General features: G+C 42.4%; 1 protein-coding gene and 3 long non-coding RNA genes across 9 annotated transcripts; 1 reads left to right on the top strand and 3 right to left on the bottom strand.

The window, feature by feature from the left end:
- Window positions 1-4922: 4922 nt before the first annotated feature.
- On the bottom strand, window positions 4923-10199 carry LOC130923952 (uncharacterized). Its single transcript, XR_009064811.1, has 6 exons — window positions 9636-10199; window positions 6950-7265; window positions 6061-6135; window positions 5820-5954; window positions 5354-5725; window positions 4923-5259 (listed from the first exon to the last, which is right to left on the bottom strand). It is a non-coding gene; the product is annotated as an uncharacterized LOC130923952 (long non-coding RNA).
- A 10269-nt stretch (window positions 10200-20468) lies between these two features.
- Window positions 20469-30997, top strand: LOC130927058 (collectin-12-like). Its single transcript, XM_057852567.1, has 8 exons — window positions 20469-20633; window positions 23334-24127; window positions 24188-24291; window positions 28223-28347; window positions 29943-30007; window positions 30117-30202; window positions 30271-30448; window positions 30548-30997. The coding sequence occupies exons 1-8, from the start codon at window positions 20570-20572 to the stop codon at window positions 30695-30697; spliced, it is 1566 nt and encodes a 521-aa protein (XP_057708550.1). The 5' UTR covers window positions 20469-20569; the 3' UTR covers window positions 30698-30997.
- A 6947-nt stretch (window positions 30998-37944) lies between these two features.
- LOC130926975 (uncharacterized) lies at window positions 37945-47964 on the bottom strand. 6 transcript variants are annotated; one of them, XR_009066326.1, is made up of 7 exons: window positions 47720-47964; window positions 46146-46237; window positions 45865-46017; window positions 45629-45655; window positions 42291-42363; window positions 42050-42207; window positions 37945-41939 (listed from the first exon to the last, which is right to left on the bottom strand). It is a non-coding gene; the product is annotated as an uncharacterized LOC130926975 (long non-coding RNA). The 6 variants fall into 6 exon arrangements; XR_009066323.1 differs by having other exon boundaries at window positions 42050-42229; window positions 47720-47950; XR_009066321.1 differs by having other exon boundaries at window positions 42050-42363; window positions 46146-46262; window positions 47720-47950.
- A 10947-nt stretch (window positions 47965-58911) lies between these two features.
- Window positions 58912-64188, bottom strand: LOC130923802 (uncharacterized). Its single transcript, XR_009064784.1, has 6 exons — window positions 63625-64188; window positions 60939-61254; window positions 60050-60124; window positions 59809-59943; window positions 59343-59714; window positions 58912-59248 (listed from the first exon to the last, which is right to left on the bottom strand). It is a non-coding gene; the product is annotated as an uncharacterized LOC130923802 (long non-coding RNA).
- Window positions 64189-72089: the final 7901 nt, after the last annotated feature.

The following is a 72089-nucleotide window of genomic DNA, read 5'->3' as shown; positions in this document are numbered from 1 at the left end:
TCTGGCTTGACATTACGTGCCCCTGAGATATAGGAGAGAGAGAAATTAAAACGTTCCAAAAACATAGATCCTCCGGGCAGCCTTGAGGTACTCCAGGTTTTTGTGATCAGTCAAAACGATGAAAGGCTGGCGAGCTCCCTCCAGCAGGTGCCGCCACTCCTCCAGGGCAAGTTTAACAGCCAGCAACTCGCGGTCCCCAATGCTATAGTTTTGCTCGGCGGGGGTTAGTCTGCGGGAGAAAAATGCACTGGGGTGCACCTTGCCATCGCCAGTCTGTCGTTGGGACAAGACTGCTCCCACGCCCATTTCAGAGGCATCCACCTCCACAATGAACTGTAAGGCAAGGTCAGGATGTGCCAGCACGGGGGCTGAAGTAAAGCATTGCTTAAGGTACCTGAAGGCAGCGTCAGCAGAGTCAGACCAGCGAAACGGTGAAACGGTCGATGTGAGGGCCGTTAGCGGTGCTGCGACCCTGCTGTAATTCCTGATGAACCCCCGATAAAAGTTTGCGAACCCGAGGAAACGTTGGAGTTGTTTCCGATCGGTGGGCCGTGGCCACTCTACCACTGCGGTTAGCTTACCAGGGTCCATGCGGAGTTCACCCTTGGCAATGACGTAGCCCAGGAATTTGGTCTCTGGGACGTGGAACTCGCACTTTTCTGCCTTCACAAACAGACGGTTTTCCAGGAGTCTTTGGAGCACCTGGCGTACGTGCTGCTCGTGCTCTGTGAGGTTAGGAGAGAAAATCAGGATGTCATCAAGATAAACAAAAACAAACCTGTTGATCATGTCTCTCAGCACGTCATTGACCAGGTTCTGGAAAACCGCCGGGGCATTAGTGAGTCCAAAAGGCATGACGAGATACTCAAAATGGCCCAGGGGAGTGTTAAACGCGGTCTTCCACTCATCTCCCTCTCTGATACGGACCAGATGATAAGCGCTGCGTAGGTCGAGCTTGGTGAATATACGCGCGCCATGGAGGGGTGTGAACGCCGAGTCCATCAGGGGGAGTGGGTACGTGTTCTTAATGGTGATTTTGTTGAGGCCACGGAAATCAATGATGGGCCTCAATGTGCCATCCTTTTTCCCCACAAAGAAGAGGCCGGCGCCGACCGGGGATGAGGACGGACGAATTATACCTGTGGCCAAGGACTCTGATATAGGACTGCAGCACCTCCCTCTCAGCTTCCGAGATCTTATAAATGCGCTCCTTTGGCAGGGCGGCGCCAGGAAGTAGGTCTATGGCACAGTCATAAGGGCGGTGGGGGGGCAGGGCCACTGCTCGGTCTTTACTGAAGACTAGGCTCAGGTCATGGTAGCACTCAGGGACTGATGAGAGGTCTAGCTGGTCTGGGTTCTGGACAGGATAGGCCGGAGCTAGGGCAGATTTTAAACAATTTTTATGGCAAAAGGCACTCCATGCAGTGAGCTTGGGATGGGTCCAATCCTCCGCTGGGCTGTGAGTCTTGAGCCAGGGTAGGCCAAGAACCAGCGGCGTGTGAGGGCAATCGATTACTAATAGACTGAGTACCTCTTGGTGGTTACCCGATAGAAGAAGGTGGACAGGGTCGGTTTGCTCCCCCACACTAAACAGCACCTGTCCATTGAGTGCGATGGTCTTTAACGGGACAGGTAACGAGCGCGTTCCGACGCCCAGCTGTTTCACCAACCTGCGATCAATAAAACTTTGATCAGCACCACAATCAACAAAAGCCTTCACTCTGCAGGACTGGTCTTTCCAAGTAAGTGTGGCGGGGAGCTGGAGCCGAGCTGAGGAATTGTTAAACGCATGACTCACCAGTATTTCCTCACCTACTGGTGAGCCTGCCCGTTTCCCGGACGCACCGGACAATGGCGGAGGAAATGCCCTGCTTGGCCACAGTAGATGCATAGCTGGGCAGCGAGCCTACGTGTGCGTTCCTCCTCAGTGAGCCTGGCTCTCCCTAGCTGCATGGGCTCGGGGCTCTCAGCAGAGGGCAGTGTAGAGGCGACGATGTGTGGGGAATACCCGGAAGTAGGGGCCATACTCTGGGCAGCGGGACAGTGAAACTTGAAAGGCGGCGGCTCGCTGCGTTGACGTCGTCTTTCGCGAAGTCGATTGTCGATTCGAATCGAACGATCGATGAGCTGATCGAGATTCCCTGGCTCGTCCCTGGAAGCCAACTCGTCCTTGAGCGATTCGCTGAGTGCGCCGGTGAAGACCTCTTGAAGCGCGGCGTCGTTGAATTGGCTCTCAGCTGCAAGCGTGCGGAACTCCACGGAGAACTCTGCGACGCTGCGCCCCCCCTGACGGATGGACATTAGGCGTTTGGCGGCTTCCTTACCACGGACCGGGTGGTCGAAAACTTTGCGCATCTCGGCTGTGAAGCAGTCATATGAGGCGCACGCCGCCGAGCCCTTGTCCCACTCAGCTGTGGCCCAGGCTAAAGCTGGACCGCGAAGGCACCCGATCAGGTAAGCGATCTTGGCCCGCTCGCTGCCGTATGTTTGTGGCTGTTGATCGAACACGAGACCGCACTGCACTAAAAAGGCACGACAAGAGCCCAAGTCGCCATCGTAGGGGGCAGGGGGTGGCACGTGCGGCTCGCGAGGCGTTGGGGAGATGAAGTCTCGGCGGGGTGGTGACGTCGGATGCAGGGGAAGCGGCGTGAACTGCGCCTGGAGAGACTGTAGTGCCTCAGAAATTTCTCCTACCTTTTGGTAAAGATATTCGAGGGCTTGAGCGTGTCGATCAACGGCGGGGGGTGACGGGGAAGCATAACTCGGATCCATGTCCGCGGGGTCCGTGATGGCCAGACCAAGCTGTTAGGGTGCGCTGGGAAGTGGACCCCAAAGCAGACAAGGGTGGCTGTGGTGATTTTCAAAAGTTTATTTGAGCACAAGTCGCAGCACCGCACGTGCACTTGGCGTGTAGCTGGCAGGTGTTGACAGGAGCTCAATCAGGCGTCGGTACAATTCAGGGAGCAGGCACGGGGAATCCTGGGACGGAACAAGAGGTCTGATTAGCCGGGTAAGAATTAATGTGGTAAATACCTGAATGCTGGACTTCACTGACGGGATTACTGAAAGTTTGGTCTGGCGACGAGCGGCAACGACGAGCTGGCTTATAAAGGCGGCTGATTTCGATGGCTTGCAGCTGTCGGCGTCTACGCCCGTCTGGTCTCCCAGCCTGCAATCAAGGAGCCCTAACACAATACACTTTACAACCACCTTACAGTCTTTTGGGGCCTCCTCCCACGTGAAGTGCAATCGAACTCTGGCGACACCTGCATGCAACGTTGACGCCCTGGGTCAAACATTAGGGTCAAGGGTCAAAGGTCAGGAGCGATGCGGCCTCTGTCTTCAAATTGCAAAAAGTTGACTGATTTGTAGCATTCTGCCCTACTGTTAAAGACGCTCTCTCTGATTGGTCATCAGTCCAGAGTGTGGGGTGGTACCCCAACCCTGCTCTGATTGGCCAGTTCTTCCGGTCTGCAATCTGTGACCGAACCCACTCGGATTGAACATCCCCTCCAGGGTGGCAGCTATGAGTTTTTTGTAAAACAGTTTATGAATGAGTTGAAAGTGTATTTAAACAATGAGCACTAATTCCAGTTACTTACTGCACTTTAGGCCCACATAGTCTAGTCAAATCATTTTCTCCATCTTGTTTTGCGCGTTAAAGACTAACAGATGAATGTGAGATTATCCCACTTACTTACTTCAGTAAATATTGCCATTTGTTCTTATTAAGCACATACATCTAAACGTTGGTCATTTTTTACCTAAATCAAGAAAAATCTGCTTTCAAATAATGTTTTGAACCATATTTATTCTGGAATTAAGAATATTTATAACATTTCAAAGCTTTTTAAATTTATTTTAAGGAGGTGTGTTTTTGGCCAATGTAAAAGAATCCTAAATGCCTTTGTTAGGTGAATTTTCCCCCGCAGAATATATAAAATACGTATACACAGATGAGCTCATTCATTCATATTTTAGGTCCATTTGTGTGTTGTCTTTTCTGTGGTAGTTGCAGGCGGTTGAATACGGCTGTTTGAATGTTAGAATAGAATAGGCTCTGTCATTCAAATAGTACAATGACATTAAAAATAGCAACACCCTATTAGTGCATCACACAATAAATTAATGTCAATAGTACATAAATAAATAATATACACTAGTACTACCTAAAAATAAATTTAAGTGTACGAAGGAGGTAGTGTTGATGTTAAAATAAATAAAATGATAGCCGACTCCTGAACTAGGCCAATAGCAAACTGCAATATGCAAGTGTTAATCAGATATACAAGTGTTAAGAAACTAGTATTCCATTAGAAGTAAGTTACTAGGTTTTAAATTTTCATTCACGATGTCATTCTGCCCAACAGGTAACAAGTTAACTCTGGGTGGCCTTGGCATCTTTCCATTCTGCAGGGTGGTTGAGCATCTGTTCAGAGGCTGCGGGAGGGCGGGACCAAAGTTCGACGTTGTTTCCTTCAAGTGGCGTCGTGGTCCGAAGCGCAGCATTATAGATTTCTTCATTACTGTTTTAGCTGTTGTGTTGTCTTGGCCTATTTTTTCCCCACTTTCAATTATGGGCATTTGGACTTTTCCCAATTTCTGTATGCCTTAAATGTATTTGTTATTACACTCAAATTCCAGTTTTTTTTTTCTTGTATTTAAATAAAGGAGATATAGTACACAGTAAAAGTTAAGCAGCCTGTATTGAGTCTTAAATAAGTTTAATGATAAGCAAGTGTTTTGCAGATATTGACGTGTTGAGAAATAAGGACTAGGTTTTTAATTTTCTGTGAGCACTCATTGGGAAAGTGCACAATATACAGGACTATATGCTATGCCGAGCAATATGGTTATTTGTGTGTGTAAAAAGAAGTAGCTGAGACATGAAGTACATCTCAATATGTTTTATTTTACAAGGTCATTGACCGCCTCCTTAAAATTTACAAAGTTTTCAAAAGACCTGCCAGAAAGTCCTTTGGACGTGGACGCCTTGACCATGTAGGTCTTTTTTTTTTTTTTTTTTTATCAATATTTTTTGTGACCCTGTGCAGATTGGGCAAAAAGCGCACAGGCGCGTAGTATTTTACATTGCCAGTCTTCATCATCACCTTGTGGTGGTGGTGCTTGTTGTTGTGCTGCTGCTACTGCTGCTGAAGATGGTGTATTTGCTACAGCAGGTCATGTTGATAATGCTGCTAATGCTGATGCACAAGCTGACGTGAGGGGCGTAGCTGGTGCAACTTTGCCTTTAGCTTGCTACAGAACAAAAAATAAATATCACGGGTAAGCCCTGAAATGCATTAAAACACTGGCAAAGGAAATTATGTTATTTTTTTATCGACCTACTGACCTCCTCCTCCTTTGTGAGGATGTACAGTCGAAATCGCTTAACGTGACATTGATGTCCTACTCTGTCATCAGTAGCCACTGACGCACGAAGCAGAAGGCTTCCTGGACCATCTTCCATTCTTCTGCGCTTTTGGCGAGATCGTTACGGAAGAACTTGGAGAGGTCATAAAACTGCCACATCTCCTCGAACGTGAAGGACCGGAAGCTGCCATGCCCGCAGATGGCCCGGTCGATGTTCTGCTCCAAGTGGCATGACACCGGAGGGAACATATCCACGTAGCGTAGAAGCTGCTCCTTCAGCCACCACTCCCCAGTTTTGGTGTCGCACCTTCCCATCTGTCGTCGCCTCTCCTTCACGTGGCTATCGAGGAGACTTTTTAAGAGAGCATGCAGTAGTTGTTTTAAACTGATTTTTTAATTTTCTTTTGGGTAACAAAGACACACATCAATTTCTTATTTATACTCACTACTTGACATAGCAGACATCTTCCTCCATAAGCCACAGAAGGTCTTGCCTTTGTATTTCCCAAAGGTCACCGTGAGCTGGCCAAGGATCTGCTGGTCTGTTGGAGCTGCGGTGACGGCATGGCAGTTTTTCCTAGCTGTCAGGCGTAAAAAAACATCAGACAAGAAGAAATAATGTAGTTCAATTCATTTTTTAAATGAAGGAGATGTTGTTGTTTTTTTAAAAGGCATCCAGAACAATACCTTGTTTGTACATGTACTTCTCAGGCGCAGTTTAGGCAGCAAAGCATGGTGGCCGGTCATCGCTTCTGATGTACACTGAGAAACACAAAGGCAAGTGTCAACACAAAAAAGCAGGACATGACACGGAGGAAAAATTCTAGATGATAGTAATAATAAAATTGCATTTTTGTTGGTTGTGAAGACGATGCCTCCATTCCTAGCTGGCAATTAGAAAAACAAAAATGACGATGTTCAGAGATGCTAAAATGTTGAGAGGGGTGTCTTGAGTTCATCTAATTCCCAAATTCCAAATAAAAACGAACTTATTGGGGAAAGTGCAAAATTGGCCCACTTACAAAATGATGACGTCTATGTAGTACAGTATGTAGAAAGTGACCTTATCCAACATTGGGGCTTCTTCCCCTTCACATGGAAGAATCATGTTTATGGGTATGGTTCCCTTTTAAGATCTTATACTTCTGACAAACATTTCCGATGACCCTTTCAACATGGATTCTCAAATGTGCTGACAGCGGCTTTTTGTAAATGCTGGGAGTTTGACATCTGAACACTACATGCCCACACATTCTTGTATGTCAAAACCTCTGTCAGCCAAGACATTGTCCCCAGGTAACAAATATTTAAAAAACAAAAAAATCACTGTTCAGGGTTATATGTTTGTCACTTGTACGCCCTCCCCAGCCTTTTGATAAGAAACAAATGGCTCCCTTGGGTGTAATACATATTAAATACTTCATAGTGTGGTGGTGCTTGTAGCTGGAAAACATTTGGGCACGTGCTTTCAGATTTGATGAGTTTTCTGTGAAAATTTCAAAACGGTCAATAATCACAGTCTGTGTCACATCCTGATTGGTGTTGTGCGTCTCATCCTCCGTGATTAGCTGATCACCTTTTTCTCCAGCTTCATGTGTCCCCTCTTCAGTCTGTAGCTGACCACTTTCTTCTCCAGCGTCAGGTGTCCCTTCCTCATTCTGTTGGTGACTGTTTATTTCACCAGGCTCAGATGGTCCCTCCTTGGTCTGCAGCTCTTCAATGTTTGCATCCTGCTGGACCCCCATCTCTGGTGCTTGCAGTGTCTCTTTCCGTAGCTGCTCACGTTCGTCTTGCAGAGCGTGCAGTGTTTGTCGGTGTAACAGATGTGTGTCCCAGATGTAGGGGTGGTGCCCAGTCTGGGTCAGTCTCCCTCATTTCATAAGCTGGTTCACCTGCAATCACAGGTTTTATTTAGAAAGCTAGGCAAGATTGGATATTTCCATGGCATTTCACTTTCGTAAACACTTAATCAGACATGCTACCATCCCATCAGATCATCAGAATTTATAAATCAAGCCGGATGCAACGGACAGGACGTGAAAAGTGGACATGTCCGGGCAAAGAGGACGTTTGGTCATCCAAGCAAACAGTCATGGCCGATAAAAACTAGATCACGATTGTGTACGATCGGGGAAAAAAACGGACCCAAGAAGACATCATCACAACTGTTTCTCCACCAAGCATTGTGAGGAATGTTCACAGTCTATGTGCAGCGACATTAATTCACTTTACAACGCATACTCACATCATCAATGAAGGAGCCGACGTACACTGCTGGCCAAAAGTATTGGCACCCATGCAATTCTGTCAGTTAATGCTCAATTTCTCCCAGAAAATGATTGCAATTACAAATGCTTTGTTAGTACTGCTTTGTCATGTACGTGTACAATCATTTAGTTTATTTTTTTTTTGTCTGTGAATTTCAATCTGTTTGTCACTAGTAAACATACACTCCATTTGAACAAGGAGGGGGACAGCGAATACGTTCGTTCGCTTCCAGCCCTTCCAGTTCAAATGGAGTGGAGGTTTAAGTGCTGTCAATGGCAACACTTGGTCACTTTTCAGTTTTAGTCGATTTCAGCGACGCCGTTGGACAAAAGCGGTGGTGTTTTGCCTTAAGGCAGACACACACCCAAATAGTGCTGTAAAATCACGATGGTCGCCTGCAGATGGATAAAACATTTGTTTCCAGCGGCTGTGTGAAGGATTAAAAGTAACAAGGTAATGAATCCAGTTGTGGCTAAACAATAGGATTGGATCAAGGCCGGCCCAGCCTATACGCAGACTATGCAGCTGCTTAGGGCCCCTGACCACTCGGGGGCGGGGCCCCAATCTGGAAACCTCATTTTATAGGTTGTTAATAGGGCATCGTGAATAATGTGGGGCGCATTGCCGTTGATCCATGCAAACATCCATTTTCTTGTCATTACAATCTGGCAACCTGGGGAGTGACGTTAAACCTGCTTTGCGATGATTGGTGCTCAAACTTGCTTGGAAAATAGATGCACGGATATGTGGAAGAGAATTTATCCCTCTGGAGCAGAGAAAGGAAAGAAGAAAATCGTAGAAGAAAAGAAACAACAGTATAGTGCTGCAACGATTAATCGATGAACTCGAGTATTCGATTAGAAAAAACATTCGAATTAAATGTTGTTGCTTTGAGTATTTGTTTAATGAAAGTGGCATTGTAATGGTTTATTTTGAAATTGTTTGCATTTACTTTTATTGATTAGGGTGGATGCACTGCCCTCTGGTCTGCCTCTTTTTACATGGCTGAATCCAACTGCTCCCTGTTAAGACCAACGTGAGCTAAGTTTTTGTTTGAGCTAATGTTTTTTTAATGTATTCATAATTTAGTTTATAGGTATATTTAGCCGTTTTTTGTGGGAATATGTGTCTGAATCATTTGTTAAGAGCATTGTGAAAAAAACTTCAGCATTTTATAGCATTTAAGCTAGCTGACTTTTTCTATGCAAGTTAGCCAATTGTTCTTTTGTTGTACATAGATCCTCATTAAAAAAAAATAATAATAATTATACTCTTTGAGGCTGAGCTCAGGTATTTTAATTTTTCATGTTTCTAATCCGATTACTCGAATATTCCAACTGACTGGTCCATCAATTAATCGATTACTAAAATATTCTATAGCTGCAGCCCTACAACAGTATCGCGGTAATTGAGCATGTTGTTTATGTTGTTGTTGTTGTTGTTGTTGTTGTGCAAGACACTCCGACTTGAACGCTGTTGTCAGCTGAGCTTGTCAATATGTCGTACTGGTAATTGCCATTAGCTGCAGGGCAAAAGCCTGGAGCGAATCAAGTAAAGCGGAGCAAGCTGTCACCTGTCGGCAACGGCAAATGTACGGCTTCCGCTGATTGTAGTAAAACGAAATATTGGCATAATATGCATTTGGACTGGAGAGCGTAGATATAGTCATTTCATTTATATCGGACATTATTATCAAGTAGTATACCAATCAGAAAAAGGTTTGGCGCCATCTACTGTAAGTACTGACAATCATTTGGGGTGAGAAGTTTGAAGTATGCGGTGCAACAAAATCTGATTAATATACAAAATGTGGACGTATGGGTTGGATTGCATGTATGGGTTTCACAGTACTCTGTGACGAAATGGTGGGCCAAAAATATGGGCCCCTTGGCATTTTGCTTAGGGCCCCCAAGTGGCCTGGGCCGGCCCTGCGTGCAAGTGCATCCAATCCACGGGGGACAGACGAGATGGCAGCCCAGACTCAGCAACCTCACCTGCACCTGGCCGAGCTCACAGCCGCCCAGTTCATCGACATCTGGAAACACTTTGACGTGGATGGTCAGTGACTTTTGCTCTTTTTTTTTTCCCTTCCATCAGAAGTTCATTTCTTAAAAAGAGAAAATGTGTTAACTATTAAACATTCATTTTCTTGACTTGGAGTGAAAGATTTTGCAATTTTAATCCTATATAGGGCACTCATTTTTACACAACGTTTGGTTGCCATTGACGGCACCAGACGTCCATATCCATTTTGGCTAGGAGAGGCTAGCAGCGAATGACTACTGCCAACCCTTCCAGTCAAAATGAATTGGATGTCTAGTGTCGCCACTGACACTGAAAGATGAGCATTCACAACCATTCTTTCCAGTTTAAACGAGTTGGATGTCTACAGCTGTCAATAGCAGGCAATGAGTAAAATACTAAGAAGAACAAAAAGATCGACTTTGGAGTCTTATTGGAGATCATAACACATCCATCCATCCATCCATTATCTTCCGCTTGTTCCAGGGTCGGGTCGCGGGGGCAGCAGCTTTAACAGGGAAGCCCAGACTTCCCTCTCCCCAGCCACTTCAACCAGCTCCTCCGGCGGGATCCCAAGGCGTTCCCAGGCCAGCCGAGAGACATAGTCTCTCCAGCATGTCCTGGGTCGTCCCCGGGGCCTCCCGCCGGTGGGACATACCCGGAACACCTCTCCAGGGAGGCGTCCGGGAGGCATCCGGACCAGATGCCCGAGCCACCTCAGCTGGCTCCTCTCTACGCGGAGGAGTAGCAGCTCGACGCCGAGTCCCTCCCGGATGACCGAGCTTCTCACCCTACCTCTAAGGGAGAGCCCGGACACCCTGCGGAGGAAACTCATTTCGGCCGCTTGTATCCGGGATCTTGTTCTTTCGGTCACGACCCAAAGCTCGTGACCATAGGTGAGGGTAGGAACGTAGATCGACTGGTAAATCGAGAGCTTTGCCTTTCGGCTCAGCTCCTTCTTCACCACTACGGACCGGTGCAGAGTCCGCATTACTGCAGACGCCGCACCGATTCGCCTGTCGATCTCCCGCTCCCTCCTACCGTCACTCGTGAACAAGACCCCAAGATACTTGAACTCCTCCACTTGGGGCAGTATCTCATCCCCGACCCGGAGAGGGCACTCCACCCTTTTCCGACTGAGGACCTTGGTCTCGGATTTGGAGGTGCTGATCTTCATCCCAACTGCTTCACACTCAGCTGCGAACCGCTCCAGTGAGAGTTGGAGGTCACGGCTTGATGAAGCCAACAGCACTAAATCATCTGCAAAAAGCAGAGATTCAATGCTGAGGTCACCAAACCGGACCCCCTCAACGCTTCGGCTGCGCCTAGAAATTCTGTCCATAAAAATTATGAACAAAATCGGTGACAAAGGGCAGCCTTGGCGGAGTCCAACCCTCACTGGGAACGAATTCGACTTACTGCCGACAATGCGGACCAAACTCTGACACCGGTCGTACAGGGACCGAACAGCCCTTACCAAGGGGCTCGGTACCCCGTACTCCCGGAGCACCCCCCACAGGACTCCCCGAGGCACACGGTCGAACGCCTTCTCCAGATCCACAAAACACATGTAGACTGATCGGGCGAACTCCCATGCACCCTCGAGGACCCTGCCGAGGGTGTAGAGCTGGTCCACTGTTCCACGGCCGGGACGAAAACCACACTGCTCCTCCTGAATCCGAGATTCGGCTTCTCGGCGGACTCTCCTCTCCAGCACCCCTGAATAGACTTTACCAGGGAGGCTGAGGAGTGTGATCCCTCTATGATTGGAACACACCCTCCGGTCCCCCTTCTTAAAAAGGGGGACCACCACCCCGGTCTGCCAATCCAAAGGCACTGTCCCCGATGTCCACGCGATGTTGTAGAGACGTGTCAGCCACGACACCCCTACAACATCCAGAGCCTTCAGGAACTCCGGGCGGATCTCATCTACCCCCGGAGCCTTGCCACCGAGGAGCTTTCCAACCGCCTCAGTGACTTCAACCCCAGAGATCGAAGAGCCCACTACGGAGTCCCCAGACTCTGCTTCCTCAAAGGAAGGCGTGTCGGTGGAATTGAGGAGGGCCTCGAAGTATTCTCCCCACCGGCTCACGACGTCCCGAGTGGAGGTCAGCAGTACACCATCTTCACTATACACAGTGTTAATGGTGCACTGCTTTCCCCTCCTCAGGCGCCGGATGGTGGACCAGAATTTCCTCGAAGCCGTCCGGAAGTCGTTTTCCATGGCCTCGCCGAACTCCTCCCATGTCCGGGTTTTTGCCTCGGCGACCGCCGAAGCCGCAGTCCGCTTGGCCAGCCGGTACCTGTCAGCTGCCTCCGGAGTCCCACAGGCCAAAAAGGCCCGATAGGCCTCCTTCTTCAGCTTGACGGCATCCCTTACCGCTGGTGTCCACCAGCGGGTTCGGGGATTGCCGCCACGACAGGCACCAACCACCTTACGGCCACAGCTCTGATCAGCCGCCTCAACAATGGAGGTGCGGAACATGGCCCACTCGGACTCAATGTTCCCCACCTCCCCCGGGACAAGGGAGAAGTTCTGCTGGAGGTGGGTGTTGAAACTCTTTCTGACAGGGGATTCTGCCAGACGTTCCCAGCAGACCCTCACAATACGTTTGGGCCTGCCAGGTCTGGCCAGCATCTTCCCCCGCCATCGGAGCCAACACACCACCAGGTGGTGATCAGTTGACAGCTCCGCCCCTCTCTTCACCCGAGTGTCCAAAACATGCGGCCGCAAGTCCGATGACACGATTACGAAGTCGATCATCGAACTGCGGCCTAGGGTGTCCTGGTGCCAAGTGCACATATGGACACCCCTATGTTTGAACATGGTGTTCGTTATAGACAAACCGTGACGAGCACAGAAGTCCAATATCAGAACACCACTTGGGTTCTGATCGGGGGGGCCGTTCCTCCCAATCACGCCCCTGCAGGTCTCACTGTCATTGCCCACGTGAGCGTTGAAGTCCCCCAGTAGAATGAGGGAGTCCCCAGAGGGGGCGCTCTCTAGCACACCCTCCAAGGACTCCAAAAAGGGTGGGTATTCTGAACTGCTGTTCGGTGCATAAGCGCAAACAACAGTAAGAACCCGTCCCCCCACACGAAGGCGGAGGGAGGCTACCCTCTCGTCTACCGGGGTAAACTCCAACGTACAGGCGCCAAGCCGGGGGGCAATAAGTATGCCCACACCTGCCCTGCGCCTCTCACCATGGGCAACTCCAGAGTGGAAGAGAGTCCAACCCCTCTCGAGAGGATTGGTACCAGAACCCAAGCTGTGTGTGGAGGAGAGTCCGACTATATCTAGTCGGAACTAGTCGGAGAGGTGACATTCCATGTCCCAAGAGTTAGCTTCAGCAGCTGGGGGTCGGACCGCCAAGGCCCCCGCCTTTGGCTGCCGCCCAACTCCCTACGCACCCGACCCCTTTGGCCCCTCCCACAGGTGGTGAGCCCATGGGAAGGGGAACCCACGTTGCCTTTTCGGGCTGAGCACGGCCGGGCCCCATGGGGACAGCCCCGGCCACCAGACGCTTGCCTTCGAGCCCCACCTCCAGGCCTGGCTCCAGAGGGGGGGCCCGGTAACCCGCGTCCGGGCGAGGGAAACTGGGGTTCATTAATGTTGCTCATCATAAGGGGTCTTTTTGAGCCATACTTTGTCTGGCCTCTCACCTAGGACCTGTTTGCCATTGGTGACCCAACCAGGGGCTTAAAGCCCCAGACAACATAGCTACTAGGATCATTGAGACACGCAAACCCCTCCACCACGATAAGGTGATGACTCACGGGGGGGGGAGATCATAACCACAGTGTGTAAATAAATGACATTTTTGATCTATAAAATTAGTTGATTTCATGTGCTCGTTAGTAGGTCAGAATAAGGTTGGATATCGGCCAACTGTTGTAGTCGCACCTCCCGTTTTCATGGGATTACCTTCTCATGTCATTCAAACCCCCCTCTGACCTCTGTTAAACCAAACCAGTCTTATTCCGAGCCAGTATTAACTCTCACCACAACAGCTTTCTGCTTGCATATATTGTAGGTGGTAAATGCTGGAGAGGACTGCAAGACGTTCCTAATGTTGTTGTGAATTTGGTGATAAGACTTGGCTCAATTTGCTATGGTCAACGATGAGTTGAATCAAGAGCCAATGGACACGCATTGGACCCACTGGCAATTCCAATTTTGTGTTAAGACAAGATTAACACACAGAGCTGCCTCTGAATGATCGTGTTTTTGTGTCATTGACGGCGACAAATGTCCAGTCCATTTGCTAATGGTGAAGTGATAGTCAAATAGCAAAAATAGTGGCGCTTCGATGTACGAGTGACCAGACTCAAGAGTTTTTCGAGGTCTGACCTGAGGTGGTTAAAAGCAAAAGTAGTTATCCAAAACATTCCTCAAGTACAAGTAAAAAATATTCGTTGAAAAGAATACTCTAGTAAGGAGTAACTTTGTCAGTAACTGCTTACAATGTCTTATGAAAAAAAAAAAAAATAATAATGTTATATATTTTTTTCTCAGCACAACTTCATCTACTAGTAGATGAACTGTCATTACATTACTGTACTATAACCTATCCGGCCAAAAAGATGACACACAAACCCTCAAATTCAGACCAGAACAACACGATGAAACATCACCCAGAGCATGAGTGCCCTCTAGCGGAGAACAAACATTGTTACCGCTACTTATAACGTATAATGGAGTCAGGTGGTTATTGTTGCGACGTCTCATTGGTACAACTGAGACGGCCACTGTCGGCACCTCTGGCGAGAATAAAGTCAATATGTACAATAAAGACGAAAAATGTAATGACTCTAGTGTAGCCCAAAGTAGTGGCGTAAGAGTTGTGTTTCATCACAAATCTACTCAAGTCAAAGTAAAAAGTATCGCGTGGTAAAACCATAAGGTGGAGTTTGACTTTTCTGGCAAGAGGGGCCAAAAATGTTGATGACCCCGAAACGCAGTGTCAGCAATAAAATCAACTTACACGATATATGCTCCGATAGTAGCTTAGCCCATGCTCGTACATACAGGCACCCCAGCTGTGTGTGTATCTGCGTGTGTGAGCGTGTGCGTTTTTCTGTCTTACCTCGTGGAGAAGTAGACGCCACATCTGTTTTGGCTATTTCCAGCCAGGAACATAATTTATAATAATACGTTGAAAATGAACTTTTTTTTTTTTTTACCTTGTTTCCATTTTTGGGGGTTAACGTCTGAAGTGGAGCCAACTGAAATTCCGCTCACCATTTTGGCGATGCTCTCCGGTGTTTCATGGTCCACATCTTCAGTTCTTGGTTCTCGCTCAGTAGTTGTTGTCGCTTTTGAAAGCTTAGGTTTGAAAAAATGATGTATATCCATCTTGCCTCTTCTGACCTCAAGTGTTTTTTGGGGGGGGCTTAGCAAAGCAAATGACCGTCTCTAAGGTGCTAGTTGTCAGGGAGCGCGGGCGGGCAAGGTGGACCCAAATGCAGGGAAATGTAGGCGAGGCAGATGAATGGTGCAAAAATGATTTAATTAAAGCCAACGAAAAACAAAGTACAAACAAAGGCTGTGATAATCCAAAGAAGGCACTGAGGCAAACAAAAACTGTCACTAACAAAAGACTGCTTTTCAAAAACTCACTTGGAACACAAGGGCTTGGATAGGCGTGAATACTGCTGATGAGAACCTGACATGGACTTTGACGTTGACATAGACACTTACATTGACAATGACGCAACAAGGACTGAAAAGAAACTGGGTGCTTTTATACACACACACATGCAGACAAGGGGTAACGAGACAACGAGGAACAGCTGGGTAATACAGGAGGACTCACTATGTGCAGGCACGACAGGTGAAATCACAGAGACAAGTCACACCCCCGTCTCATCTGGCTAGATGGACCTCTTCTTGTTCCTTTACTCCAATGTATCTTTACGGACTGTAACTTCGCCTGCTAATTCCAGTCCTGGTGCTTCCTGCCTATCTGTCCTGGGAGTGGATCTCTCCTCACTGTGGTACTTCCCAAGGTTTCTCATTTTTTCCCCAAAGACTCTGGAGTTTTTGGAGTTTTTCCTTGCCGACATGGAGGGTCTACGGATGGGGGATGCCCAGGATTCGAAATGTATGTATTCATCTTTATTGCTTCATTTGCTGTTTCTGATTGTGTATCACATTGCCTCTGCAAAGCCCTTTGAGACAACCTTGTTGTGATTTAGGGCTATACGAATAAAATTGAATTGAATAGATATGTCAAGAACACTTGGAATGTTTGACAATAGAGATCTACAATGAAAAAAAGAAAAATATAATTGTCAGTTGAATCTATCAATCACCAGGTTCATGTATTGAGTCCTTCACTGAATGGATGAGCCAATTGTTTTCCACTATTAAGCAAAAAAAAATTCTTCATCTGTGGAGATTTTAATATTGATTCATTATGTATAATGTATAATGTATAGTATGTCTCTTTACCCAACAATAACTAAACCTTTGAATCGAACAGTGTATCATCTGAACCAATGCACGTAAAAGTTATTATCAGAAGATAAGGATTTATTTTGCATTGATCATTTTGCCTATTAATTAATTAGGTTCATATACATGAGAAATGTGGCCCTTTGCCCCCTTCATCCAATCTGTTTGGTCTAATTAATGTCCCGTCCCCAGCAAAAAGTGTACCTACATGCAGGTTATGCTGTTATATCGTCCCTACGAATGTTGAGACCAAACCTATGCCCTTCCAAAGTAACGCCGGTTTTTGTGGTGAAGGACAGGCGCAAGACCACAAACAGTTTTCATTTCAATCTTATAAAAAAAAAAAAAAAATTAAAAAAAAAAAAAAAAAGAGCTTAGACCAAGAAAAATACAATAGAATATTTAAAAACTAAATTTTGGCCTTAAATAAAATATTCTTTGTTTTTTTTCACACTTTTTGTTTAGCAATCTGTAATAAATTGATTAAAGTATCAGAATTAAAAGTTTTAAAAACAACTGAATATTTCACTAAAGGTCAGAATTGAATTCTGTGGTTTTGTACACCACTCTTTACTCTCATTTATGTTGCATGAATTATAGAATTGCGACGACCAACACATTGAGGGTGTAGAGCAAATGCATGCTATTTTCTTACTTTTACGTATCGATAATATGTACCGTGTGTGCGTGTTTTGTGAAGAATGCTGATGAGATATGAAATAACCAGTAGCCAATTGAATAAGCTACCGTTTTTGGTTTATATATTTGGAAATCGGACACTAAAGGAGTCAGTGCCTCACCAACCATGAACCTCACCGCACGTCACTGATTTTGATCGTGACTTTGTGAATGCCAGTGGCCTGTACTGTACTGTACTGTACTGAAGTAATCCTGCTTACCAGCGGCTAACCGGAGTTGACGAAACCTGGTTATCTAGTTTGTGGTCAATCAGTGCTACGACGCTAGTTATGAGGTTGATTAGTCGAACCTATGTCAACCCAATCAGAGTTACTGCGCGTTCACATAAAAGGGGGCGGAGACCAGAGTCAAAAACTACTTGTGACGATGGCACGGGCACCTTACTTCACGGAGGAGGAATGCGCGATAGTAATGCGGAGTTATGAAGAATTAAAAGCCACCCTCACCGCGAAATCCAACACCGCTCCAGCGAGTAGAGCGCGACTGGTCTGTTGGCAGCGAATTACAGATCGTGTGATTTGTGAATGCGTCAATATGCCAGTTTACTTATGTACATGAAAAGAAATAAAGTCTGCTGTCAGGACAATAAAATAAGATTTGGTACGTTAAGTGTAAGAAATAATTTATCGTGCATTACCACATAAAGCAGGGTGATATATGTTTAGTCCCATTGACTGTATGAATATGTATGTCCTTTGAACATCGTCAGAGTAGAGGTTAGATTGGGCCTAAAAAAATCCAGCCCAACCCGGCCCGAGCCTGATCAATTCACTTGATTTGCAGGCCCAGAGCCTGACCCCCCCGCCGTCAATTTTATGTTATATTTGGGAGGACTCAGGAGAAGAAGGAAATGCGGGGATGAGATGCATGGTTGCGTTCTGTGTGATCACATTTGTGACAATGAATAATAAAAAAAATTAAAGCCTCTCTTTTGCAATGAATTTTCAGTTAAACAATACCGTTAGATGCATATTCAATAAACATTTATATCTTTTATATTTGTGTGTCTGTTCTATCGGTGGATTTGACATTTATTTTAATCTCTTCGAGCTGGCAGAAAAAAAAATCCGCATCTTTCTAAATGTTTAAATAGTCTACATATTTTTGTGATTATTATAAATGCATTTACACAACGAAATAACGCTGGAAAAGTTCCTTAAATATATTTCTTGTATGAGAGCAAAGCTCCACATTGGCTTACATTCAGCGAAGCCTCCTGGACAAGCGTCCAGGAGGCATCCAAACCAGATGGCCGAACCCCCTCAGCTGGCTCCTCACAATGCGGAGGAGTAGCGGCTCGATCCTCCATCCCGGATGATCACTTTTTCACAATTATCCAAGAATGAACTCTTTACACTCTGCGTAGTAAAATTGGGGACGCGGCGTCCCCTTGATATGTGTTGGCCATAACGTCTGTTGTACCATAAAGACGTAATTTTTGGGCAGTACATAGACGAACAGTAGCTCTTTCATTCAATACCAGATGTCCTGACAGATCCAAATACCTGTTGCATTGTACCCAAATGAGTTTTCCGCAGAGCCAGGCGGTTTACCAAAAATTGACCGTTAACAAAATTCTTCACGATGACCGACGTAATTTTGACCATGTCGGTAAATTTGGTCATTTAATAAAACAAGTAAATATAGTCTTTTCATCCCGCTTTGACGCCGTGTTGTTCGGCTACGTTCGTTCCCCTTTAAGAAAGCAGTCAGTGTGTTTACATGTGAAGTCACGTGGTTATCAGGAAATCAAGCAAACAGCAGCCCAGTAGACTAACGCTAGCGGCTAATGCTACAAGCAAACGTGATGGAGTCGGGCTTAAGGGAGCTTAGCCAAACTTTCACCCGACATTAAGTAGACTCTTGGCGGCCTCCAGGCGGGCTTTCACCCGCTTTCCTCACGATTTCATGAGAGGGTGCTTCTATTGCTTTCTACTGGCTGCCGCTAGCGGCTAACGCTACAAATGAACGTGATGGGAGTCTGATAGCGGCTCTAACCTTGTCAAAACGGCTGAACTTAATGAGTGGATTGGGCACCGACTGCATCTAGCAATTAGTATGTCGCGTTATTTTGTATCTGTGTGTGTGTGTGTGATTTCTTTGACAGCTTTTATGATGGTAAAGCATTCACCATAAATTATAATCCAACAGTGGGGCTTATAATATCACCATTTAATGGCCACCGCTATTTTTCTGTATGTGCTTGCTTTATTCTGTGTCATTACTGCCATCATAAAATCTTAAACGCTTCATTGGCATAAGAGCAATATAGCTTTAGCGTGTGTGTCTCTGTGGTGGGGGTGCATGTGTGCGTGCATGTATTTAAAAAAATGCTCTGAAAAAAAGAAGAAAAAAAAAAACACAGAAACATTGAAGTAAAAAGCAAAAAGTAATAATGTCACATCAGCCATGAACAATAAGTTGTCTGTTTGAAGTGTACTGTTCAAGTCGTATGTCATTTGTGTTACAATGACATGTTTGCACAGTCGTCGTATTGATTTGTATAATGTTGTTCAAGTCATACTAGCTGTTATAAATGTTCAAACTTGAATTCTTATTGTTTACAAGACATTTTCATATACTTAATGTTTAGACTGCATGTACAATTGTTAAACATGTTAAATTGAAAGCTGGTAAATAAAAAAGAGAAACAGTACAGAAAAGCAGTTTCTTTTCAGGTCAGTCACGTCAGCCTCTCGCCATAGTACACGCACACACACACCCACGCATCCCCCCCCACACACACACACAATTTAGTTTTTGTGTTTGTTTTTGTGTCTGTCTGTTTGTCAGTTTTTGTGTTTGTTTGTCTATCTGTCAGTTTGTATATTTGTTCGTGCCATGTGAGAGAATATTCTCAAAAGCTGGAGAGGTCATTAGCAAAAAGAGGAACCGGCTGAAACCAAATGCTGCTGAGATGATTCTGTTTTTAAATAAAAATGTGTGAATCACCCAAATCCCCATCCCAGTGTCACTAGCATTCTATACACCTACCATCAAGAGTTCCCTATTGCACAAGCATTTGCGTATTTCATTTAAAAGTAACACAACAGCTTTTTTTTGTTTGTTTGTTTTCATTATTATTATTATTATTTTTTTTTTTTTTATTAATCTGGGGGAAGAATAAAGAATACATTTCAGGCTAGTGGTCAAACCCACTACTGCTCGCACATCAGACATAGTATATAACCACCATACCACCCACAGGTTTCATTGTTCAGATGACACTTGGTCATTTGGTTAGATGAAAATTCAATATATTTTTGTCCAGAAGATGTCACCACACTGAATTGTGTCAAATGCCTCGTAGCACGGAACCATCTCAACACATTTGCTTCAGCGGTACAGAAAGCAGCGGTGAAGCAGTGTCGTCTGTCGTGACTCACCACACTGATTCGTGGCAAATGCTTCATAACACTGAATGAACCATTTCGACACGTTGCTTGATATATATTTACTGCTTCAGAAAGCTAAGGTTTCTCCATCACTAGTACGACCCTAATTTCCAAATGTTCCACGTGACGTTGAGACGTGTTTGATGCACGAATTCTTCTTTGTTTGTATGTTTGTTTTCTTTTGATGCACGAGTTCTTTAGAGCGTCATCCTCCAGCCTTTGTGTCGTTGGACGTGCGTGCGTGCGTGCGTGACGTAGTCAAGCTTGTGTGTCTGTCACAGAGCGAAAGAGGCTTGCGTCGTATTAAATTCTCCTCTGAAGTTTATCTGGCTGATCTTCTATCTGGACCTGAGAGATGAAGAAGGCACAATCGCTCCTTTTCCAAGCGTTGACCGTGCTTGGCATTTGGGCTTCGCTTGGTGAGTTCACGTTTTTATTTGACTTCAAGGTTCACTGCAAACGTTGTTGGGACTGGATTTGTTTCTTCAGATCATTAGGGGATCAATATAAAAGGGCATTTTATTGGCCCCACCTCGGGGAAATGTATACTTGTCAGATTACTAGACATATTAAGCAAACTGTCAGTCTCATTTGAAACAATGGAAACAATACATAATACATCCGCGGTTTTGAGACACTTTCTGATCCGACTGTGAACTTTTGAAAAAAGGGTGTAGTAAAGCCTATTTAAAACTAACGACTGACTTTAAGCATTGATATACCACTCATTTAACTCACTGACCGCCACTGACTGAAAACCTGAAACATTCACTTCGGTTTGCCTTGGAAATTCACTTCGGTTTGCCTTGGAAGGCTGCAAATGGATTGGACGTCTAGCACCGTCATTGGCACAGAAACGTGAGAATCCATAGCCAGTCCTCCCAGTTAAGAATAAGCGCACTTCTGTTGTTGTCAGTAGTAAGCTAAACGAACCAAAATTATACATTAATACAAATGTATATATATAACTATTTTAAAACTATTAAAATTATTATGAATTAAAAAAATAACACTAAATATTACTATTAAATTTTATTATAATAATTTTAATAACTTAATAATAATAAATTTAATAAATTCATAATAATTTATTTTTTAATTTAATTTTATAGTATTATATAATACTATATTATTAGTAGTATTATTATTACTAAATATAATAACACTAAATATATAATACTAAATATTGACTAATGGCAGTTAAATACTCTTGTAGTTTAGTTTTGGTTAGTTTTAGTTTTATACTAAAGGGTCATAGTATTTACCTATGATATAAATAAATATCTACTTTTTTAAATTCCATTATAATCTTAATGATTTTTTTAATCAATAAATTATCAATAAACCCAATAGATTTGTATTAATGTATAATTGTATTTTTTCATATATAAATAAAATTAACATTAAAAAATAAAAAATAAATACATATATGTTACAGTTCTACATGGACTGAGGTTTTCAATGCAACTTTTCACATTCCAGGTGTTTTGTTTCACATTGCGAGATGGATAATTTTGTATGTGGTGCCTGTGTGTGTGTTTTGTCATAATGTATCAAACGTAGGAAGAGAATGTCCAAAAGACATGTGCTTCAACACAACAGAAACTTAGCTCCAAAACCATTGTCTGTGATCTCAATTGATCTGGATCATGAATACATATAGGTTGAGGTGCTGGAAGGGGAGGGATAATTGAACTTTTAATGACCGAAGGGAAAACAAACAACAACAAAAAACCTGCAGTTGAACACAATCTTGATGACTTTTACAATTGTTGTTACAATATGATTAACACCCCCCACCAACACAAACCTATATAAAGACAAACCGAACACTTTAAAATGCAACTTTTTTTCACCTCGACCTATAACCTTACTCACCTTGTCTTCACTGATGCAAAAGCATCTATTGCACTTTCATATGACAGTTGTTTTGGAAGGGCACTTCTTTCCTGGACTTGGTGGGCTTGGACTTGGTGCTGATGTGGATAAGTTCGCTGTAAAAGATGGCCCAGAATGTACAGAGGCAGAAGGAAAATATTTCAGAAGAGCATCTAGAGAAGAAAGTGGAATCTTACATTATATTTGTCAAATAGCTGCTCATTGTCAAACCAGCATGATAGCGCCTAAAGTCTTGCAGCCTACTGTACCTGTCTATTGGACCCGGTCACTATCTTTGATGGGCGTAGTTGAAAGAAAATACATTCTTGAAGCACTGCAACTACACAGGACTATTCAATAATAATGAATTAAATAAAATAAGACAGCAAATAAATACCTATTGAATTTTTTTTTTTTTTTTACATGAACGTGATTGCCATTTTAATGAATTAATGACACATTTAAAAACAAATGTTTGCATTTAAATCCATGGCACTTTTAGTCCCCCATACCACAGAACTTTGAAATTATTAATGCATATTTTATGGTGTATTTGTATAATTAACCTTGCCACTTTTTTAGGCAAGGCAAATTTATTTGAAAGGCAAAATTTCACACAAGGTAAAAGTGGTTCACATCACATGAAAGTAAGCAAGACAATTTGGGTCCCCCATAGACTTTGTCCAAATTTCTCAAAAATTGGAGGGGGAGTAAATTTAACTGAAACTAATCAACAGCTGGCTGAATACTGAAAATATTTCTAAAACAACAGCCTGGCTAATGATACAGTATAATCTTTCTTTAGCACTAAGTCATATAAACTCTATGTGAATAACCGCTAGCTTGCAGTTGCGCTAAGTCTACGTGCTTATGCTGTTGAAAAAAAATCATCACAACAAACCTCTGTTTTTCTTCACGTTTATGGTCTCTTCTTTCTTTTTCTTCTGACCCGGAGGGCTTTTGTCTTTTCATGAAGTTGACGTCACCGTAACGTCGCTCAATTGCGGAGGCTAAAAATAGCACCTTCAGGTAGCTCACTCGTCTGCTGGGTGGTGAGACTGGGGTCTGTGGTGAAATTATCACATCACAGGAAAAAGTGAAACGGGCAGAGGGTCCACTAGAAAAATGATTTCATTATTATTTAAAGACTTATTATGAACGGTTTTGCTCTTCTTTTCTTTGAATTTTTTGAATACTGCTATGATTAAATATTATTTGAATATTTTTCTTGACGCCCTTAGGACGCTGCTGCAGGCCTACGAGCCCTCCTGCTACGCGCCCTCCTGCTACGCGCCCTCCTGTTACGCGCCCTCCTGTTACGGTCGCTCCTGCTACGGTCGCTCCTCCTACGGGCCCTCCTGTTACGGGCCCTCCTGTTACGGGCCCTCCTGTTACGGTCGCTCCTGTTACGGTCGCTCCTGCTACGGGCCCTCCTCTTACGGTCGCTCCTGCTACGGGCCATCCTGCTACGGGCGTTCCTGTTACGGGCCCTCCTGTTACGGTCGCTCCTGCTACGGTCGCTCCTGCTACGGGCCCTCCTGTTACGGTCGCTCCTGCTACGGTCGCTCCTGCTACGGTCGCTCCTCCTACGGGCCCTCCTGTTACGGGCCCTCCTGTTACGGGCCCTCCTGTTACGGTCGCTCCTGCTACGGGCCCTCCTCTTACGGTCGCTCCTGCTACGGGCCATCCTGCTACGGGCGTTCCTGTTACGGGCCCTCCTGTTACGGTCGCTCCTGCTACGGTCGCTCCTGCTACGGGCCGTCCTCCTACGGGCCCTCCTGTTACGGTAGCTCCTGTTACGGTCGCTCCTACTACGGGCCCTCGTGCTACGGGCCCTCCTCTTACGGGCCCTGATAAGAAGGTTGTATCGCCTACTCGACGGCCCAAGTCTGCTGAGGGCTGTCAGGCACCCTGGCGGCTCAACAACCAACATAGTTACTGCTTTGCCAATGACTCTAAATCTTGGGATGATGCCAAACGCTACTGTTCATCCAATGGGGGGCACCTGCTGATAATCCGGAGCAGCGCGGAGAGGGTGAGCGGCCTTTCACGAAGTGTCTCTCGTGCCCTTTAGTACTGATGCAATTTGTTTCAGGACTGGTTGAAAGAGCAACTCGATGGCTTTGACTACTGGATCGGCCTGAAGAGCCCATACCCGTGGAAGTGGATTGACGGAACTCCTTTGAAATCAGAACTAGCGTAAGCAGTATAAGGAAAGCGTAATGTAGACACGTAAAATTTGGGTACTTCCTACTCACTCATCACTATAACACCCAAAATGACAGCTGCACCCAAGGAAAAGTGCTTCTTCTTTGCTTTATAGGGAACTGAACAGCCTTATGTGGCGACTATTATCGATAAGATGATTGGTAAAGCACAACCGAATCAGAATCGATCAAAATAACATCCCTCAGCGTATCTGCTTTTTAACAGGCCGTTTAGTTAAAAAGAATTTCTGAAATGTTTTTTGACAGGCCGTTTTGTTAAGAAGAATGGTTCTAGTCAAGGCTGATTTATGCTTCTGCGTTCCGGTGACAGCGGAGCGACGCCGTAGGCCCTACGCCAGGGTTCACTAAATCCGGACCCTAGTGACGGGATCTGTCGTTCACTTGAGTAAACGAATCCATTCCGGATCGTTCAGTAAAAAGATTCGTTCAAACGAATCGTTCAACGAATCGTTCGCCCCCCTCATCTCCCTCCCCGTCCAAATGAATCGTTCGGTTACTGAACGGGAAGTGACGTTGCCGAACGAATCACCAAAGACCGCTTCGCAGTATAACTGAACGGGAAGTGACATTCTTGGTCCCTCCCTCTCTTGCACATTGACCACTCGTCGTAGTTTCAGTAATGAGTGACAGGCAATATCATTCTGCTTTCACAGACAGCCTCGTCTCCCTCCCACCCGCTGCTGCAAAAGCGAGGGAGAACTTCCGCGTCGTCTGTCCTAGTTCTATGGGCTCAAAATCATGGCTCGTGCTTGCATTTCGATTTAGGACACGGTTAAACATTTTCCTTTTGTGGGAGGAGTGGGGGTTTGGGGTCGGGGGCGCACGGACTTTCTTTAGCATGTTCTCGATCACATATACAATGCTGCTGCTAGCCTGCTACCAGCCAACGCAGCATGCTTGCTGTCACGAAAATAAAAATAAATCGAAAGTTTAATTTCTAAATGGATCGACCAACACATATTTACCTCTCACTCTGTTGTATTTTTGTTTTCATGCTCATCACTATTATTTTTAGTCACTATTGTTAAAACTATAAGTGTAAATAGCTAGTTTTCGAATGTGCTGCTCTGAAATAAAGACAATACTGCATTTTGATATTTGACAGTTTAATTGCAAATCAGTATTAAGATGATCGTACTGAATTTTTGCACTGGTATTAATAAATAAAATAATCCGGTCAGCTCCCCTGTCGTCCCCGCATCTCAGATCGTCAAATGCTGACGAGAAATGGTTGTTTGCCCTTTACGATGTCGCCTTTCTACCCTTATTAGTCTGTTAAGAAAAATGTAGACATATTGCGACATCTCCCGTGTCCGCGTGCGTTGTTTTGGGGCGCTTGAGTAGTGCATGATGGACGGATTGACATAATTTGTCAAACCAAGCAACACCTGACACGGGGGAAAAAAATAAAACACTCGGAAAAAAATGACATGTATATACAGTTTCATTGCAAATCAGTATTATGGTGATCGTATTGACGTTTTGCACTGGTATTAATAAATAAAATAATCCGGTCAGCTCCCCTGTCGTCCCCGCATCTCAGATTGTCAAATGCTGACGAGAAATAATTGTTTGCTCTTTACGATATCGCCTTTCTACTCTCATTAGTCTGTTAAGAAAAATGTAGACATATTGCGACATCTCCCGTGTCCATGTGCGTTGTTGTGGGGCGCTTGAGTAGCACATGATGGACGGATTGACATAATTTGTCAAACCAACCAACACCTGACATGGGAAAAAAAAAATAAAACACTTGGAAAAAATGGACATGTGTATACCGTTTCATTGCAAATCAGTATTATGGTGATCATACTATTCTTTTTTTCTGTGCACATATGAGGTAAATATCGCTGCCATGAAGCCTCCATATAGTGACAGTTCTTTGCCCCCTTCATTGCCGTCACGCGACCGCAGCTCAGCTTTTGCTTGCCTCGTAGCTACCCGTGTTTTAAATTACTGTAAATTTGATAGTATGTCGTAATAGGTAGTCCCGAGTCTGTTGAGAAAAGTAGTACACTGAACCATGCTCGCTAGATTTGTGTGGTGTTTTTGTCTTTTTGAGCTGCATTTGATAGGCTCCACGTTAACAAATATGTGACAAAGTCCTTTCCTTTCATTTTTTGATTCGTTCACCGCATAGTCATTACTGGAAAGTCACGTTAGCAGCAAGCTAGGTCAGGAACCGGAGGACCGAGTCACTGAACGGGAAGTGACAAAACTCAGTCTTGCCCCCTTGCCTGCACGCTGGCTGCTTATTGGCCACACGTGGAAGTGAGTGACATACGCCCTGATTCTGTTTCCGGTCCCTCCCCTGCCCGCGATGAGGCTGGCGTCTGATTGGTCGTGTGCGATGTCAGAAGACGCTGCCGCTTGCTCAACGCCCTCCCACGCAGTGAACAAATACCAACTTCATAGAACGAATCAGTGCAGATGGTGATTAGTTCGGTCTCGTTCACCCAAACAATTCGTTCAAAAAGAACGAATCATTCGCGACCGATACAACACTACCGGACCCCGGTGCCACTTTTCCTGTCGTGTTTTCCACGTCTCTCTCCCCTAACACACCTGAATCAAATGATTATGTCATCAGCAACCTCTCCAGAAGCCTGATAATGATCCTGATTATATTGATTCAGGTGTGTTGGAGGAGGGAGACATGGAAAACACGACAGGAAAAGTGGCACCGAGGTCCGGATTTAGTGAAGCCTGCCCTACGCCGTCATTGCGCACTTGAACTTCTGCGTCACGGGAACACTTTGCTCTGTAACTCACCACCATGCCACTAGAGGAGGTGTGGGCTTGAACAATTTTGCGCAACCGAAAAGAGTGTATTTGCAGCTGCAGCTAATCAATACTGAACAACAAATGTTGACGCGTGGGCAACACAGAAGACGTGTGCGAATGTTTGAAAATGGCGGCGGTGTTGTGCTGAACCGGAAAAAGAGCGGACCAATCACAGTCCTTCAACGTTTACGTTACGCGCGTGTGTGTTAACGGCGTAGAATATCTTGCCGGAACTCCCTGACATAAGGGTAGGCACGGAGCCCTTTTTTTTTTTGGGGGGGGGGGGGGGGGGGGGGTTGTGCTTTTCGCACAGTTTTAAATAGAGCACACAATAAAACACAACAGGTTTCACACACACACAGTGGTTAGCACGTCGGCCTCACAGTCCTGGGATCAAGGGTTTTTTGAAAAACGCTCTGGCCTTCCTGTGTGGAGTTTGCATGTTCTGCCCATGCCTGCTTGGGTTTTCTTCGGGTACTCCAGTTTCCCCACATCCCAAAAACATGCATGGTAGGCTAATCGACCACACTAAATTGTCCCTAGGTACGAGTGTGTGCGCGCGAATGGTTGTTCGTCTCCTTGTGCCCTGCAATTGGCTGGTAACCGATTCAGCGCGTACCCCGCCTAATGGTTGTTCGTCTCCTTATGCCTTGCAATTGGCTGGTAACCGATTCAGCGCGTACCCCGTCTACCGCCCACAGTTATCTGGGATTGGCTCCAGCCGTGACCCTCTTGAGGATAAGCGGCTCAGAAATGGAATGAATGAAAGGTTTCACACATGCATTACAGCATTACAGTGAAACGAGGCATAAATGAGAAACTGATTCCCATATATCCATTATTTTTTCACTGGTTTACAAAATTCCATCTAAAAGTCCATCTAAGAAACACACGTGATCATTACAAAAAAAATCTTCTTACTGAGCAAAATCATATATATATATTTTTTAACTATATATTTTTAAGGATAATTTCATGTATTGATTTTGTTTTTTTTTTTGTTTTTTTTGCACTTGATTTGTAAATGCGACTGATGCTCAACTAGGGATGAGCTTCAGAGCAGCTGCCGAAAGGTTGTTTTATAGCAGGATCTCGGTATGAAAGGTACTTCTGTGCAGGCTCTGGGATGCAGGTGAGCCTAACCTCCAAAATGAAGACTGTGTTGAGATGGGGGGACGTCGAGGTCGCTTGAACGACCTCTCCTGCACCTCCCTTAGACGTTACATCTGCAAGCGATGCCAAGGTGAGTTGGCGCCTTCTGTTGGTGTGCACCAACTATACTACACTGTGCTTTCGATTAGAGCAGGGGATTCTCAAACTTTTTCCTGTGAGAGCCACATAACTTTTCCCTTCTCTGATGAGGGGCCGGGTCAGTTTGTAACAGAAAAAGTGTGACGATTGCAGGAGTGCCTAAATGCAAAAATGAATTGTTTTTCAGAAAGCCACAATCAAATAACCCTTTCTGGATTCTTCACGGAACAAAAGTAAATAAAATAAAAATAATAATATAAAATAAAGATAATATGTCAAGTTCAAAAATAGATCTTTAGGTAGACATAAGGAGAGAAGACACTCAGTTTTCTTGGCCAAGGAGAGCAACATGTGACTCGTGAGTCACCAAAATTGATCTCGAGGAAAAATATCCTCCTTGGTATTTTATTTAGGGGTTTGTCCTAAACAAAGATGGATGTCGCCCTAAGGGAGGGGAGAGCAAGCTGGAGACACCCATGTGGTTTTCGATTGGATATGTGTGTGCATGTAGGTGGAACTAAGTGAATACACATGTGGAAGCAAGATCTTATGTAAACAATCATATAAACAGTCAAAATAATCCAGACACTTCAGTTATGCAACGCTGCGGCCATGGATGGAAAATTGTCCTCGAAGGTCCAGACGCCAGGTGCTGAAGATGCCTCGGAAGGTCTAGTTACGCAATGATGCGGCCATGAAGCAAAATAGTTGTCATCCCGACCCTCTTTTACCCTTTGTAACACTTAAGCATTATACTACAACCTGGTATAGCAAGCAATAATCATTTACTGGTTATATAAGTAAGAAAAATATGGCATTATGTATTTATGGTATGTATGAGCACAAGCAAATATTCAATCAATCAACCAAGCAAATATTTAATCAATCAAACCTCGATAATTACCTCAACATAATATAATATTATCACTATTAATTAAATAGATAACCAAATAGCCCTCTGGGTTCTTCACAGAAAAAAGCCAGGAAATAAATAACACTATTGGAAAAAAAAGAAATTGATTGTTCAGGGGGCCGGACCGAATGTGGAGGCGGGCCGTAGTTTGGAGAGTGAATAATATATGAATGTGAGAGAATATATGTGTGTGAGGGTGAATATGTATGTGAATGGAGAATGTATGTGTGTGTGAGGGCCAGAATGAAAAATGTCTTGTACGGCCCCTCATATAGTTCAGTTAGTCTTTCGTCTACTTTAAGAATGAGCTTGCATACGATTGATAATAGAGGCCTACTTGTACCACTAATACTTTTTCCATTCTGAGAGATTCAGGCATCATTATTAGCTGCCTATCAATCAAATACATTTGCTTAGTTGGCAAATTGTGCACTATCATACTTCTGACTCCGAGGCTGCAAGTGTTCTGCGCTCATATACATCTGTGAAACGTGACCGTGTTGCGGACGCAGCTTGAATGTGGTCTACCGATGGAGCACAGGATCACATGGTGTGCTGATTATTTAGCTGGGAAGATTCATGGCTTCCTAATATGCAATGTGCTCACTCACACTTAAAATCTTAATGTCAAATCTCATGTGTCCTACCTTGGTTGATGTTTGTTTCAATACCAGATAGCGATGAGATTATGTACAACGGCATTAAAGGCACTTGCAACCTCCAAGTGGATGTGTACCAGGTGAGTTGACGATTGTATGAGTTGTAGTTGGCATGTTCTGGAGGTTGCCCATAGCGATTAGCGCTTGACTGATATATCAATTTCACGCTGCCTTTATGTGTGCGTGCAGGAAGTTTCCGAAGTGCTGTTCAAAGAGCGTCTATACGCTGGCTGCATCATCGTCATCCAAGGAAAAGTGAAGCCGAACCCAACCAAGTAATTGTCACCATTCCCCCACGTTGTGTTAGGTTCGCTGTTACAAGAACTACCTGTCTGTATTGCAGGTTTATCGTCCACCTATCTTTGGGCCACGGTGAAGACACCCCGATGCGCATCGAAGTTGATTTCAAAGATGGGGACCTTGAGCTATTGACCCGCATCGGGAGTCATGTTGATGGAAAGTATGTCAACAAGATCGTCAAAAAGGACTCCTTCCCCTTCGCAGCCGGAAGCGACTTTGAGGTCATTATGTCATTTTAGGCACACCATCAAATTACAAAAAATTGAGGTGGTTGGAGCTTCTTCTCACGTCGGCTGGACTAATCATGCATTCTTTTACAGATGACCATCGAGTGCGGCGACGACATTTTCCGCTTGGCCGTCGGCAACGACTTTGAGGTGGAATACGAGAATGATGGTTATGATCTGCAAGATATCCACAGGCTGTTGGTGGAGGATGATGTGACAGTCACCAACGTCAGGCTGATTTGAGGCTGCCAGCGCAGTAAAATGGGAGGTGCTGCTTCTTCTCAGGATGTTGACGCCATGACGGCTCTTAACTAGGGTGACCGCCAGAGGGGAAAGTGGCTAGAATTCATTGCTGGAACTCCCCGACATGAAGGTCACCACGGAGCCAGAATTTTTTTTTTACACACATAAAAATAAAACGGTATTACACATGCATTAGGCTACTGCATTACACATCCTATCACAAGGTAAACATGAGAAGTTGATTTTCATTCAAAATTGTATTTTTCAATGTAACAGTTAATAAAATAGCAGAAATCCCAACCTCTATCTCTTTATTTTCCCTCATTTCCTCACGTCTAAATGCAAAAATTGAACTCCGAAAGAACATAGAATTACAATTGTGAAAATTTTTTGTCAAATAATCATGTCACAAAAAATACAAATGACTTACAGTGAAATGGAATGTATTTTGAAGATCGCACATTGACATGGAAGATGTTCTGAACCTCCCCATCTAACAAATGTAACAAAATTTAATGAAATAAGCCTCTTCAATTCTTTCCTCTCTCTGAAAGAGCTGAGCAATTTTCTGTTGAATTGCCCTTTTTTTATCGCCTTAATTTTGAACGGAAAAATGAGTCCATGCGCACATTGACCCGACTCCTCGTACTTTATAACTGCTGCAGCAAAGGAGAGCTCTGTGCTGTCCATGGAATAAATAAATGTACTGAATTATCGCCTTTCAAACAACACGAGTGTCCCATTTATCAAAGACAATGATGAAAGCAAAGACGATTCTCACTGCTCAGTTGTTTACAATAAGTGTACACTCAAAATAACGATTCAACCCACAATGCACTGTGGCCTTCCGATTGGCTGGCCTCTACAAGACACCACAACTTAAGAAGTTTTGTACATGTGACCCTTCACCACTTAGGTGTACATACACTGCCCATCCATATGTTATTATACACATAAAATACTTACACATTTGTTTCCGAGGCAGAAACGTAACCGAAAGCATTCACGAGTGTCAATGCTACCGCTAGACAACCGCACTGTGAAAGTGAATGAGCTTATGGGCAAAACCGTGACAAAAAAAAACAGATGCCGCGAATTATTCTGACCAGCAGGTGGCAGCAACGCACCGCAAAGGGTCAACTGATGGCCCATATTATTGCATAAAGTCAGCACATCGACACACAATACAACAGCATAAACGTCTCTCAGAACTACTACTTCTCACACTACTAGTAGGAGCCACGTCAACGCAGGCAGGCGATTCTCCTCAAATTGTTCCCGTGAAAAATCATGAAAATCCGACATTTTCACAAATTTATAAATCAGGCCGGATGCAACGGACAGGACGTGAAAAGTGGACATGTCCGGGCAAAGAGGACGTTTGGTCATCCAAGCAAACAGTCATGGCCGATAAAAACTAGATCACGATTGTGTACGATCGGAAAAAAAAAACGGACCCAAAAAGACATCAACACAACTGTTTCTCCACCAAGCATTGTGAGGAATGTTCACAGTCTATGTGCAGCGACTTTAATTCACTTTACAACGCATACTCACATCATCAATGAAGGAGCCGACGTACACTGCTGGCCAAAAGTATTGGCACCCATGCAATTCTGTCAGTTAATGCTCAATTTCTCCCAGAAAATGATTGCAATTACAAATGCATTGTTAGTACTGCTTTGTCATGTACGTGTACAATCATTTAGTTTATTTTTTTTGTCTGTGAATTTCAATCTGTTTGTCACTAGTAAACATCCACTCCATTTGAACAAGGAGGGGGACAGCGAATACGTTCGTTCGCTTCCAGCCCTTCCAGTTCAAATGGAGTGGAGGTTTAAGTGCTGTCAATGGCAACACTTGGAAACTGTTCAGTTTTAGTCAATTTCAGCGACGCCGTTGGACAAAAGCGGTAGTGTTTTGCCTTAAGGCAGACACACACCCAAATAGTGCTGTAAAATCACGATGGTCGCCTGCAGATGGATAAAACATTTGTTTCCAGCGGCTGTGTGAAGGATTAAAAGTAACAAGGTAATGAATCCAGTTGTGGCTAAACAATAGGATAGGATCAAGGCCGGCCCAGCATATACGCAGACTATGCAGCTGCTTAGGGCCCCTGACCACTCGGGGGCGGGGCCCCAATCTGGAAACCTCATTTTATACGTTGTTAATAGAGCATCGTGAATAATGTGGCGCGCATTGCCGTTGATCTATGCAAACATCCATTTTCTTGTCATTACAATCTGGCAACCTGGGGAGTGACGTTAAACCTGCTTTGCGATGATTGGTGCTCAAACTTGCTTGGAAAATAGATGCACGGATATGTGGAAGAGAATTTATCCCTCTGGAGCAGAGAAAGGAAAGAAGAAAATCGGAGAAGAAAAGAAACAACAGTATAGTGCTGCAACGATTAATCGATGAACTCGAGTATTCGATTAGAAAAAACATTCGAATTAAATGTTGTTGCTTCGAGTATTCGTTTAATGAAAGTGGCGTTGTCATGGTTTATTTTGAAAGTGTTTGCATTTACTTTTATTGATTAGGGTGGATACACTGCCCTCTGGTCTGCCTCTTTTTACATGGCTGAATCCAACTGCTCCCTGTTAACACCAACGTAAGCTAAGTTTTTGTTTGAGCTAATGTTTTTTAATGCATTCATAATTTAGTTTATAGGTATATTTAGCCGTTTTTTGTGGGAATATGTGTCTGAACCATTTGTTAAGAGCATTGTGAAAAAAACTTTAGCATTTTATAGCATTTATATGCTAGCTGACTTTCTCTATGCAAGTTAGCCAATTGTTCTTTTGTTGTACATAGATCCTCATTTAAAAAAATATTTATTTATATATGTATCTATATATTACATATATATATTATATATATATATATATATATGTATCTATATATTACATATATATTATATATATACATATATATATATACACATATATACATATATATATACATATATATATATACATATATACATTATATATACATATATATACACATATATATATATACATATATATATACATATATATATATACATATATACACATACATATATATATATATATTATATATACATATATATATACATATATTTATACATATATATACATATATATATTATATACATATACATATATATATACATATATACATATACATATATATATACATATACATATATATACATATATACATATACATATATATATATATACATATACATATATATACATATATACATATACATATATATATATACATATATACATATATATATATACATATATATATTTATATATACTCTTTGAGGCTGAGCTCAGGTATTTTAATTTTTCATGTTCCTTATCTGATTACTCGATTATTCCAACTGACTAGTCCATCAATTAATCGACTACTAAAATATTCTGTAGCTTCAGCCCTACAACAGTTTCGCGGTAATTGAGCATGTTGTTGATGTTGTTGTTGTTGTTGTGCAAGACACTCCAACTTGAACGCTGTCGTCAGCAGAGCTGGTCAATATGTCGTACTGGTAATTGCCATTAGCTGCAGGGCAAAAGCCTGGAGCAAATCAAGTAAAGCGGAGCAAGCTGTCACCTGTCGGCAACGGCAAATGTACGGCTTCCGCTGATTGTAGTAAAACGAAATATTGGCATAATATGCATTTGGACTGGAGAGCGTAGATATAGTCATTTCATTATTATCAAGTAGTATGCCAATCAGAAAAAGGTTTGGCGCCATCTACTGTAAGTACTGGCAATCGTTTGGGGTGAGAAGTTTGAGTATGCAGTGCAACAAAATCTGATTAATATACAAAATGTGGACGTATGGGTTGGATTGCATGTATGGGTTTCACAGTACTCTGTGACGAAATGGTGGGCCAAAAATATGGGCCCCTTGGCATTATTTTGCTTAGGGCCCCTAAGTGGCCTGGGCCGGCCCTGCGTGCAAGTGCATCCAATCCACGGGGGAGAGACGAGATGGCAGCCCAGACTCGGCAACCTCACCTGCACCTGGCCGAGCTCACAACCGCCCAGTTCATCGACATCTGGAAACACTTTGACATGGATGGTCAGTGACTTTTGCTCTTTTTTTTTTCCCCCTTCCATCAGAAGTTCATTTCTTAAAAAGAGAAAATGTGTTAACTATTAAACATTCATTTTCTTGACCCTGAATAAAAGATTTGCAATTTTAATCCTATATAGGGCACTCATTTTTACACAACGTATGGTTGCCATTGACGGCACCAGACCTCCATATCCATTTTGGCTAGGAGAGGCTAGCAGCGACTGACCACCGCCAACCCTTCCAGTCAAAATGAATTGGATATCTAGTGTCGCCAATGACACTGAAAGATGAGCATTCACAACCATTCTTTCCAGTTTAAATGAGTTGGATGTCTACAGCTGTCAATAGCAGGCAATGAGTAAAATACTAAGAACAAAAAGATAGACTTTGGAGTGTTATTGGAGATCATAACCACAGTGTGTAAATAAATGACATTTTTGATCTGTAAAATTAGTTGATTTCATGTGCTCGTTAGTAGGTCAGAATAAGGTTGGATATCGGCCAACTGTTGTAGTCGCACTTCCCGTTTTCATGGGATTACCTTCTCATGTCATTCAAACCCCCCCTCTGACCTCTGTTAAACCAAACCAGTCTTATTCCGAGCCAGTATTAACTCTCACCACAACAGCTTTCTGCTTGCATATATTGTAGGTGGTAAATGCTGGAGAGGACTGCAAGACATTCCAAATGTTGTTGTGAATTTGGTGATAAGACTTGGCTCAATTTGCTATGGTCAACGATGAGTTGAATCAAGAGCCAATGGACACGCATTGGACCCACTGGCAATTCCAATTTTGTGTTCAGACAAGATTAACACACAGAGCTGCCTCTGAATGATCGTGTTTTTGTGTCATTGACGGCGACAAACGTCCAGTCCATTTGCTAATGGTGAAGTGATAGTCAAATAGCAAAAATAGTGGCGCTTCGATGTACGAGTGACCAGACTCAAGAGTTTTTCGAGGTCTGACCTGAGGTGGTTAAAAGCAAAAGTAGTTATCCAAAACATTCCTCAAGTACAAGTAAAAAATATTCGTTGAAAAGAATACTCTAGTAAGGAGTAACTTTGTCAGTAACTGCTTACAATGTCTGATGAAAAAAAAAAAAATAATGTTATATATTTTTTTCAAAGCACAACTTCATCTACTAGTAGATGGACTGTCATTATCATACTGTACTATAACCTATCCGGCCAAAAAGATGACACACAAACCCTCAAATTCAGACCAGAACAACACGATGAATCACCACCCAGAGCATGAGTGCCCTCTAGCGGAGAACAAACATTGTTACCGCTACTTATAACGTATAATGGAGTCATGTGGTTATTGTTGCGACGTCTCATTGGTACAACTGAGACGGCCACTGTCGGCACCTCTTGCGAGAATAAAGTCAATATGTACAATAAAGACGAAAAATGTAATGACTAGTGTAGCCCAAAGTAGTGGAGTAAGAGTTGTGTTTCATCACAAATCTACTCAAGTCAAAGTAAAAAGTATCGCGTGGTAAAACCATAAGGTGGAGTTTGACTTTTCTGGCAAGAGGGGCCAAAAATGTTGATGACCCCGAAACGCAGTGTCAGCAATAAAATCAACTTACACGATATATGCTCCGATAGTAGCTTAGCCCATGCTCGTACATACAGGCATCCCAGCTGTGTGTGCGTCTGCGTGTGTGCGTTTTTCTGTCTTACCTCGTGGAGAAGTAGACGCCGCATCTGTTTTGGCTGAATATTTCAGCCAGGAACATCATTTATAATAATACGTTGAAAATGAACTTTTTTTTTTTTTTTTACCTTGTTTCCATTTTTGGGGGTTAACGTCTGAAGTGGAGCCAACTGAAATTCCGCTCACCATTTTGGCGATGCTCTCCGGTGTTTCATGGTCCACATCTTCAGTTCTTGGTTCTCGCTCAGTAGTTGTTGTCGCTTTTGAAAGCTTAGGTTTGAAAAAAATGATGTATATCCATCTTGCCTCTTCTGACCTCCAGTGTTTTTTGGGGGTGGCTTAGCAAAGCAAATGACCGTCTCTAAGGTGCTAGTTGTCAGGGAGCGCGGGCGGGCAAGGTGGACCCAAATGCAGGGAAATGTAGGCAAGGCAGATGAATGGTGCAAAAATGATTTAATTAAAGCCAACGAAAAACAAAGTACAAACAAAGGCTGTGATAATCCAAAGAAGGCACTGAGGCAAACAAAAACTGTCACTAACAAAAGACTGCTTTTCAAAAACTCACTTGGAACACAAGGGCTTGGATAGGCGTGAATACTGCTGATGAGAACCTGACATGGACTTTGACGTTGACATAGACACTTACATTGACAATGACGCAACAAGGACTGAAAAGAAACTGGGTGCTTTTATACACACACACATGCAGACAAGGGGTAACGAGACAACGAGGAACAGCTGGGTAATACAGGAGGACTCACTATGTGCAGGCACGACAGGTGAAATCAATGGGTAATCACAGAGACAAGTCACACTAAGGAAAAAAACAACACAAAACCCAACACTAGTCACATGATCTTTTTGAAAAATATTTTTTTTACCCATTACAAAAAATGTTTTTTGTTCATTTCATTCATTTTTGTTGTTTGTTTTATTGCTTTACAACTTTTACAGACAACATTTTACCGGCAACGTCTTAATTTTAAATCCATATATTGGAAAGTCATTTATAAGATCCGACCGCGCACTTATGCGCGTGCGGTGGCCACGGACGACGGGGAACCCAGCCAGCAGGAGGAAAACTCGGTGGAGCAACAAGTGGCATCTTACCTTCGGAGCAAGGGAATAACGTTGGACTTGGAGCACATCGAGGCGTGCCACTCAATGCCGATGAGGAATGACAGACCGCCAGCCATCATCGTGAGATTTATCAGTCGAAAAAACAAGACAATGCTGCTGAAACAAGGTCGCAAGTTGAAGGGTACCGACGTATATATGAACGATCACTTAACACGGAAGAATGCTGATATCGCCAAAAAGGCAAGATATCTTAAAAAGCAACGCAAGATTCAACACACGTGGGTAGTCAATTGTAAAATATACATTAAATGGAACGGAACGCCTGAGGAAGCAAAAGTGCTGATGGTGCGAGATATTGAAGAGCTTGAAAAGTACTGATACCTATCAAGACCAGGTACCATCTCTGCATACAATGACTATGAACGATACATCAAACACACGAACTGTACTCAGGAATAAGAGCGACATTGATCCACTTCTGCGAACCCTTCAGAACAAACAAATAGAACTTGAGGCCTTTAAATCCAACGAGTCCAACAAAAGAGTCCCTAATATAGAAAGTGATCCTGACAATCATTTCTTTTCTTCTACTGTTACCAATTGCGATTATTTTTACACAAGATCTGTATGAAAATCATATCAACTCAATGGGCAAAACTGTCAATTATACATTTCAACAGCAGAAGCATGTACAAAAATGTCAGCTCTACCAAAGACTATCTGCACCAATTTACACACCCCTTCAGCATAATTGCGATCACAGAAACGTGGTTTAATATTGATAAAGGTATTGATTTTCTTATGGATGATTACGAATTAAAATACATAGAGAAAAGAAAACTGGTGGTGGAGTTGCCCTATATATTCATAAATCAATTAAATGTATGGTATTAACAGATACAGCTGCACTAGAAGCTATAATGCTGGGGGAAGTACAGCCACTGAGTTCTATCTCCTTTTTCTCACTCTACCTACAGTACCACTTGTCTTACTTAATTTCTATTTTCCAATGGTAATATCTAGTAATATGGTAATATCTGTCTAGTCTCTTCATCACTCGTCACCCGGTCTCCCCTTTCCCCCCACCCCTTTTTCAGCTGCAGCCTCCTGACTGTCCGGACCCCTGGCTGGATGGATGTCCTCGTTGCTACCCCCGTCTCATCTGGCTAGATGGACCTCTTCTTGTTCCTTTACTCCAATGTATCTTTACGGACTGTAACTTCGCCTGCTAATTCCCATTAGCAGTACTGGTGCTCCCTGCCTATCTGTCCCGGGAGTGGATCTCTCCTCAGTGTGGTACTTCCCAAGGTTTCTCATTTTCTCCCAAAGACTCTGGAGTTTTTGGAGTTTTTCCTTGCCGACATGGAGGGTCTAAGGATGGGGGATGCCCAGGACTTGAAATGTATGTATTCATCTTCATTGCTTCATTTGCTGTTTCTGATTTTGTATCATATTGCCTCTGCAAAGCCCTTTGAGACAACCTTGTTGTGATTTAGGGCTATACAAATAAAATTGAATTGAATAGATATGTCAAGAACACTTGGAATGTTTGACAATAGAGATCTCCAATGAAAAAAAGAAAAATATAATTGTCAGTTGAATCTATCGATCACCGGGTTCATGTATTGATTCCTTCACTGAATGGATGAGCCAATTGTTTTCCACTATTAAGCAGAAAACATTCTTCATCTGTGGAGATTTTAATATTGATTTATTAAATCCAAGCAAACTGGCAGCAATGGACAATTTTTTGGATACAATGTATAGTATGTCTCTTTACCCAACAATAACTAAACCAAGTAGGATTACATCACACACCATCACAGCTGTGCCACAGGCGCCAGTGAACTGGACAATGGATGTAAATTGGGACAGAAATCAAGAAAGAAGAGTTGGGATGCATTTCAGCCTCAGATCAAGCTACAGTATGCGTTATAAGGTGAAATAATCAAATGGGTAACCGTCAGCCATTCCGACAGAGTTATGTAACCAACGGGGTTGCATCCACACTTGTGTATAGCACAAAAAGGAACATTTGTGTGGTAATTTGCACTTTTTATTTTTGAGGATGATGTTTAACCCTTTCGGTTACAGTGGTCACATCAGTGGACATCTATCCAAAAGTTATCATTAGTTTACCTCACCACCGCCAGCCCAGGTCACAATTTTTGTTGTGGTAATAAGTAAAAGATATTGATAGACGTCCAATCCATTTTAACTGGGAGGGGCTGGAAGCGATCGAACAATCAGTTGAAATGGATTGAATACCGTAAGAGGCAGCCATAGAGTTAAGATATGAGAGGTCACAAGATTCATCAAACAAAACAAAATTAAATGAATAACTTTCCCACAGCAAAATTCACACATGGGACACTTATTTGAATTAATGTTATTATTATTATTATTTTTTTTAATCTTGATTTATTTCAATAATTTTTCATTTATATTTTGAAGTTTTGATTTTTTTTTTAGAATGAATTTCATTTCATGTAGAATTATTTCTATTTTATTACTTCATTACTATGTATTTTTTTTTCATGTGCTTTGTTTCTTAATTTAAAAAAATACTATTTAAGTATTTGATTTGCCCCCGCCCCCATGACTAGGGTCATAGTAGGGCCATCAGGGAGTGTCCCGCAATACAAACCCTCAAAACTCGGCTCAAGCACTTTTTGAAAGTAAACCAGTCCTGCAATCACTGACTTTTAAAGCGCCTGTGACACGATGAAATTAAATAGCATTATTATGTGAATTAAAATCATATTTTGAGATCATTCGACTATATACAACAATTTGGCAAAGCGCAGATGAAGAGAAATGTTTCTTTTAATCTGCCGTTTAGCCCCGCCTATCATTGTAGCACTCTAGTGCAGGGGTCCCCAACCTATTCCACAAAGGCACACTGTGGGTGCAGGATTTCATTCCTACCAAACAAGATGACAACACTTTTTCCCCAATCTGGTGTTTTACAAGTGCAATCACTTGATTGCAGTCAGGTGTGGCTTGTTTTAGCAGAAGCCTCATTGGCTCAACTGCCTCTGCTGGATCGGCTGGAACAAAAACCAGGACCCACAGTGTGCCTTGAGGACTGGGTTGGAGAACCCTGCTCTAGTGCCTCCATCTAGGTGATGACGTCGGCAGAGTAACGATTTCAGCTGATTTAGAAATCAGCCCAATGGGGAAGATTCAGAACGCGGAAAATGCAACAGACAGCAGCAAAATGTCATCATTGTTTTTATCTCTCTACTCCAATATTTTTACAGTATGTATCTAAGTAATTTCCCCCAATTGCTAAATAAATTGTATGGGATGAAAAATAAGTCTTGTGTTAAATAGAATTAGGCCTTGGGGTGGACCCTGAAAAAGTGCCTAGAAAATGGGTTTCGTTCCACTGTCTGGGCACTACTTGTTCAATGCATTTTTTGATAAGATAATACCCTTCTGAACTTTGGGTTAAAAGTTCACCCAACGTTTCCCTGCACCAATTTTGTCAAAATCTAGGAATATATATGTATAGAGTGGGGAGAACAAGTATTTGATACACTGTCCATGGGTTTTCCCATGGGCCGTGTATCAGTGTGTATATATATATATACATATATATATATATATATACACATATATATACACATATATATATATATATACACACACATATATATATATACACACATATATATATATATACACACATATATATATATACACACACACACATATATATATATACACACACACACATATATATATATACACACACACACATATATATATATATACACACACATATATATATATATATACACACACATATATATATATACACACACACATATATATATATACACACACACATATATATATATATATATATATATATATATATATATATATATATATATACACACACATATATGAAATGTGCACTCTCAATAAAACAATAGCACTTCATTGGAACATCCATCTTTTTTGGCAGTCAAATTGAACAAAGGTCTATTTTTTTGGAAAAGGGAAAAGAGCCTTTTTTTGTTGTTGTTTTAAAGGTGTTAAAATGGAGAGTAACATTTTGATAATGAAACTAAACATAGGAGAGATGGTGGGTGATTACTCATCAATATCAGTATCATCAGTGTCATCATCCCATTTCCTTTGAAATATTTTCACAGTCCTGGCAGTGGCATAAATCTGTACAGGACATTTTTGCAGACAAGCATGAACATCTTTCAGTCTCACACTTGCTTATCTTGCAACCACAGTGGATTACCTGTAGCACACTATCTGGGGCAGGATTTCTAGTCATCCATTTTACTGTTAATTCACCATCCTCAATGTCCCATCCATTGCCAATTGGTGAAGGGGCACACATCATACCAGTCAGACAATGTCGCATTACTGCTGCCTCGTAGTTTGCCCTTTTGCTGTGTTGGAAGAGAGCATCACTTGTTGGAGGAATGGACATTCCAGATACACAATGTCTTGACATAGAGAGAGAACTTTTAGATTCACATCATCAGGAATATCAACATACCCGGCTAGTGTTGGTTCTTCTGTTGCACCAATCGATTGTACTGTTCAACAGGCACAACAGCTTTCGCTTCACATACATTTAAATCTTCTGCTGTGGGAGGCCATGGGCATTTCAGTGAGGGTGATTCGCTTAGAATGGTCCTCAATAGCAGCCCTGCACTGTAAAGTGTCCTTCTTTGTTCTGTGGATTTCCAACCAGATGGTGTGCTAGCCATTTGTTCAGTGTCACTTTCTTGTCTTACCTCAGTAGAGTCGGTAGCTGATGTACCTGATGACTGAGGTATCCTGTCTAAAAGTTTCTGTTGATGATAAAGTCTCCAACAAAAAAAACAAAAAAAACATTTCAGACATGTTGCGCTGGAAAGGGGTGTGAAAAACTATGGGGAGAGATTTGTCTCAAAAATATTCTCACAAATACTTTCGCGATTTACACATATCTTTTGTCGATGCACAAATATATCCAAGATTTTCACATGTATTTTCGAGATCCACAAATATATCCATGAGTTTCACATGTGTTTTTGTAATCCACTAATATATCCTCGAAATTCACATGTGTTTTTTAATGTTGTGCGTGCACTCATCATGAATTATTGTTTGCAAACATTCGAATTGTATTTGTGAATCAGCGGCCGCGTGCATTTATTTTTGAGACAAACATAACAAGAACAAGTGCATTGGCGATTCACACGTGTTTTTCAAATTCACAAATACATCCGCGATTCTCACAAATACATGAGTGATTTTCACACGCGTTTTTCAGATCCACAAATACGTCCGCGTTTTCCACAAGTGTTTTTCAAATCCACAAATACTTCCGCAAGTTTCGCATGTTTTTTAATGATGTGCGTGCAATTATCATGACTTGACATTTTTTAAGTATTCAATTTTGCTTGTGAATTGCTGGAGCTGTGTTCTTTAACAGCAAACACGCGCATTTCTTTTTGAGACAAACGTCACTCGATGTTTCACCAAGATTTTCTCACACACAGTAAGCCGAGAATTTTCACGTGTCTCAAATAACCTCCGCCTTCATCTGATAGGTGGCAGTTTTGAGCGCATAGACTATAAAAGTATGATTCCCAAACTTCAAGAACTATCAAGACTGTCCGTGTACCTTGAGGCCGTTTGTTTTTCCTTCTAATTTTGGAAAATAAAAAACGAAAAACGAACCTTAATCCGTTTTTACAATGTCAATTTATTGAACTGAAGTCGAAAAACAAAATACGACCAATATTTGTTTTCCTCCGAGTTCGCTTTTACAATGAGCCTTGAACCGGAAAACGATGTTTTTCTTCAATAAGGCCTCGTCTTCCGGGTCATGGCTCATTGAATTCTTTGCAAAAACAAATCTTTATTTTTGGACAATTAGAGGCAGAAGACACTTTTTGTGTCACAACTTTTTAATGGCACCTATGTTTTACGCGGAGTTTTGGGATTATTTTCAGTTACCAGTTAGACCTAAGCAATATGCTAGTGTTGATGATGCGATTCCTTCAGGATTCATTATGCTGTGCAGAAATGTAAACATGCCATTTCAAACTTTATCTCCTCCAAATATACTAAATTCAAGTGTGGGGAAATTATGTTTACTACATAACAAAAATTTGAATAGATATACTCGATCTCTATTTCAGAACGAGATTAGATCCAAAGCATATGTTAAGTCTTTTTGGAGATATCATTTGGTCCACGCCTAAGTATGGACTATCCCCAATATGTTTCGGTTGACAAGTAAGGTCAAAGAAGTCGCTTTCAAAATTATCTATAGATAAGTACTATCCTGCAAACCACTACATGAAAAAAATTAAAGTGGGACATTGATACAGAGACAGTTCAGCACCTTTTTTGGACCTGCTCTTTTTCCAATAAATTTTGGAAAGAACTTTGCAAGTTCAGAATCAGGAGCCTACACATGTGGACTTCAAACTCAAATGGGAAAATGTCTTTTTTGTTTTTGTTTCTATAAGAATCTCAAGAAAGAGATTGTTTCTATTATTAATCTTGTCATTTTGTCGAAATTCTACCTACACAAATGTAAATTTAGCAAGCTGTTACCTTCTTTTTCTCACTTTCATAACGAGACTGTGTGCTACATAAATCTGTTTAAAAAATCAAATAATCTAAAAGCGGAAAATAACAATATTTGTGGAAAAACTTGAATCTCTTTGTGAATAATTGCTCACAGCATTATTCATTGTTTTTTTGTTTTTGTTTTGTTTTGTTATTTTCCTGATGTGCAATGTTTGAAATGTTTATAACCCCCTGGCATATTTGTGCTGTTGTTTTTTTTTTTTTGTTAATAAAAACAAATATTGGACATATTTTGTTTTTCGACTTCAGCTCAAAACCATTAATTGGTAAAATGGATTAAGTCTCGTTTCCGTTATTGAATTAGCAGTTTTTAATTGGGAAACGGGAGATGATTCATTTCTCTTTTTTTTTTTTTTTTTTTTTATTAACACACATAAAAACAAAAAATGGAATAGGGTAGGTTTTCCAACGGACCCAAGACACCTGTTTATCTGTTGCCCGGTGTAATGTCACCCGCTAGGTGTCCGTATGTGATCTGGGGATGGGGATGGCGTGGCTCTGCGGTAGAGTAGTTGTCCCCCAACCCAGAGGTTGTGCAATTCTCTGCCCTGATGAACTCGCCTAAGTATCCTTGAGCAAGATACTGAACCCCACATTGCTCCTGGTGCTGCGTCACCTGTATGTAGATGGCGATGTAGTGTAAAGCGCTTTGAGCGCCTTGAAAGGTGGAAAAGCGCTACATAAGTAGAACACCATTTGCCATCTGTGTTGATGGGCACTTTTGACCTTTCTATGCGCTCAATACTGCCGCCTATCGGACTGAGGCGGAGGTTATTTGAGACACGTGAAAATTCTTGGTTTACTGTGTGTGAGAAAATCTTGGTGAAACATCGAGTGATGTTTGTCTCAAAAAGAAATGCGCGTGTTCGCTGTTTAAAAAAAAAAAAAAAAACAAAAAAAACACAGCTCCAGCAATTCACAAGCAAAACTGAATGCCTAAAAAATGTCAAGTCATGATAATTGCGCGCACATCATTAAAAAAAACATGCGACATTTGCGGAAGTATTTGTGGATTTAAAAAACACACGAGGAAAACGCGGACGTATTTGTGGATCTGAAAAACACGTGTGAAAATCACTAATGTATTTGTGAGAATCGCGGATGTATTTGTGAATTCGAAAAACACAAGTGTGAATCGCGAATGCGCTTGTGTGAGAAAATTTGACCGTTTCTTGTTATGTTTGTCTCAAAAATAAATGCACTCGGCCGCTGATTCCCATATACAATTCGAATGCTTACAAACAATAATTCATGATGAGTGCACGCACTACATAAAAAAAACACATGTGAATTTCGAGGATATACTTGTGAATTACAAAAACACATGTGAAACTCATGGATATATTTGTGGATCTCGAAAATACATGTGAAAATCTCTGATATATTTGTGCATCTACAAAAGATATGTGTGAATCGCGAAAGCATTTGTGAGAATATTTTTGAGACAAATCTCTCCCCATAAAAAACTAATTGGGGGAAATCACACTTCAATCTTCTTTTCAGCATATCCCGCCTGAAACAAAGTTAAAGGGAAAGATGAGCACAAGACACACATATTCACATCACACACACCCACATAATACATTCACTCTTGCGCTTATATTTCTCATTCACACAAATACACCAAAGAGAACAAAATGAAACGTTCTCTCAAGGCTTTTTTTCAGAGACTAAATAAAAAAAATAAAAAAAAACTTTTTAGTATGAATATTTATAAATTACCTGTAGTCTGAAGCATCAAGATCCTCATGGTTCTTCACGATGTTCACGAACAACCTTCTTGGCTTGTCCATTCTGAGCACTTCTTTGTCAACGATAATCCTTTGACGGATCACTTGTTCACAAAAGAGTTTGTAGCTCTCAGCATAGGGTTGTCTGAAACACACACACACACACGCACGCACACACCCACACACACTTAGGATGTGCAAAGAGTAACGCTTTCGATGCTTTGGCTAAAGGCAAGCAGAATACAAGTGACATGTTGTTGACCAACGCTTTACCTTTGAAATGTGTCATTTTACAGCGAACTTATCCACATCAGCACCAAGTCCAAGCCCACCAAGTCCAGGAAAGAAGTGCCCTTCCAAAACAACTGTCATATGAAAGTGCAATAGATGCTTTTGCATCAGTGAAGACAATGTGAGTAAGGTTATAGGTCGAGGTGAAAAAAAGTTGCATTTTAAAGTGTTCGGTTTGTCTTTATATAGGTTTGTGTTGGTGGGGGGTGTTAATCATATTGTAACAACAATTGTAAAAGTCATCAAGATTGTGTTCAACTGCAGGTTTTTTGTTGTTGTTTGTTTTCCCTTCGGTCATTAAAAGTTCAATTATCCCTCCCCCTCCAGCACCTCAACCTATATGTATTCATGATCCAGATCAATTGAGATCACAGACAATGGTTTTGGAGCTAAGTTTTCTGTTGTGTTGAAGCACATGTCTTTTGGACATTCTCTTCCTACGTTTGATACATTATGACAAAACACACACACAAGCACCACATACAAAATTATCCATCTCGCAATGTGAAACAAAACACCTGGAATGTGAAGCGTTGCATTGAAAACCTCAGTCCATGTAGAACTGTAACATATATGTATTTATTTTTTATTTTTTAATGTTAATTTTATTTATATATGAAAAAATACAATTATACATTAATACAAATCTATTGGGTTTATTGATAATTTATTGATTAAAAAATCATTAAGATTATAATGGAATTTAAAAAAGTAGATATTTATTTATATCATAGGTAAATACTATGACCCTTTAGTATAAAACTAAAACTAACCAAAACTAAACTACAAGAGTATTTAACTGCCATTAGTCAATACTTAGTATTATATATTTAGTGTTATTATATTTAGTAATACTACTACTACTAATAATATAGTATTATATAATATTATAAAATTAAATTAAAAAATAAATTATTATGAATTTATTAAATTTATTATTATTAAATTAAAATTATTATTATACAATTTAATAGTAATATTTAGTGTTATTTTTTTTTAATTCATAATAATTTTAATAGTTTTAAAATAGTTATATATATACATTTGTATTAATGTATAATTTTGGTTCGTTTAGCTTACTACTGACAACAACAGAAGTGCGCTTATTCTTAACTGGGAGGACTGGCTATGGATTCTCACGTTTCTGTGCCAATGACGGTGCTAGACGTCCAATCCATTTGCAGCCTTCCAAGGCAAACCGAAGTGAATGTTTCAGGTTTTCAGTCAGTGGCGGTCAGTGAGTTAAATGAGTGGTATATCAATGCTTAAAGTCAGTCGTTAGTTTTAAATAGGCTTTACTACACCCTTTTTTCAAAAGTTCACAGTCGGATCAGAAAGTGTCTCAAAACCGCGGATGTATTATGTATTGTTTCCATTGTTTCAAATGAGACTGACAGTTTGCTTAATATGTCTAGTAATCTGACAAGTATACATTTCCCCGAGGTGGGGCCAATAAAATGCCCTTTTATATTGATCCCCTAATGATCTGAAGAAACAAATCCAGTCCCAACAACGTTTGCAGTGAACCTTGAAGTCAAATAAAAACGTGAACTCACCAAGCGAAGCCCAAATGCCAAGCACGGTCAACGCTTGGAAAAGGAGCGATTGTGCCTTCTTCATCTCTCAGGTCCAGATAGAAGATCAGCCAGATAAACTTCAGAGGAGAATTTAATACGACGCAAGCCTCTTTCGCTCTGTGACAGACACACAAGCTTGACTACGTCACGCACGCACGCACGCACGTCCAACGACACAAAGGCTGGAGGATGACGCTCTAAAGAACTCGTGCATCAAAAGAAAACAAACATACAAACAAAGAAGAATTCGTGCATCAAACACGTCTCAACGTCACGTGGAACATTTGGAAATTAGGGTCGTACTAGTGATGGAGAAACCTTAGCTTTCTGAAGCAGTAAATATATATCAAGCAACGTGTCGAAATGGTTCATTCAGTGTTATGAAGCATTTGCCACGAATCAGTGTGGTGAGTCACGACAGACGACACTGCTTCACCGCTGCTTTCTGTACCGCTGAAGCAAATGTGTTGAGATGGTTCCGTGCTACGAGGCATTTGACACAATTCAGTGTGGTGACATCTTCTGGACAAAAATATATTGAATTGTCATCTAACCAAATGACCAAGTGTCATCTGAACAATGAAACCTGTGGGTGGTATGGTGGTTATATACTATGTCTGATGTGCGAGCAGTAGTGGGTTTGACCACTAGCCTGAAATGTATTCTTTATTCTTCCCCCAGATTAATAAAAAAAAATAAATAAATAATAATAATAATAATGAAAACAAACAAACAAAAAAAAGCTGTTGTGTTACTTTTAAATGAAATACGCAAATGCTTGTGCAATAGGGAACTCTTGATGGTAGGTGTATAGAATGCTAGTGACACTGGGATGGGGATTTGGGTGTTTCACACATTTTTATTTAAAAACAGAATCATCTCAGCAGCATTTGGTTTCAGCCGGTTCCTCTTTTTGCTAATGACCTCTCCAGCTTTTGACAATATTCTCTCACATGGCACGAACAAATATACAAACTGACAGATAGACAAACAAACACAAAAACTGACAAACAGACAGACACAAAAACAAACACAAAAACTGAGACACAAAAACTAAATTGTGTGTGTGTGGGGTGGGGGATGCGTGGGTGTGTGTGTGCGTGTACTATGGCGAGAGGCTGACGTGACTGACCTGAAAAGAAACTGCTTTTCTGTACTGTTTCTCTTTTTTATTTACCAGCTTTCAATTTAACATGTTTAACAATTGTACATGCAGTCTAAACATTAAGTATATGAAAATGTCTTGTAAACAGTAAGAATTCAAGTGTGAACATTTATAACAGCTAGTATGACTTGAACAACATTATACAAATCAATACGACGACTGTGCAAACATGTCATTGTAACACAAATGACATACGACTTGAACAGTACACTTCAAACAGACAACTTATTGTTCATGGCTGATGTGACATTATTACTTTTTGCTTTTTACTTCAATGTTTCTGTTTTTTGTTTTTTTTTTCTTCTTTTTTTCAGAGCATTTTTTTAAATACATGCACGCACATATGCACCCCCACCACAGAGACACACACGCTAAAGCTATATTGCTCTTATGCCAATGAAGCGTTTAAGATTTTATGATGGCCGTAATGACAGAGAATAAAGCAAGCACATACAGAAAAATAGCGGTGGCCATTAAATGGTGATATTATAAGCCCCACTGTTGGATTATAATTTATGGTGAATGCTTTACCATCATAAAAGCTGTCAAAGAAATCACACACACACACACAGATACAAAATAACGCGACATACTAATTGCTAGATGCAGTCGGTGCCCAATCCACTCATTAAGTTCAGCCGTTTTGACAAGGTTAGAGCCGCTATCAGACTCCATCACGTTCATTTGTAGCGTTAGCCGCTAGCGTCAGCCAGTAGAAAGCAATAGAAGCACCCTCTCATGAAATCGTGAGGAAAGCGGGTGAAAGCCTGCCTGGAGGCCGCCAAGAGTCTACTTAATGTCGGGTGAAAGTTTGGCTAAGCTCCCTTAAGCCCGACTCCATCACGTTTGCTTGTAGCATTAGCCGCTAGCGTTAGCCTACTGGGCTGCTGTTTGCTTGATTTCCTGATAACCACGTGACTTCACATGTAAACACACTGACTGCTTTCTTAAAGGGGAACGAACGTAGCCGAACAACACAGCGTCAAAGCGGGATGAAAAGACTATATTCACTTGTTTTATTAAATGACCAAATTTACCGACATGGTCAAAATTACGTCGGTCATCGTGAAGAATTTTGGTAACGGTCAATTTTTGGTAAACCGCCTGGCTCTGCGGAAAACTCATTTGGGTACAATGCAACAGGTATCTGGATCTGTCAGGACATCTGGTATTGAATGAAAGAGCTACTATTCGTCTATGTACTGCCCAAAAATTATTTATTTTCTTTATGGTACAACAGACGTTATGGCCAACACATATCAAGGGGACGCCGCGTCCCCGATTTTACTACGCAGAGTGTAAAGAGTTCATTCTTGGATAATTGTGAAAAAGTGATCATCCGGGATGGAGGATCGAGCCGCTACTCCTCCGCATTGTGAGGAGCCAGCTGAGGGGGTTCGGCCATCTGGTTTGGATGCCTCCTGAACGCTTGTCCAAAAAGAATATACAAAGAATATTTTATTTAAGGCCAAAATTGAGTTTTTAAATATTCTATTGTATTTTTCTTGGTCTAAGCTGTTTTTTTTTATTATTATTATTATTATTTTTTTTTATAAGATTGAAATGAAAACTGTTTGTGGTCTTGCGCCTGTCCTTCACCACAAAAACCGGCGTTACTTTGGAAGGGCATAGGTTTGGTCTCAACATTCGTAGGGACGATATAACAGCATAACTTGCATGTAGGTACACTTTTTGCTGGGGACGGGACATCAATTAGACCAAACAGATTGGATGAAGGGGGCAAAGGGCCACATTTCTCATGTATATGAACCTAATTAATTAATAGGCAAAATGATCAATGCAAAATAAATCCTTATCTTCTGATAATAACTTTTACGTGCATTGGTTCAGATGATACACTGTTCGATTCAAACCTTTGTTTTCAAAAAATACTAAAGAAACATTTTGAAAACTTCCTGAATAAATGTCTGGTTTTTATTAGCAAACATAAACATAATGAAAATGATTCACTTAATAATGGTAGGGTCAATTCTATCCTTACAACATATGGAACTATTGAAAGATCTAAATTCTCTATATAACTGAACATTATATCATGCAAAAAAGGTAAGGCTAATTAAAAGTTTGTGGGGACAATTTTAGCATCCTGAAAAGTTGGTAGTGTTATGTACCTACCGTCCCTATGCAAACCTACGCCCTTTTTGTAAAAGTCCTCCTTATTTTCCTTTACTTTAAAAAAAAATCTCTCCGCCTCAATGGAGAGGATTGCTTCAATTAGATCGTTCTGTGTTCTGTTTGACATGCCAGAAAACACAGTGGACGTGTCCAAATGTCTAGCTAACCTTTCATCTTTCTCAGCAAAACCATGTAATCGTTCTACATATATGCCACGTTTAGAAGAGCTTACACGCTTTCACCACGAAATGTTAACTCCTGTTTAGCTAGGATGCAGGTTGCATTAATGAGGTCTTTCAAACTCTTTCGGTTTTCTTTTACCTTAGCCTTGAGGATGCTACCGTTGAGCTTCCGCTGTTCTTCAAAGCCAAATCGATCCTTGAGCTTCCAAAAGTTTTTAAAGCAATCAGGCTTTGAATGTGAGTGGTCGAGCTCTCATGTTTGCTGAGGCTTCGTGGTAGTTTTTTAATGTCACAATATCTCGTGTTAGTCCAGACATTGGCACAAGTTGAGAAGAAAAGGCAGGGAAAGCAGCAAAGGCGATTTTTCGAAGGACAGCCACATAGCCAGTCTTTTCCGGTGTACCAGTCCGTTTGAAAAGCGCGAGTTATCTTCTGTCCCGTAGTTTGAAGCAAACCTTTTAGCTCCGGTGTTGTGTTAACCGCGTCCACTTTTAACGGAAAGTCTAGTTTCACGTACGCCCCTTTGCAGTGCGGCAGAGTACTATCTGCCGCAGCCTGTGCCTTTTCACTGCGGTTTTATTTCCCATCAGCAAAACTAAATATGTCGCTAACAAACATTAAACTTTAAGGGATAAAGACATTAGCCAGACTGTGGAAAATCAGGTCAAATAAACGTATGTGGAAACATTATAATGGCGACATGCAGATGTACGGCAACCAGCACGCTCCAATTCCATGTATCAACCCGGTTTGTTATGGATTGCGCAATCAGAGGTGAGGCTTTACTCGTTGCTGCCGCACCTCTCGTTTCATTTCTTTATTTGAACAGGAAATAGGCAAATTCAGCGATTTTGACTATAAAAATGTTTGAAATGAGTCATACATAAAGAGCAATGGACAAATATGAATAAAAAATCAATGCTATAATTACTTTTTTGTCATGATGACAGGTGAGGCAGAGCCTCCCCTGACCGCACGTCACTGAATTATGCAAAATACGCATAAGACTTTGGTGAAACTGTATTTAAACATTTTAGCAACTCGTTTAGCTCAACAAATACACTGGATGGCAATATTTAGTCACAATATACAAACTATGTCAGGAGTCTTGTATGTTGTGAAGACAACGTACAAATGAACGTAAGGCACAAATGGACCCGCACGAAAAAGGAAACTACGGCGTCCGTCGAGGGACAAATGTAGTCATTGGCTTGATAATTTAATACTCGCCATTGACACCTTGTGGTGTATTTAAATCACTACCTAACATAGTTAAAGAGTGACACTGTGGAAGTACAGCAGTGTACTCATGTGACATCGCCGCCCTGCGACATCAACAACAATGGCGAGCTACTAGTTACTTTTTTGATTTAAAATTTTGCAACTTGTATTAAAACGAAAACATTAAGAGGGGTTTTAAGATCAAATGATTATAACTCGTACTAGAATTTATCGTTTAAGAACTACATGTCTTTCTATTCGTGGTACCCTTTAAAGTGGCAGCAGGGCACTCAGAATAGGAATGTATCTATCTGCCTGCCTGTCTTTTGGCCTGCCTGCCCATCTATCTGCTTGCCTGCAGCCCTGCCCATCCTAATAACTGTTGTTCCAATTATCTGCTCAATTGCTTACCCCCAACAAAACAGTTAAAAAAAAAAAAAAAAAAAAAAAAACAGCATATATGAATGTATATGTAATATAAATAAAGTTTTTTTTTTCTGTTTTAAAGCCATTTGGGAACTTTCAATACCACAGTATGTAGTTTTGTTATACATACACTACCGTTCAAAAGTTTGGGGTCGCTTTGACCCCAGACTTTTGAACCGAATTGTACATAATGAAAAATCCCATATGATACACTATGATAGACAACTTTGAGTGTAGGCTAAAACATGATGTTCTTAGTTTTTTATCAACTTCAGCTTTGGTGACAAAGCATTACATTTTATTATTATTATTTTAACTTTACTTTCTGCCCAACGGCACTCACAGGGGGAATAAACAATACGCTTAGTCCCGTGTTTGGGTTGTATTTAGAAAAGAAACCAGCAATCTAGTTAAAATACATGAACAAAACCAAAAACTGCGAGCACGACGCAATTCAGACATTGTTATAAAGTACGTTGTTTCCATCTCGTGGTCAAATATCAAAAGCGCAACCAACGTTTTATTTCAGGTGCGATCGTAACGTTGTTCATCTCCCGTTGTCCTATGGCTCAAAAATTACGCACCCTACGAAATTAAAATGTTAAATCCAAATCTGTTTTTTTAATGATTTGTTTTTTAAATGATGAAACAACATGTTATTTATCAATCGAACCCTTTTTTATTTAACCATGTATCCACACATGACAAAAAGTCATTCACCAATGAAAATGACTCTTTATTTAATATCAACGTTATTATGATTATTATACCACATTAGATATGTGCAAGATAATATAAATTTAACATCACAAACAATAAAATATTGTCGAAATGATAATAACAAAAAAAGTGTAGAACATTCTACTTGTGACGATTTGGCTCAGACGTGCTGATCACTACAGCGGCTCTGGTTAGAGAGCACAGGAAGATGAAAACAAATTATTTTGTGGGGCTCATGTGCAGGTGTGCATACATGTACACACATTTAGTATCTGGTAAATAACGTAGACTACAGAAATATAGTCAACATTCACTGACCTCTTAATGTGTTAGTTTATTAAACATTAAACAACATCATTTTAACTATAAACCAACTTCAGTGAACATTTGCACGCCATCTCCCTTCAAACCACTACATTCACTGTTGACACATTCATTTGTTTTGATATGATGCTAACAGTAGGGAGACCATATATTGATTCCCCCAAAAAGAGAACACTTGGCCCGGCCTTGAGTCACTTGAATTTTACTCGATGTTCACTCAAAGATGCCTATATAACGTTAATATATGGCGGAAAACACAGACAAGACTGAAAAAGCAGTTTCTGCTCTTGCACCCTTCTTTAAAATAAACTGTAGCATTTTGAGCCAAAAGAACCGATGTGTTTGATAGAACAATATGTCTATATGCTGCCATAGCAGATTCATGGTGCATTAAGCCCCCGAACTATTTTTAGTTGGTCCGTTTTACCCTGGAAACCCCCGTTTACAGACGTCGCGCAACCGTTTTTGTTTCTGCCAAGCCATAAAAAGAAAGTAATTATATTTATTATCCAAAATGTCTGCCATTTTGAGTTTAGAATCATTAAACTGTGTCTAATATTTCGTTTAAGAAAAACGACTTAAAAAAAATATTTTTAATTTTTTATTATCTTAATATTATTATTGAATATATTTATTTTAATTTTGAATCATTTTTAAACATGACATATTTTAAACTTTTAATTACATTACGTCACAATGAAAACAATTGGCGTCTGTAAATAAGTCACAGATATCTACCTCATAACTATCGCTTAACTGTATTTGTTTGTTACTGTCGCATTTTCCCCGTTATGTTAGATGATTCATAATCGATCCAAACAAAGAAAATTAGGGGGGGGGGGGGGACGTTTAAAAGGGTAAATATATGAAAAAGAAAATCTCGACTACTCCTTGATGTCCGTGATTTCTGCGTGGCGATTCTTGTTATATTACCATGTTTTACCCATAAAATCCGCCAAAAAAACAGCTGTGGCCATTCACAGCTCTGTCTTGACACTTGGTGATACATGCTACATGGAGTTTTCGGATCGATAAATGAAAGTACACGATAAGATCTCGTTAAAGTCATGGCGTCTGTAATTCTGCTGTCGCGTTCTCTCACCTCCAGATAGGCTTCCGCTGTTTAAAAAAAAAAAAAAATTTTTTTTTTTTTTAAAATGGCCACCTGTTCAAATTTTTTCTTCCCCCAGAAAATTGAGATTTTAAGCTTTCCAATGATGTATCACACATGCATATAGGTCAATTTTGAAATTTGGCCAAATTGGGGGTCTCGGAGCAGAACTTCAAGTCATCTGAGTGTTTTGCGCCATATTTATAATGTGCCTCCTCCGTTTGGATAGAAAAAAAAAATAGTTTTATTAAAATATATTTTAAATATATAATATACTGTATATATATCTACTGTACAGTATATGTTATACAACCAAAGAAAATTTCAAATTCTCAGAGGTTACTCGAGAGGCTTCATTCTTCCTAAAGAAAGAAAGAAGAAAAAAAAAAAAAAGCAGACAATAAATATGCAAAAAAGAAAAAAAAAAAGAATGAATAATGATGAAAGAAAAATATATATATATATAATGCAGATCCATGGACCCGGTTTTCTGACGGGCCGCCTCGTCCTGCTCGGCGTAGCTCTTGGGGCAGTAGGAAGCCATGCGTTCCAGGTTGGTGGCAGCTACTGCCATCTGGAATTTGTCGTAGATGTAGATCAGAGGCAGCGAGTCCACGTCCTGCCACTGGTGGTTGTCGGTGTTGTGGCGGGTGGTGACAGTCTTTAGCCTGTCGTCTTTGCCCATCTCCAGGGGCGTTCGCGCTGTCACACAGACGTAGCGGTCCTCAGAGCTTGCCGCGTAGACGTTGCACACGATCTTTGGCGCCGACTCCAGGTTGTGTCACTTGTCTATTTTCATTATTTTGGTAGACCTCTGACTCCATGAGAGTCAAATGCGTTGTCATCTATTGATGGAGCTGGTTTATGGTCATCTGGAGTTCTATCAAACACTGAACATCCAAGAGTATCGGTGCTCGGTTAAGCATGCTCGTTCTCCTTGCTTGCTTGTGATGTTAAACCACGATGTTTCTGCATACCGCTGTAGTCTTCTTTGACGTTGATAGTATTTGGACACTGATGAAGAAGAGATGTGCGTCCGTTTGATAGTATATTTGCCTTGTATACATTTACATCCGAAGGCTTGTGGACTGTTCCTAGGCACACATCTCCAACGATGACCCACCCCAGGTCCAGCCGTTGTGCATAAGGAGCATTATTTGGTCCGTTGATCTGTTCTCTTACTTTGTGCACTCTTAAGATGTCTCTTCCTAAAAGCAGAAGAATGGGAGCGTCGTGATCGACAGGATACAGTTTGTTGGCAATTGGCTGTAAGTGAGCGTGGTGGAGTGCAATATTTGGAGATGGAATTTCAGTCCTGTCGTCTGGTACCATCTCACACTCGATTAAAGTGGGCAAAGGAAGTTGTGATTTCCCATCCATAGCCTCCAGTATGAAATTCGATGCTCGTCGACCTGCTGTCTCTTGTATACCTGAGCATGTTTTCAGTGTGTATGGCATCATCTGAGAGTTTACACTGAAAATTTCAAAGAATTCAGTCTTAGCAAGAGACTTGTTGCTCTGTTCGTCCAACACAGCATACACTTTAACAGCTTTCTCTCGTTGACCAGCTTCACTAAGCAGATCTTGGAACATGAACGTGAGCCATTTTCGCTTCCACAAATCTTCGTACACATGGAGTTGACTGAGGATGATGAGCTTTCACTTTGCTCCCCGCTGTCGTCTTTGTTGGTTGTAGTCTGGTGTGTAGCTTCAGCCGGTGGACCAGGGTGCAGAGCTGATATGTGTCTTTCACTATTACACTCAATATGTTAGGGTGCGCTGGGAAGTGGACCCCAAAGCAGACAAGGGTGGCTGTGGTGATTTTCAAAAGTTTATTTGAGCACAAGTCGCAGCACCGCACGTGCACTTGGCGTGTAGCTGGCAGGTGTTGACAGGAGCTCAATCAGGCGTCGGTACAATTCAGGGAGCAGGCACGGGGAATCCTGGGACGGAACAAGAGGTCTGATTAGCCGGGTAAGAATTAATGTGGTAAATACCTGAATGCTGGACTTCACTGACGGGATTACTGAAAGTTTGGTCTGGCGACGAGCGGCAACGACGAGCTGGCTTATAAAGGCGGCTGATTTCGATGGCTTGCAGCTGTCGGCGTCTACGCCCGTCTGGTCTCCCAGCCTGCAATCAAGGAGCCCTAACACAATACACTTTACAACCACCTTACAGTCTTTTGGGGCCTCCTCCCACGTGAAGTGCAATCGAACTCTGGCGACACCTGCATGCAACGTTGACGCCCTGGGTCAAACATTAGGGTCAAGGGTCAAAGGTCAGGAGCGATGCGGCCTCTGTCTTCAAATTGCAAAAAGTTGACTGATTTGTAGCATTCTGCCCTACTGTTAAAGACGCTCTCTCTGATTGGTCATCAGTCCAGAGTGTGGGGTGGTACCCCAACCCTGCTCTGATTGGCCAGTTCTTCCGGTCTGCAATCTGTGACCGAACCCACTCGGATTGAACATCCCCTCCAGGGTGGCAGCTATGAGTTTTTTGTAAAACAGTTTATGAATGAGTTGAAAGTGTATTTAAACAATGAGCACTAATTCCAGTTACTTACTGCACTTTAGGCCCACATAGTCTAGTCAAATCATTTTCTCCATCTTGTTTTGCGCGTTAAAGACTAACAGATGAATGTGAGATTATCCCACTTACTTACTTCAGTAAATATTGCCATTTGTTCTTATTAAGCACATACATCTAAACGTTGGTCATTTTTTACCTAAATCAAGAAAAATCTGCTTTCAAATAATGTTTTGAACCATATTTATTCTGGAATTAAGAATATTTATAACATTTCAAAGCTTTTTAAATTTATTTTAAGGAGGTGTGTTTTTGGCCAATGTAAAAGAATCCTAAATGCCTTTGTTAGGTGAATTTTCCCCCGCAGAATATATAAAATACGTATACACAGATGAGCTCATTCATTCATATTTTAGGTCCATTTGTGTGTTGTCTTTTCTGTGGTAGTTGCAGGCGGTTGAATACGGCTGTTTGAATGTTAGAATAGAATAGGCTCTGTCATTCAAATAGTACAATGACATTAAAAATAGCAACACCCTATTAGTGCATCACACAATAAATTAATGTCAATAGTACATAAATAAATAATATACACTAGTACTACCTAAAAATAAATTTAAGTGTACGAAGGAGGTAGTGTTGATGTTAAAATAAATAAAATGATAGCCGACTCCTGAACTAGGCCAATAGCAAACTGCAATATGCAAGTGTTAATCAGATATACAAGTGTTAAGAAACTAGTATTCCATTAGAAGTAAGTTACTAGGTTTTAAATTTTCATTCACGATGTCATTCTGCCCAACAGGTAACAAGTTAACTCTGGGTGGCCTTGGCATCTTTCCATTCTGCAGGGTGGTTGAGCATCTGTTCAGAGGCTGCGGGAGGGCGGGACCAAAGTTCGACGTTGTTTCCTTCAAGTGGCGTCGTGGTCCGAAGCGCAGCATTATAGATTTCTTCATTACTGTTTTAGCTGTTGTGTTGTCTTGGCCTATTTTTTCCCCACTTTCAATTATGGGCATTTGGACTTTTCCCAATTTCTGTATGCCTTAAATGTATTTGTTATTACACTCAAATTCCAGTTTTTTTTTTCTTGTATTTAAATAAAGGAGATATAGTACACAGTAAAAGTTAAGCAGCCTGTATTGAGTCTTAAATAAGTTTAATGATAAGCAAGTGTTTTGCAGATATTGACGTGTTGAGAAATAAGGACTAGGTTTTTAATTTTCTGTGAGCACTCATTGGGAAAGTGCACAATATACAGGACTATATGCTATGCCGAGCAATATGGTTATTTGTGTGTGTAAAAAGAAGTAGCTGAGACATGAAGTACATCTCAATATGTTTTATTTTACAAGGTCATTGACCGCCTCCTTAAAATTTACAAAGTTTTCAAAAGACCTGCCAGAAAGTCCTTTGGACGTGGACGCCTTGACCATGTAGGTCTTTTTTTTTTTTTTTTTTTATCAATATTTTTTGTGACCCTGTGCAGATTGGGCAAAAAGCGCACAGGCGCGTAGTATTTTACATTGCCAGTCTTCATCATCACCTTGTGGTGGTGGTGCTTGTTGTTGTGCTGCTGCTACTGCTGCTGAAGATGGTGTATTTGCTACAGCAGGTCATGTTGATAATGCTGCTAATGCTGATGCACAAGCTGACGTGAGGGGCGTAGCTGGTGCAACTTTGCCTTTAGCTTGCTACAGAACAAAAAATAAATATCACGGGTAAGCCCTGAAATGCATTAAAACACTGGCAAAGGAAATTATGTTATTTTTTTATCGACCTACTGACCTCCTCCTCCTTTGTGAGGATGTACAGTCGAAATCGCTTAACGTGACATTGATGTCCTACTCTGTCATCAGTAGCCACTGACGCACGAAGCAGAAGGCTTCCTGGACCATCTTCCATTCTTCTGCGCTTTTGGCGAGATCGTTACGGAAGAACTTGGAGAGGTCATAAAACTGCCACATCTCCTCGAACGTGAAGGACCGGAAGCTGCCATGCCCGCAGATGGCCCGGTCGATGTTCTGCTCCAAGTGGCATGACACCGGAGGGAACATATCCACGTAGCGTAGAAGCTGCTCCTTCAGCCACCACTCCCCAGTTTTGGTGTCGCACCTTCCCATCTGTCGTCGCCTCTCCTTCACGTGGCTATCGAGGAGACTTTTTAAGAGAGCATGCAGTAGTTGTTTTAAACTGATTTTTTTATTTTCTTTTGGGTAACAAAGACACACATCAATTTCTTATTTATACTCACTACTTGACATAGCAGACATCTTCCTCCATAAGCCACAGAAGGTCTTGCCTTTGTATTTCCCAAAGGTCACCGTGAGCTGGCCAAGGATCTGCTGGTCTGTTGGAGCTGCGGTGACGGCATGGCAGTTTTTCCTAGCTGTCAGGCGTAAAAAAACATCAGACAAGAAGAAATAATGTAGTTCAATTCATTTTTTAAATGAAGGAGATGTTGTTGTTTTTTTAAAAGGCATCCAGAACAATACCTTGTTTGTACATGTACTTCTCAGGCGCAGTTTAGGCAGCAAAGCATGGTGGCCGGTCATCGCTTCTGATGTACACTGAGAAACACAAAGGCAAGTGTCAACACAAAAAAGCAGGACATGACACGGAGGAAAAATTCTAGATGATAGTAATAATAAAATTGCATTTTTGTTGGTTGTGAAGACGATGCCTCCATTCCTAGCTGGCAATTAGAAAAACAAAAATGACGATGTTCAGAGATGCTAAAATGTTGAGAGGGGTGTCTTGAGTTCATCTAATTCCCAAATTCCAAATAAAAACGAACTTATTGGGGAAAGTGCAAAATTGGCCCACTTACAAAATGATGACGTCTATGTAGTACAGTATGTAGAAAGTGACCTTATCCAACATTGGGGCTTCTTCCCCTTCACATGGAAGAATCATGTTTATGGGTATGGTTCCCTTTTAAGATCTTATACTTCTGACAAACATTTCCGATGACCCTTTCAACATGGATTCTCAAATGTGCTGACAGCGGCTTTTTGTAAATGCTGGGAGTTTGACATCTGAACACTACATGCCCACACATTCTTGTATGTCAAAACCTCTGTCAGCCAAGACATTGTCCCCAGGTAACAAATATTTAAAAAACAAAAAAATCACTGTTCAGGGTTATATGTTTGTCACTTGTACGCCCTCCCCAGCCTTTTGATAAGAAACAAATGGCTCCCTTGGGTGTAATACATATTAAATACTTCATAGTGTGGTGGTGCTTGTAGCTGGAAAACATTTGGGCACGTGCTTTCAGATTTGATGAGTTTTCTGTGAAAATTTCAAAACGGTCAATAATCACAGTCTGTGTCACATCCTGATTGGTGTTGTGCGTCTCATCCTCCGTGATTAGCTGATCACCTTTTTCTCCAGCTTCATGTGTCCCCTCTTCAGTCTGTAGCTGACCACTTTCTTCTCCAGCGTCAGGTGTCCCTTCCTCATTCTGTTGGTGACTGTTTATTTCACCAGGCTCAGATGGTCCCTCCTTGGTCTGCAGCTCTTCAATGTTTGCATCCTGCTGGACCCCCATCTCTGGTGCTTGCAGTGTCTCTTTCCGTAGCTGCTCACGTTCGTCTTGCAGAGCGTGCAGTGTTTGTCGGTGTAACAGATGTGTGTCCCAGATGTAGGGGTGGTGCCCAGTCTGGGTCAGTCTCCCTCATTTCATAAGCTGGTTCACCTGCAATCACAGGTTTTATTTAGAAAGCTAGGCAAGATTGGATATTTCCATGGCATTTCACTTTCGTAAACACTTAATCAGACATGCTACCATCCCATCAGATCATCAGAATTTATAAATCAAGCCGGATGCAACGGACAGGACGTGAAAAGTGGACATGTCCGGGCAAAGAGGACGTTTGGTCATCCAAGCAAACAGTCATGGCCGATAAAAACTAGATCACGATTGTGTACGATCGGGGAAAAAAACGGACCCAAGAAGACATCATCACAACTGTTTCTCCACCAAGCATTGTGAGGAATGTTCACAGTCTATGTGCAGCGACATTAATTCACTTTACAACGCATACTCACATCATCAATGAAGGAGCCGACGTACACTGCTGGCCAAAAGTATTGGCACCCATGCAATTCTGTCAGTTAATGCTCAATTTCTCCCAGAAAATGATTGCAATTACAAATGCTTTGTTAGTACTGCTTTGTCATGTACGTGTACAATCATTTAGTTTATTTTTTTTTTGTCTGTGAATTTCAATCTGTTTGTCACTAGTAAACATACACTCCATTTGAACAAGGAGGGGGACAGCGAATACGTTCGTTCGCTTCCAGCCCTTCCAGTTCAAATGGAGTGGAGGTTTAAGTGCTGTCAATGGCAACACTTGGTCACTTTTCAGTTTTAGTCGATTTCAGCGACGCCGTTGGACAAAAGCGGTGGTGTTTTGCCTTAAGGCAGACACACACCCAAATAGTGCTGTAAAATCACGATGGTCGCCTGCAGATGGATAAAACATTTGTTTCCAGCGGCTGTGTGAAGGATTAAAAGTAACAAGGTAATGAATCCAGTTGTGGCTAAACAATAGGATTGGATCAAGGCCGGCCCAGCCTATACGCAGACTATGCAGCTGCTTAGGGCCCCTGACCACTCGGGGGCGGGGCCCCAATCTGGAAACCTCATTTTATAGGTTGTTAATAGGGCATCGTGAATAATGTGGGGCGCATTGCCGTTGATCCATGCAAACATCCATTTTCTTGTCATTACAATCTGGCAACCTGGGGAGTGACGTTAAACCTGCTTTGCGATGATTGGTGCTCAAACTTGCTTGGAAAATAGATGCACGGATATGTGGAAGAGAATTTATCCCTCTGGAGCAGAGAAAGGAAAGAAGAAAATCGTAGAAGAAAAGAAACAACAGTATAGTGCTGCAACGATTAATCGATGAACTCGAGTATTCGATTAGAAAAAACATTCGAATTAAATGTTGTTGCTTTGAGTATTTGTTTAATGAAAGTGGCATTGTAATGGTTTATTTTGAAATTGTTTGCATTTACTTTTATTGATTAGGGTGGATGCACTGCCCTCTGGTCTGCCTCTTTTTACATGGCTGAATCCAACTGCTCCCTGTTAAGACCAACGTGAGCTAAGTTTTTGTTTGAGCTAATGTTTTTTTAATGTATTCATAATTTAGTTTATAGGTATATTTAGCCGTTTTTTGTGGGAATATGTGTCTGAATCATTTGTTAAGAGCATTGTGAAAAAAACTTCAGCATTTTATAGCATTTAAGCTAGCTGACTTTTTCTATGCAAGTTAGCCAATTGTTCTTTTGTTGTACATAGATCCTCATTAAAAAAAAAAAATAATAATTATACTCTTTGAGGCTGAGCTCAGGTATTTTAATTTTTCATGTTTCTAATCCGATTACTCGAATATTCCAACTGACTGGTCCATCAATTAATCGATTACTAAAATATTCTATAGCTGCAGCCCTACAACAGTATCGCGGTAATTGAGCATGTTGTTTATGTTGTTGTTGTTGTTGTTGTTGTTGTGCAAGACACTCCGACTTGAACGCTGTTGTCAGCTGAGCTTGTCAATATGTCGTACTGGTAATTGCCATTAGCTGCAGGGCAAAAGCCTGGAGCGAATCAAGTAAAGCGGAGCAAGCTGTCACCTGTCGGCAACGGCAAATGTACGGCTTCCGCTGATTGTAGTAAAACGAAATATTGGCATAATATGCATTTGGACTGGAGAGCGTAGATATAGTCATTTCATTTATATCGGACATTATTATCAAGTAGTATACCAATCAGAAAAAGGTTTGGCGCCATCTACTGTAAGTACTGACAATCATTTGGGGTGAGAAGTTTGAAGTATGCAGTGCAACAAAATCTGATTAATATACAAAATGTGGACGTATGGGTTGGATTGCATGTATGGGTTTCACAGTACTCTGTGACGAAATGGTGGGCCAAAAATATGGGCCCCTTGGCATTTTGCTTAGGGCCCCCAAGTGGCCTGGGCCGGCCCTGCGTGCAAGTGCATCCAATCCACGGGGGACAGACGAGATGGCAGCCCAGACTCAGCAACCTCACCTGCACCTGGCCGAGCTCACAGCCGCCCAGTTCATCGACATCTGGAAACACTTTGACGTGGATGGTCAGTGACTTTTGCTCTTTTTTTTTTCCCTTCCATCAGAAGTTCATTTCTTAAAAAGAGAAAATGTGTTAACTATTAAACATTCATTTTCTTGACTTGGAGTGAAAGATTTTGCAATTTTAATCCTATATAGGGCACTCATTTTTACACAACGTTTGGTTGCCATTGACGGCACCAGACGTCCATATCCATTTTGGCTAGGAGAGGCTAGCAGCGAATGACTACTGCCAACCCTTCCAGTCAAAATGAATTGGATGTCTAGTGTCGCCACTGACACTGAAAGATGAGCATTCACAACCATTCTTTCCAGTTTAAACGAGTTGGATGTCTACAGCTGTCAATAGCAGGCAATGAGTAAAATACTAAGAAGAACAAAAAGATCGACTTTGGAGTCTTATTGGAGATCATAACACATCCATCCATCCATCCATTATCTTCCGCTTGTTCCAGGGTCGGGTCGCGGGGGCAGCAGCTTTAACAGGGAAGCCCAGACTTCCCTCTCCCCAGCCACTTCAACCAGCTCCTCCGGCGGGATCCCAAGGCGTTCCCAGGCCAGCCGAGAGACATAGTCTCTCCAGCATGTCCTGGGTCGTCCCCGGGGCCTCCCGCCGGTGGGACATACCCGGAACACCTCTCCAGGGAGGCGTCCGGGAGGCATCCGGACCAGATGCCCGAGCCACCTCAGCTGGCTCCTCTCTACGCGGAGGAGTAGCAGCTCGACGCCGAGTCCCTCCCGGATGACCGAGCTTCTCACCCTACCTCTAAGGGAGAGCCCGGACACCCTGCGGAGGAAACTCATTTCGGCCGCTTGTATCCGGGATCTTGTTCTTTCGGTCACGACCCAAAGCTCGTGACCATAGGTGAGGGTAGGAACGTAGATCGACTGGTAAATCGAGAGCTTTGCCTTTCGGCTCAGCTCCTTCTTCACCACTACGGACCGGTGCAGAGTCCGCATTACTGCAGACGCCGCACCGATTCGCCTGTCGATCTCCCGCTCCCTCCTACCGTCACTCGTGAACAAGACCCCAAGATACTTGAACTCCTCCACTTGGGGCAGTATCTCATCCCCGACCCGGAGAGGGCACTCCACCCTTTTCCGACTGAGGACCTTGGTCTCGGATTTGGAGGTGCTGATCTTCATCCCAACTGCTTCACACTCAGCTGCGAACCGCTCCAGTGAGAGTTGGAGGTCACGGCTTGATGAAGCCAACAGCACTAAATCATCTGCAAAAAGCAGAGATTCAATGCTGAGGTCACCAAACCGGACCCCCTCAACGCTTCGGCTGCGCCTAGAAATTCTGTCCATAAAAATTATGAACAAAATCGGTGACAAAGGGCAGCCTTGGCGGAGTCCAACCCTCACTGGGAACGAATTCGACTTACTGCCGACAATGCGGACCAAACTCTGACACCGGTCGTACAGGGACCGAACAGCCCTTACCAAGGGGCTCGGTACCCCGTACTCCCGGAGCACCCCCCACAGGACTCCCCGAGGCACACGGTCGAACGCCTTCTCCAGATCCACAAAACACATGTAGACTGATCGGGCGAACTCCCATGCACCCTCGAGGACCCTGCCGAGGGTGTAGAGCTGGTCCACTGTTCCACGGCCGGGACGAAAACCACACTGCTCCTCCTGAATCCGAGATTCGGCTTCTCGGCAGACTCTCCTCTCCAGCACCCCTGAATAGACTTTACCAGGGAGGCTGAGGAGTGTGATCCCTCTATGATTGGAACACACCCTCCGGTCCCCCTTCTTAAAAAGGGGGACCACCACCCCGGTCTGCCAATCCAAAGGCACTGTCCCCGATGTCCACGCGATGTTGTAGAGACGTGTCAGCCACGACACCCCTACAACATCCAGAGCCTTCAGGAACTCCGGGCGGATCTCATCTACCCCCGGAGCCTTGCCACCGAGGAGCTTTCCAACCGCCTCAGTGACTTCAACCCCAGAGATCGAAGAGCCCACTACGGAGTCCCCAGACTCTGCTTCCTCAAAGGAAGGCGTGTCGGTGGAATTGAGGAGGGCCTCGAAGTATTCTCCCCACCGGCTCACGACGTCCCGAGTGGAGGTCAGCAGTACACCATCTTCACTATACACAGTGTTAATGGTGCACTGCTTTCCCCTCCTCAGGCGCCGGATGGTGGACCAGAATTTCCTCGAAGCCGTCCGGAAGTCGTTTTCCATGGCCTCGCCGAACTCCTCCCATGTCCGGGTTTTTGCCTCGGCGACCGCCGAAGCCGCAGTCCGCTTGGCCAGCCGGTACCTGTCAGCTGCCTCCGGAGTCCCACAGGCCAAAAAGGCCCGATAGGCCTCCTTCTTCAGCTTGACGGCATCCCTTACCGCTGGTGTCCACCAGCGGGTTCGGGGATTGCCGCCACGACAGGCACCAACCACCTTACGGCCACAGCTCTGATCAGCCGCCTCAACAATGGAGGTGCGGAACATGGCCCACTCGGACTCAATGTTCCCCACCTCCCCCGGGACAAGGGAGAAGTTCTGCTGGAGGTGGGTGTTGAAACTCTTTCTGACAGGGGATTCTGCCAGACGTTCCCAGCAGACCCTCACAATACGTTTGGGCCTGCCAGGTCTGGCCAGCATCTTCCCCCGCCATCGGAGCCAACACACCACCAGGTGGTGATCAGTTGACAGCTCCGCCCCTCTCTTCACCCGAGTGTCCAAAACATGCGGCCGCAAGTCCGATGACACGATTACGAAGTCGATCATCGAACTGCGGCCTAGGGTGTCCTGGTGCCAAGTGCACATATGGACACCCCTATGTTTGAACATGGTGTTCGTTATAGACAAACCGTGACGAGCACAGAAGTCCAATATCAGAACACCACTTGGGTTCTGATCGGGGGGGCCGTTCCTCCCAATCACGCCCCTGCAGGTCTCACTGTCATTGCCCACGTGAGCGTTGAAGTCCCCCAGTAGAATGAGGGAGTCCCCAGAGGGGGCGCTCTCTAGCACACCCTCCAAGGACTCCAAAAAGGGTGGGTATTCTGAACTGCTGTTCGGTGCATAAGCGCAAACAACAGTAAGAACCCGTCCCCCCACACGAAGGCGGAGGGAGGCTACCCTCTCGTCTACCGGGGTAAACTCCAACGTACAGGCGCCAAGCCGGGGGGCAATAAGTATGCCCACACCTGCCCTGCGCCTCTCACCATGGGCAACTCCAGAGTGGAAGAGAGTCCAACCCCTCTCGAGAGGATTGGTACCAGAACCCAAGCTGTGTGTGGAGGAGAGTCCGACTATATCTAGTCGGAACTAGTCGGAGAGGTGACATTCCATGTCCCAAGAGTTAGCTTCAGCAGCTGGGGGTCGGACCGCCAAGGCCCCCGCCTTTGGCTGCCGCCCAACTCCCTACGCACCCGACCCCTTTGGCCCCTCCCACAGGTGGTGAGCCCATGGGAAGGGGAACCCACGTTGCCTTTTCGGGCTGAGCACGGCCGGGCCCCATGGGGACAGCCCCGGCCACCAGACGCTTGCCTTCGAGCCCCACCTCCAGGCCTGGCTCCAGAGGGGGGGCCCGGTAACCCGCGTCCGGGCGAGGGAAACTGGGGTTCATTAATGTTGCTCATCATAAGGGGTCTTTTTGAGCCATACTTTGTCTGGCCTCTCACCTAGGACCTGTTTGCCATTGGTGACCCAACCAGGGGCTTAAAGCCCCAGACAACATAGCTACTAGGATCATTGAGACACGCAAACCCCTCCACCACGATAAGGTGATGACTCACGGGGGGGGGGAGATCATAACCACAGTGTGTAAATAAATGACATTTTTGATCTATAAAATTAGTTGATTTCATGTGCTCGTTAGTAGGTCAGAATAAGGTTGGATATCGGCCAACTGTTGTAGTCGCACCTCCCGTTTTCATGGGATTACCTTCTCATGTCATTCAAACCCCCCTCTGACCTCTGTTAAACCAAACCAGTCTTATTCCGAGCCAGTATTAACTCTCACCACAACAGCTTTCTGCTTGCATATATTGTAGGTGGTAAATGCTGGAGAGGACTGCAAGACGTTCCTAATGTTGTTGTGAATTTGGTGATAAGACTTGGCTCAATTTGCTATGGTCAACGATGAGTTGAATCAAGAGCCAATGGACACGCATTGGACCCACTGGCAATTCCAATTTTGTGTTAAGACAAGATTAACACACAGAGCTGCCTCTGAATGATCGTGTTTTTGTGTCATTGACGGCGACAAATGTCCAGTCCATTTGCTAATGGTGAAGTGATAGTCAAATAGCAAAAATAGTGGCGCTTCGATGTACGAGTGACCAGACTCAAGTGTTTTTCGAGGTCTGACCTGAGGTGGTTAAAAGCAAAAGTAGTTATCCAAAACATTCCTCAAGTACAAGTAAAAAATATTCGTTGAAAAGAATACTCTAGTAAGGAGTAACTTTGTCAGTAACTGCTTACAATGTCTTATGAAAAAAAAAAATAATAATAATGTTATATATTTTTTTCTCAGCACAACTTCATCTACTAGTAGATGAACTGTCATTACATTACTGTACTATAACCTATCCGGCCAAAAAGATGACACACAAACCCTCAAATTCAGACCAGAACAACACGATGAAACATCACCCAGAGCATGAGTGCCCTCTAGCGGAGAACAAACATTGTTACCGCTACTTATAACGTATAATGGAGTCAGGTGGTTATTGTTGCGACGTCTCATTGGTACAACTGAGACGGCCACTGTCGGCACCTCTGGCGAGAATAAAGTCAATATGTACAATAAAGACGAAAAATGTAATGACTCTAGTGTAGCCCAAAGTAGTGGCGTAAGAGTTGTGTTTCATCACAAATCTACTCAAGTCAAAGTAAAAAGTATCGCGTGGTAAAACCATAAGGTGGAGTTTGACTTTTCTGGCAAGAGGGGCCAAAAATGTTGATGACCCCGAAACGCAGTGTCAGCAATAAAATCAACTTACACGATATATGCTCCGATAGTAGCTTAGCCCATGCTCGTACATACAGGCACCCCAGCTGTGTGTGTGTCTGCGTGTGTGAGCGTGTGCGTTTTTCTGTCTTACCTCGTGGAGAAGTAGACGCCACATCTGTTTTGGCTATTTCCAGCCAGGAACATAATTTATAATAATACGTTGAAAATGAACTTTTTTTTTTTTTACCTTGTTTCCATTTTTGGGGGTTAACGTCTGAAGTGGAGCCAACTGAAATTCCGCTCACCATTTTGGCGATGCTCTCCGGTGTTTCATGGTCCACATCTTCAGTTCTTGGTTCTCGCTCAGTAGTTGTTGTCGCTTTTGAAAGCTTAGGTTTGAAAAAATGATGTATATCCATCTTGCCTCTTCTGACCTCAAGTGTTTTTTTGGGGGGGCTTAGCAAAGCAAATGACCGTCTCTAAGGTGCTAGTTGTCAGGGAGCGCGGGCGGGCAAGGTGGACCCAAATGCAGGGAAATGTAGGCGAGGCAGATGAATGGTGCAAAAATGATTTAATTAAAGCCAACGAAAAACAAAGTACAAACAAAGGCTGTGATAATCCAAAGAAGGCACTGAGGCAAACAAAAACTGTCACTAACAAAAGACTGCTTTTCAAAAACTCACTTGGAACACAAGGGCTTGGATAGGCGTGAATACTGCTGATGAGAACCTGACATGGACTTTGACGTTGACATAGACACTTACATTGACAATGACGCAACAAGGACTGAAAAGAAACTGGGTGCTTTTATACACACACACATGCAGACAAGGGGTAACGAGACAACGAGGAACAGCTAGGTAATACAGGAGGACTCACTATGTGCAGGCACGACAGGTGAAATCACAGAGACAAGTCACACCCCCGTCTCATCTGGCTAGATGGACCTCTTCTTGTTCCTTTACTCCAATGTATCTTTACGGACTGTAACTTCGCCTGCTAATTCCAGTCCTGGTGCTTCCTGCCTATCTGTCCTGGGAGTGGATCTCTCCTCACTGTGGTACTTCCCAAGGTTTCTCATTTTTTCCCCAAAGACTCTGGAGTTTTTGGAGTTTTTCCTTGCCGACATGGAGGGTCTACGGATGGGGGATGCCCAGGATTCGAAATGTATGTATTCATCTTTATTGCTTCATTTGCTGTTTCTGATTGTGTATCACATTGCCTCTGCAAAGCCCTTTGAGACAACCTTGTTGTGATTTAGGGCTATACGAATAAAATTGAATTGAATAGATATGTCAAGAACACTTGGAATGTTTGACAATAGAGATCTACAATGAAAAAAAGAAAAATATAATTGTCAGTTGAATCTATCAATCACCAGGTTCATGTATTGAGTCCTTCACTGAATGGATGAGCCAATTGTTTTCCACTATTAAGCAAAAAAAAATTCTTCATCTGTGGAGATTTTAATATTGATTCATTATGTATAATGTATAATGTATAGTATGTCTCTTTACCCAACAATAACTAAACCTTTGAATCGAACAGTGTATCATCTGAACCAATGCACGTAAAAGTTATTATCAGAAGATAAGGATTTATTTTGCATTGATCATTTTGCCTATTAATTAATTAGGTTCATATACATGAGAAATGTGGCCCTTTGCCCCCTTCATCCAATCTGTTTGGTCTAATTAATGTCCCGTCCCCAGCAAAAAGTGTACCTACATGCAGGTTATGCTGTTATATCGTCCCTACGAATGTTGAGACCAAACCTATGCCCTTCCAAAGTAACGCCGGTTTTTGTGGTGAAGGACAGGCGCAAGACCACAAACAGTTTTCATTTCAATCTTATAAAAAAAAAAAAAAAAATTAAAAAAAAAAAAAAAAAGAGCTTAGACCAAGAAAAATACAATAGAATATTTAAAAACTAAATTTTGGCCTTAAATAAAATATTCTTTGTTTTTTTTTCACACTTTTTGTTTAGCAATCTGTAATAAATTGATTAAAGTATCAGAATTAAAAGTTTTAAAAACAACTGAATATTTCACTAAAGGTCAGAATTGAATTCTGTGGTTTTGTACACCACTCTTTACTCTCATTTATGTTGCATGAATTATAGAATTGCGACGACCAACACATTGAGGGTGTAGAGCAAATGCATGCTATTTTCTTACTTTTACGTATCGATAATATGTACCGTGTGTGCGTGTTTTGTGAAGAATGCTGATGAGATATGAAATAACCAGTAGCCAATTGAATAAGCTACCGTTTTTGGTTTATATATTTGGAAATCGGACACTAAAGGAGTCAGCCATGAACCTCACCGCACGTCACTGATTTTGATCGTGACTTTGTGAATGCCAGTGGCCTGTACTGTACTGTACTGTACTGAAGTAATCCTGCTTACCAGCGGCTAACCGGAGTTGACGAAACCTGGTTATCTAGTTTGTGGTCAATCAGTGCTACGACGCTAGTTATGAGGTTGATTAGTCGAACCTATGTCAACCCAATCAGAGTTACTGCGCGTTCACATAAAAGGGGGCGGAGACCAGAGTCAAAAACTACTTGTGACGATGGCACGGGCACCTTACTTCACGGAGGAGGAATGCGCGATAGTAATGCGGAGTTATGAAGAATTAAAAGCCACCCTCACCGCGAAATCCAACACCGCTCCAGCGAGTAGAGCGCGACTGGTCTGTTGGCAGCGAATTACAGATCGTGTGATTTGTGAATGCGTCAATATGCCAGTTTACTTATGTACATGAAAAGAAATAAAGTCTGCTGTCAGGACAATAAAATAAGATTTGGTACGTTAAGTGTAAGAAATAATTTATCGTGCATTACCACATAAAGCAGGGTGATATATGTTTAGTCCCATTGACTGTATGAATATGTATGTCCTTTGAACATCGTCAGAGTAGAGGTTAGATTGGGCCTAAAAAAATCCAGCCCAACCCGGCCCGAGCCTGATCAATTCACTTGATTTGCAGGCCCAGAGCCTGACCCCCCCGCCGTCAATTTTATGTTATATTTGGGAGGACTCAGGAGAAGAAGGAAATGCGGGGATGAGATGCATGGTTGCGTTCTGTGTGATCACATTTGTGACAATGAATAATAAAAAAAATTAAAGCCTCTCTTTTGCAATGAATTTTCAGTTAAACAATACCGTTAGATGCATATTCAATAAACATTTATATCTTTTATATTTGTGTGTCTGTTCTATCGGTGGATTTGACATTTATTTTAATCTCTTCGAGCTGGCAGAAAAAAAAATCCGCATCTTTCTAAATGTTTAAATAGTCTACATATTTTTGTGATTATTATAAATGCATTTACACAACGAAATAACACTGGAAAAGTTCCTTAAATATATTTCTTGTATGAGAGCAAAGCTCCACATTGGCTTACATTCAGCGAAGCCTCCTGGACGCATCCAAACCAGATGGCCGAACCCCCTCAGCTGGCTCCTCACAATGCGGAGGAGTAGCGGCTCGATC

The sequence above is a fragment of the Corythoichthys intestinalis genome, chromosome 1 (genome assembly GCF_030265065.1).
Source record: "Corythoichthys intestinalis isolate RoL2023-P3 chromosome 1, ASM3026506v1, whole genome shotgun sequence".
Taxonomy (NCBI): domain Eukaryota; kingdom Metazoa; phylum Chordata; class Actinopteri; order Syngnathiformes; family Syngnathidae; genus Corythoichthys; species Corythoichthys intestinalis.
The sequence above is the reverse complement of the archived record's forward strand: the minus strand, read 5'-3'. Positions and strand labels throughout refer to the sequence as shown.

Excerpts from the sequence above, each read along its gene's own strand:
- LOC130927058 (XM_057852567.1), top strand. The coding sequence starts at position 20,570 with ATGAAGAAGGCACAATCGCTCCTTTTCCAAGCGTTGACCGTGCTTGGC. Across the intron at positions 20,634-23,333 it reads TGGCATTTGGGCTTCGCTTG|GACGCTGCTGCAGGCCTACG; the intron begins GTGAGTTCACGT and ends TGACGCCCTTAG. Across the intron at positions 30,008-30,116 it reads TCCAAGTGGATGTGTACCAG|GAAGTTTCCGAAGTGCTGTT; the intron begins GTGAGTTGACGA and ends GTGTGCGTGCAG.